We start from the raw sequence: 72089 nt of genomic DNA on the forward strand, positions 1-72089 counted from the left end.
GTAAAATGTTAAGAGTACGTTAAACTTTAAACGGACATTTGTCGCAACAACAGCTTTTACGAATTAAAATTATTTCGTATAAATACAGTACATACCGCGGTGTGTACACAACACAAGCACGCAGCCGATGAAAATGTATTCGTTATTCGAATGGTGTTTTATGAATCCGTGAGAAACCTCCCCTCGAGCTTTAATCAATATTAGCAGAGACCGAGTAGCATCATAAGCAACGTAGGGGGAATATGAGTTACACTGTTATTTACTGCCGTTCAAAATGGCCGGGCTAGGAATAATAATGGGAAATAATTTGGACGGTGTTCGATAAATTGACACCGCAGCGTTATTGCCCGGAATTTGGTAACGCATTATTTATCCGAATAAACAATAAAATATACGTTACAAAAATGTCCACGAAATTAAAATGCTGATAAACATTTTACATACCGTATACAATAGATAAACGTTGTTTATTTAAGTATACTGTAAGAACGTTCGAATTAAATGCAAATATATAGGTATATAAAATTAGAATAAGGAATAAATAAACAGAATTTTTTTACCTCATTCCGTATATAGAAAGGAATACCGCGCGTAGATTTGTACAATCATTTGTATGAGCTCAACAATAGTTTTAAATCTAACATCGTATCGAATCTCTGAAAGCCGACGGATACACGAACCGTCGAAATATTTGTTGAAAACAACGAATCGCGGGTCAAATCCTGTACTTGCGGCATGTGAACTCGACAAAATCGGTTGGTATAAAAATCGCGTGGGGTGTTTGCGGTGATAGACATTTTGCGGTGAAAGTTGATTTTCATAACAAAGCATAATATTAAAACGGTTGCCAGTGGACACATGACGAGGGGCAGAAAGAGATTTTTCTGGGTTAGGGTTCGCGAAAACCGTGATCAGGCTGGGCGATGACAGAGTCGGGGGACACCACGGCGCCGGTTTAATTACGTGTATAGACTCTATACACGTACCTCTATACCATAGAGGTATTGAAAACATCACACAGTATGAGAATGTTATTGCATTATAATATTATATGTCTGTTTGAAAAATGAAGGGCTGCAAATACATACCTCGGACTCGGGGCCAAAGTGGCGGCGGCGCACGTGTGGCGGGTCCCGGCGGAGGGAAAGCGCGTTCCTCGTGCGGTCGGCGACCGTATATTATAGAATTCGAAATTGAGATCCAAAAAAATATTCTTTTTTTCGTTTCGGTACGTGAGTAGTTCGGTCAAGACGCGTTCGCATCCACGTGTGAAACCCGCGCAGCAGACGAACGTGGTTCAATAGTAATACGCGTGTCGGTCCCGTGTCGCGGCATACAGTTATGACGTACCGGATCGCGAGGTCGTAGAGCGAAATTTTTCACAAACGTTTTTTTTTTTTTTTTTGTTTTTCTTTTCACAAATCACTGACGGCAATGGCGTTCCGACCCGGCGGCGGATTGAACCGTGGTCCGGGCGGTGGACTCAACCGTGGTCCGGCGTGCGGCGGACGGAAAACTCTCGCGCGCGTACACACACACACTTTATCGGCGGCGGCGATGCAACTCGGGCGGTGCATATACGACACTGCATATATGCGGCGCGGTAGATCGGCAGGTTTGCATGCGGTTCTGTCGTCGTCGTCGGCGGCGGTGGCGGCGGGGCCGGTTGTCGAACGGAGACGGTCGGTGAGCGCAAGACGATGGCGGCTGCTGAGTGGCGGTGGAGGGCAGACGAACGCCAGAGAAAGAAAGAGAGAGAAAGAAAACAAATAAACACGACGTGTATGTACGCGCGCTCGCGTGTGTGTGTGGATGCGAGTCAGTACATAAGAATAGAGTCAACGCATTTGAATATAATATTATTATTCGTTACGTGTCGTCGGCGTCGTCGTCGTCTTCGTCGTGGTGGAGGGGCGCAGCCGGGTGTTCCCCCTCCCCCAGTAGCCGTTTTCTTCACTCGGGCCACCACCTCCGCCGTCTCTGACCATCTCCCCTCCTCTACTACCCTTGCGATCCGTCCGGACCACCGCCGCGGGACCGTTTACATGTCGAAAATGTGTAGTACAACGGTCCGTCGATGCGAGGGTGGTGCTGATGGTAATGGGTAAACCCTGAAGGGTATGTTGCAACCGGTTGATCGAAAGTTTTTTAAAAAATTTTATTTCGAAAATTTTACCACCCCCACGGTCGTTCCGTGAGAAAATTGACCAGAGGGCGCGAGGAGAAAAAAGTTTGCCGCGACCGGTTTTTCGGAAAAAATGCTCGTACCACCCCATCCCGTAAAACCCGCCGTATAATAACACCGTCGAGGGTTGTACACATGCACGGGAGAGTAGTCGGTGTACACCTTACGCGTCAGACACGTCGGTAAACTCGTTCGCCGCACTTATTTTTAACGAAACTGCCGATTGTTGTACAATTGTAAAATATTTCGAATTTTTGAAGTCATATTCTACATGTATGGGTTGCGTCGTTTTGCTTTAAATCGCACCTAACATTTATCGATATATCATATATATCATATAACATCAAGATTACGTTATACGTATGCTATCAAACACTATAAGTATAGACCCGATTGGCAAAGAAATATTACAAGAAAATCGTATTATCAAATTGTCCAATTCAAATGTGTTCATTAATTTCATTAATTATTAATAAATGACATGTGCGTGATTAGACAACCGTAACGAGTTTCCTCAGAAAAACCAAGCGGGAACGATATCTAAATTAAATTTGAAAACAAGATTTTACCTGCACGTTTCGATACATAGATTTGAGCTTACGCTCAATTTATACGACGATTTAAATAACGTATATTTTTGTACGGTTGACGATTAAGTTTCATACCCCTACCCCAAGTCATCACCTTAGTATATTTTCACTCGTCCCGTGGTCGTGAGAAACCGTCAAAAGGGGTGCCAGGAAAAAAAGTTCAACGCCATGACCGGTTTAGACAGGCGAAAAAATGCACTACCTAGCTATTCAATACGTGGGTGGTGTTTCCCCTTGTTAATGGGACAGCATTTTTTCCGAATTCCATGGGAACGGCTATATTATTCGTATGGGAATTCGGATCAGTTTCAAATAAATTTTTTTCCAGATTCGAATAAGGGTATGAAGCTTTTGTCAAACTGGTTATCCAAGGGAAATAATAATAACCGACTGGAAAATTTTTTATCAGCTACAATTTTTATTTTTCTCCTACAGGTTTAAGGTCTCAGGGTTTCCACATAATACAAAGATACATTTTTTTAGCTCTGCAGCACGTTTTTAAAATACGAACGACGATTGTCCTCCAGAAGGATTTACGCTTAGGGCGAATAAGATATACAGCTCAACCATTGGTCATTATTGCTTTTATTTTTCTACAAGCGGTTTGTCTACTTTTGTAAAAAATAAAATGGCCTTTTATGAGTGTGCATTGGTCTTCCAAAAACTTCCGTTACGAACTTCCTTGTATACATAGTACAACCGTAATTTATATGCAGTCGTTTCATCTGCGATCTTCAGGGGTAATATATATAATAAAATGTACTACACAAAAAGTTTTTCTGTACCCCTATTATGACCTATTATGGCTTAAAAATAGTTTTCAATAACGGTATTATTGTGATAGCCGTTAACGAATATTCAGAAGAGCAAATTTCTTTAGCGAAAAAAATGTATATTGTTTACTGTTAGTAGGTACTTCCATTTTTATTACATATGTTCAATAATTACATTGAGAAATAAGATTTAATATATTCCAACAGTACGACGGTTATTTCATCATACATAGTGTGAAATATTAAATTATGAATAGACGAAGCGCTACAGATTCGAAGAAAATAACTATTCACTTTTTAGAACCACAAAAAATTATCATATAAATCACTAGCTATTAAGCAATATTTGACATTACATTTTACTTCATACTTAAAACTTAAATCCAATGACATTGGAATTAACCATAATACTGTCACACGTTTGATGATTGCCTTTGTTCTGAAATTCAATATGACAGAGTGAAACCCTTAGTGTAGAACATAGTACTGAATTCAGTTAGTTATTAAATAAAGCCATCATACGATGATAAAGGTATCAATGTAAATACAATAATGCTCAACAACATGGTGAATACCGTGGACTCGTTCAATTAATTATAATATGCTACGTGATATCTCTAGAATAATCGAATAGGTATATAATAGATTGAAAAGTATTTTAATAATCGGTAACTTAATTTGCAATATTTTTCAAATTTAATATTATCATAATTTATTTTATCACTTTCATATAGTAATATTTTTGAGTTCTTAGCTATTTGAATATCACAATTTTGTATTACAAAGATTTATTGAAATCAATAATCCATCTTGTTTAATAACATGGATGTTATTAATACCAATGTATTAATGTCAATCGTATTAATGATTAATATTTATGATGATAATAATAATAATAATGATAGCATTGAAATTAAATGTTTTGTACATGTATACATTTTTCAAGGAACATATTAAAAAATCAATTAGAAAAATCATAAAATAATCAAAAATTCTATTATGATAAGATTAAAACATTTTTTTTATTAATTTTAACCATTCAACATTAAAATACGATAGTTTTATGTAAAAGTATATTTTTAAAAATAAAATTATAATATAAATTCGTTCACATTGACGTCGACAATAGCACATTTTTCACAATTGGGTATACTACCATACCACCCATCAAGAAATAATAAACCCACCAATAATTGTCAGCATTATGAATTTCATTATAGTGTGTCAGATATAGGTCTAATCAATCTGATTTCTTTTTCCCTTACCTTATAAGAAAATAACAAGTTAATTTAATTCGTCTAAAATATAATTAATAGTATTATGTATCATTTATTATACTTTATACCTACATTTATTGTTTTGACAAAATTAATTAATACACACATATTTTATGTTTGAATTGCAAAATACTAACATGTTATATTTTTCTCAAATCTGCACAAAGTTATATAATAGATTTAGTCGGTGCCACACAAGTAAACTATTGTTATTTATTTATGGACTTAATCAAATACAAATACGATATTAGCAATTATACTCGTTTGATTGATTGGTTATGAATAGGGTTGTAAAATTTCATGAAATATATAATTTGAGTGAAAAATAAAAATTTTGTTTCATTTCAGTAAAAATATAATGCTGTATGTTTTATTTTTTATGGAATACTTTTTGTATTATTAACTGTACTAAATAGAAATAAAAACTAATTTATATAAATTAACAATTAACACCATATTAGTTTATAGTTATTAATAATGCAAATATGCAAATGCTACAAGTCTCGAGCCCTGGTTATTATAATTTATAAATATTGATTTAAGAGGTATGAGAGCAATAGTCATTGAAGCATCTGAAGAAATTGTACAAAGTATAGATGAATTTATAAATAAGTTGCCAGTAGTCCCATTACTCATCAGAGTACTTGAAGCATTTGCATATTTATTTTGCAGTCACAAAAATAGCAGAGTACGAAACAAATACGTTTCATGCTTTCACAAAGCTAGTTTTGAAATTTTATTTTGCATATAAATGCATATTTTGAGTCCTTTTTGTTTTTAGGGAATATTTTACACTTTTATACGCTATTTTATACTTTTTAAGACATATTTAACTTAAATTTATTTTTTCCAAAGTGACATTTTTATTTCAAACAATACAGTCAAAATGTTTGGATAAAAATGTATTTATTTTTAATTTTTGTCGTATAATATAGTTTTTGACTGTCCGTGGGCATACATTTTTCCTAAAAGTGATAACAATCTAGCGTCGTTTCTTTAGAGAAAATTAAGTAAAATGTATTTTGTTTATTTGGCTATGGTATATAATATATTTAAATTATGTAAATGTTTTGTCTTTTTTTTTATTCTATTTATTTTATTAATACTTTTAAATAAAAAATCTAAAAAAATGTGCATATTTTAAGTGCATATTATGGGGTTTTAAGTGTATAAGTACTTGCAGTGGCGTAGCCAGGATTTTTACACGGGGGGGGGGGCTAACTACTTTTTTGGATAAGTAAGGTAAGAGAGGATATGAGAATTCACCCTTAACCCTCCCCCACCATCTACCACCAAGTTTCTAAACGTAATTCAAGCATTTTAGTATAGTTTTAAAAATATTTATTAATATATAATTTATAATAATAATAATAATAATTTTGGTTTCAGTGTTCAGTCACTTGCTCCACTTTGACAGCTGCATCCTCTTAGGCGAATTTCTGGCAAATTCAGTCATTATTTCACTTTTATTGAATTCCTCTTTTTTATTTAAATGAGCCATAGCTAACCCATTCAGTCTGTTTTCCGACATGGTGCTTCTTAAAAAAAATTTTAAGCATTAAGTGCTGAAAACGTTTTTCCCGGAGTGAAAGAGGTAACTGGTAACGTGGCGAATAATTTTAAAAGTATTTTAATGTTAGGTCAAAGATTGGTGCGATGAGAGAGTGAATCAAGAGCAGAATTCGATTTTGGAATAGTATTTTGACTCCATTGTTGTCTCCATATGAACATATCAGCTCTGATTGTAGATGAGGTATCATCATGGAGATCTTGGACATATATTTTAGCAGTTTTTATAATATTTTTATCGTCATACATATTTAAATTGGCCGGAATAAGTCCTTCAAGTGGCATAACATCAATAAACCTTTGATTAAAACGAGCATCCATTGATTCTATTAAATAGTCAAGATACATTATACATATAAACACGGCCCATGGGGGGGAGGGTTATAGCCTTTTTTAGCGCTACAATTCCTCTGCCCTACTCATCAGCTATCATATTATTTCAGAAGTTTCTCATCAAAAAAATATATCGGTACCTAGTGAGTTTAAAAGTTAAGCACATATTTATAAAATTTATTGTGAATTTTATGAAACACACAATATTATACCAGCATTTGGAAATGTTTTTAAAGAAAGATAAAAATTACAATTCAATATAAGAGTACAATATTGAATTGTATTTATATACAAATAATAAATAAAATATATATATATATGTATAAAACATAATAAACATAATGTAATTAAATAAATCTAATTTAATAAAAAAATAAAAATGAATTTTTTTGCATAGGTAAACAAATAACTTAACAGTATAAAATATAAAATCATAATAATTGGCCATTAGGTAAATGTACATTTTTAAATACTATACTATTGAAGTATGGAAATTAAAATTTAGATGGCTGAAAACACTTTAGAAAACTTGACTAGTAACATGTAAATAAATCACAGGCGATTAGAACTATTACTTATTAGAGGAATATTATCATAAAAATAGCTGCTATCAATAATAATACGTCGGTTTTGTCGTTAGGTACTACCATTGATTAAATATACAATAAAATAATATTATATATTTAATCAATGGTACTACATATATATATTAATATTAAACATATCTGTGGTCGTTACCTATTTATAGGCAGCTGATAGACTATACCACGTTAAATGGGAATGCCCAAGATTGTACCGAAACGATATCATACAATATCAACTGATTAAATGACATTTTACAGTCACTATCTCAAACGTAAAAAAAATATCTTTCAATATTTCATAAAGCATGAAATTTTCAATTATGAAATATTTCACATGAAATATTTCAAATTTATAACTCTAGTTATGAATATGGCTGGGATTTTGACGCAAATGCATCTTTCTTTCTAATGTCCCAACACGTAGGTCCGTAAGCAGAAAATGTGTTTCAAGCAATACTGATTAATTTAATGTAGTTTTTATTTTGCATTTTTTTGGCATTTTATGACAAATATAACTTTGTATGAATTTGAAGGCATATTTTGCTGTTTTTATGGCATTTTTCAGAATTCTATTAATTCTTAAATATTAGTATATTTCATTGTTTATTCACTCAAAAATTGTAAGTTTAGTATGTAATTTAATAAATTGATAAATTGACAAATACGAACACAAAAGCATTTTCATGAGCCACCGACGGAGTTGTACAGGTGATTACTGAAAAATTCATCGGGATTTTTTATAATTTAGTGGCCTATTATATTTTGTATTATTAGTACCTTTAGGGCTGGTGGACCTTCCCTCGAAATTCCTTAAATATTTTACAAATCGTTCATGCTTGGATCACAATATGCGTTTTGTCAGTTACCAAATTATATGGACTCGATCAATCGCAATCGATTATCATACGAGTATTTATAAAATTTAATAAATTTTCTTTTTGTTACATTTCTTAAATGTATTAAACATCTTAGACCTTCACCCTCTCACGAAAACAATCTAGGTACGGTTCAGCAGGAAGTGAACTTTAGTAGTTAAGATATTCATAAAAAAACAATAAAATATATTTTCATATGAAATATCAATACTTAATTTGAATAGCTTTGATCGCACAACCAAATCAAATACGTAATAATACGTATGATCAACGAAACATGTTAATTAATTTCGATAATTTCCCACACAATTTCACTTCGACCACCCGGGTAAATTCATATTCATCCACCGGGACACTTGTGCAGAGCCGTAACTAGAGTGAGGTGAGCGAGGCACATGCCTTGGGCGCATAAAGTTAAGGGTGGGGACTCACAAATATTAAATGATTAACTTAAGAAAAATTATTAATTATGTACGGTATCTGCTTAATATCTATATTATATTTGTTGACACAAAAGCAAGGAAAATTATATAATGAATAATAATTGTTTTAAATTATTTTATTATATTATTATTATTAACTATTATTTTCAAACATTTAATAATTTGCAAATATCAAAATTTGATATACATTTAATGTAATTGTTTACCATAATATAAGAAGATGATAATTAATAATTATATACTTGTGACTAAAAATGTTATTTCTCGTTTTGTTAGAAACCTTATTACAATTTTTCCAAATCGTATAAAACATATTAAAAGCTGCGAGTGTGATAACCCTACAACCTAGGGGGCGTATTGCTTCAGTTCTGCCTCGGGATAAAAAATGGCTCGGTACGGTTCCGCACTTGTGTAATATCGTTCAGGTGCACTGCTTTGTTCGCGGTGTTGCTTACAAACCAACACAAAGGCGCGTTTGACGAAAAAAACCAAGTATGAAGCGAGTACGATAAAGCGTAAAATGTGCATGAACATCGAAATCGAATGTCGCACGTGCGCGTGTATAATAATTTGTACTTTGTCGCATAAATCGCATCGCGGTACGGGTGAAGGAGAAGGAGTAGATGACGATAGTAACGGCGTTTTCGACGCGAGGCTATCGCGAGTTTTTCATCTCTTATCACGTGTTCAACAACAGGCTTTGTACGAGAACGTAAGTATTGTTCTTGGCTCACGCGGCTGTTCGCATATTATTGTTCGTAAATCGCGCGCGTTGGTTACGTACTGTGACCGAGCGAGCGCAGTATTTGCACGCGCGTACAGTTATTAGCGTGCGTGCAACATCGCAGTTGTTGTAAAGCGGAATCGAACCGCCCTCGACTTCTCCTGCCGTCCATCACCCGGTGCACACGTACGCGCAACATCGTTGGATTGGCATCGTTTCCGACCGATCCGTTCCTTTTGTCGCCACCGCCGTCTCCTGACGTAATTGTTCCTTTTCTCGTTCTCTATATTGGTTGTAATATCATTACACACACACTACCAATATATCCTTTCCGTACATATAGAGTACACTATTAAAACCGTGCGCCACACTGATGTTTATAAGGGCAAATCGTTTTCCCCCTTTTTTTTTCATCCCTAAACATTTAACTACTAATCGTTTTTCATAAAGCGATTTCTAATATGGCAACATAAATACCGATAGATGGTATCTTACATATAGTTTCCAAAAAAATGTCAACTTTGTATAAGAAAGTATGGTGATCTTAGTCCTTAAAATATTCACATAAACAATATTAAATTCGATTAAATTAAATGTATCAATTATGAAATACTCTTATGTCCCTAGAAAATTAAAATTATTGCCAATAATATGAAAGTTGATAAAACTGTATTGACCGCTGATGTGAGCACAAAGTTTATAAGTTAATAACACGTGTAAAATACTTTATATTATGTTATTTCGCCTTGTTTAAAAATACAAATTTTCTAACAAATAACGTACACGCACGAACTAAAGCCGTCCGTTTATTTTAATTTTTTAGAAAAAATTAACGTAAATAAAATTATCGTTTAGAAGGTAGCCTATATGTTTTTTTTATCGTGTGAACGCGATTGTTGATTTTTGCCATTTTCGGATAAAAATGTAACGAAAGAGATTGCGAAACATTACGGCCCAAGAAAGCGTTGCGATGCGTTTTTTTAGGCGTAGCACTGCGTATCAGCTATTACATAATATTATCGTTATTAAAACGGTAAGCGAACGTAAAACAATGATAATAATAATAAATTTGCAGTGATGAATCCGGGGTATGGGAAGAGGAGGCAGAGGTGATGGGCGATGGGCGAGACAGTGCTGTTCGGCGATGGGTAGAATTTACGAATATTTAGAAATTAATCAAACGTTATCGGATGTTCAGCGGTTGTAACGTCCGCCACTCGTACGCAATTTATCTACCGATTTCGCATTTCTATGATATTATGATATAGTGCACACGTACCGCTTTGCGTTTTACGCGTTTTCGCGGTCCTCGCTGTGCCCGCGTCTACAGGGCGCCCGCACCCTGTGCAGCGGTAACGGCGTCAGGTATGCGCGCGTATTATGTACACGTTCGACAATAACAATAATATATCATTGTTGTTTATCATTTACGGTTTGATTTAGTGCGCGACGAATTCGAACATCGTTCGGTTTTGCGGACGGAGACGATCCGAGGACGGGCAATAGGAGGCGGTGACGTGCATTTGCCTAAATTCATTCGTCATTTTCGCAACACGTTCGCCGTTTCCGTTCGATCGAGCGCGACCAACGTTTTCAAGGAATCACATCCGAGGACATGGAGTTCGCGCGGAGATCAATGCACCGACCACGAGCGGGTGACGGGCGTAGAGGCACATTATTACCGTACGGACAGAGAGGAACACTGCAGACCGGGAGATAGATAGAATAGGAGAGAGAGAAAAAGAGAGAGAGAGAGAGAGAGAGAGAGAGAGAGAAAGTGTGAGAGAGAGAGCGAAATGGACAAATAATGTATGTGAGGATATTTCTATAGACGCGTGCACATACAGAGCGTACCGACACGATGTGTATGTATGGCCGTTGTACGCGCATTTATGTACAAAGGCACCGGAGCGATTCTGCGTGCGTGCAAAAGGGGGTTGCTGCTGTACCATATTATAGTGGGCGGCCATTTTATTCTTTTTTTTTTCATTTCGCATTACAGTCCACTAATCTCGGTCTACATGCATACATACGCATATATATTTATCCGCCACACAGTCATTTGTGCGGAGAGAGTTAGAGAGAGAGAAAGAGAGAGGGAGAGAGAGAGAGTGAGAGATAGAGCCCCATAGCAGTAGTTATTGTACATTGACGGGAGGCGCGTTTGACCGCGATAGTAAGTCGAAATCACTTCTCCGACAAAATTATACTTAATCGACGCGTGCACGCGTCATTGGTTCATTGAAATTATGAACAAATCAAAACCGATTAAATTCAGAGTTAAAACTTAGCGCAATGATATAATATTTCAGTAGAATGTTTTTCTTTTTCGTTATAATTCACGGAAAATATGATCTTGACTTTCACTCGCTTTATTGTTTAGCTCTTAATTAAATATCGTAAGATATTCGGTTATGCCTTCGGATATTTTAAATAAAACTGTACATGCATTTAAAAAACCAATAATACAATATAAAAGGTCAATATAGATCAATAGTATTATAATAATAATACATTTATATAGTTTTAGATATCTGTATTTATTGCAGTTTAAAAATTAAACATTTTTTCGGCTAATATAGTTTTATTAATTAGAAAATGGATGAAAAAATTTAATAAACAAATGTATGCCCAAAGGATTGCTTACATTTTTAAGCTACGTAAAGTATAAACTCCAAATTAAAAATATAATTATATCATTTATTACCAAATATGATCTGTAGACTACCTATTAAATTGATTTTTATATGGGAAATGTGGAAAAATTATGAGTTTATGATAAAAAATCGTGTAATATTTAATTATAACATTATTTCATAGTGATTTTTTATTAAATCAATGTAAATTTATTTTGTAATCTTATTAAGTTCTTCTTGTGGGTTTTAATGTTATATAAATATAACTACTTGCAACAAAATATCCTTTTATAATCATATAGTTTGTGTTTAATCGAGTAGTAAGTTTGTTTTAGAAAAATGTCAGTAATTTACGGCACGCTATTTTAAATAATAAGCAGTTTAAATGCTTAAAACATTATTATAGCATTTTGAGAACATCGATGTATTTGTTATTCATGTTTTGTTATTAGTATATGTACACATTTCAGTAAGTATTAAATGTTGACACTTTTTGAGTATCAAACAGAAAGGAATAAGACGTCATAAAAATATGTATTCTTGATAAATTCAAAGATAAAACAAATATATTAAAACAATGCGATAAAAACCGTTAATATAATGAATATTTTAATGAATTGTTTGTGTATACTAAGAAATAAAATAAATTAAATAACAAATAAAATGTGGTGACTAAATTAAGTCCTTGCACAAGATCAAATAAATAAAAAAAATAAAAACATAATTAATCGGTGTAATAAATAAAAAGTTAAAAGTAAAAAAAAATATAAAAAGGAGCTCAACATTATCAAAATTATAATATATATGTATATTTTTAATATTAATTTTAACTTGAACTAATTTCAGGTAAAGTTCAACTTGAATATATCAAATTTTGTTTAAATAAACCGGCATTTAAATATATTTTGAGGAATTTATGTAAATATATTATACATTAAACGTATATTATTGTAGTTAAATGTGAATATTAATATCAGTATATTATTATGTAAAATATATGTGTGCATTATACAAATATGTTTTGCAGCTTGAAATTAACCCTCTGCCACATGTATGCTCATGTTCATATATAATGATCTAAAGTGCATCGAATTCCCATACGCACAAACACAAGTTTGCTTGTTATCCACTGCCAAATGATTAATGTGATTTTTAGTTTGCTTGTAAATTATACAGTTTATTAATAGAGGAAACATATTATATTTATTTTTTATTTTGTTTATTGGTTATTATTATGATTAAATATTTTGTAAGCAATATTTTTGCTTAGCAAAAAAAAAAAAAAATTAATTATATACTGATAAATAGTCATCTAACTGTGCAATTTTAAAATATTTAAAAATTGCAATGTCCAGACCACAAAAAAGTTACTTGTAAATAATATTGATTTTATCGATTACGAATGTTTAACAATGGTATCTACTTAGTATAGGAAAACTATTACTGAACAAGTATTATATATTTAAGGATATATTAATTAAAATGTAAAAAAAAAAAAAATATGTATATTGAAATATACCAAATATTATACTGTTAACTATAAATAGAATTAAAATAGTTACCTACGTTATTTATGATACATATTTTATCATTTAGAAAGTCGGTCATCCGTAATGGAAAATATTTAACATTTGCGATAGTTTGGTTTTAAAAAGTATTTCAAATCGTAGACGTGGTAGATTAAAAAAATTTAGGAAACAAAAATAATAAAATCATATATCTAAGTATCAATTTAATTTGAATTAACTCACAACAACTTCATGGTATTCTTTTAAGTTTTTTTTAATTTGATATAATTTGAAAAATTTTAAATTATATCAAACTATTGATAATTTTCTATTTCAATTTTTTAGACCATTTTTATAAAATATGTTCATTCGAGAAGTCATCGAGATCGAAATACTACAATCTTACGAGCAATCAATTATAACGCTAGAACAACAACAAATTGTTGATTGATCCCACCTGAATATTTATTGGATGTAAGGGTAGTCTACAGTGTTTCCCTACGCCAACCGATAGTGTAGGAAAACGATAAAACAAGGTTAACCACATGTACACATACCCGGTATTTATCGTTCTATAATATGGAGTGATGAGATCATTGTTTTATCAACTGTGAACAATACAATTATTCATTATCAAGTATAATACGACACAATAACTATTGGTCAAATATTTTGCCCTAATCACTAATGGTGATATAGGTAAACGTATATTATAATTGTACAAAGTTATTTTCCATAAAACAAACGCCAACGCATGCGTAATTGTTTTGGTGCTCTTCACATGTCGGCGTCGTTGTTTATGTTACGTCATCAACGAGGTTGTTCCTAATACCACACATATCAACATATATACGTTTCAGGAAAGAGGACGCATTACGTTCAATAACTTTTTGGTTGGAGATTTATTTAACAGTATAAGCTCAACACGCTGTACTTGATCGCTAACAATGTTATTCAGTAAATGTTGAAATATCATTATAACACAAGATCCTTCACCTAATTAGAAATATTAGATATGGTAGAAGAAATTTTACATTAATTTTTTTTTTTCAAACATTTGTGCAACATTCTACTACATAAAATAAGAAAATCTACTATACAAATCAAACATTAAATTGTTTAAGGTATCTTTTAGATTCAATTTGCAATTTAACAGATTACTGCCACGCTAAAAAGAAAGGGACTTGTTATTATCGTCACGTAGTATCAAATAACCCTACAGAATAATTTTATTAACAGTCTTTTAGGGTCTACGAACCATACAGTTTAAATGCGATTCTACGTAGGGTTCTGAAAACCATCACAATATATAGTTTTACATGGAAAGATACTTTGTTGTGGTCTTCTTTAAAATTAATATTTTTATTGTAAATCAATAATCTAAACACAAGAATATATGGAAAATGATCATAGCGATCTTGTCAAAGTTATTGTTGGGTCAGTGTGAAATATAACCTACGAAAACTATGTGAAATTATACGGTTAATTGCACTTAAAAAAAACGAAATAATTTAATCTTATAAAAGTTGCGTTCATAAAAAATATAAATACTGTAATCACGAATGTTCAACTGTGATTGAGAAAGTTTAAGTGAATTTACTCGAAGTATCTACAACACATTTAGGTATGAGTCCATATAATATATTAAGACTTGGTTAGACTTCATTAAATTAATTTATTAAATTGAATATTTAGTCTACTAAAGTTTCACAGAAATTACCACTAGATTAATGGTTTGATATCGTAACAAATAGAAGTTATGGACAATACAGTGAATACCATTCAGATTTTTCTGAATCAAGAGTAAATAAACTTGAGGCACACGGGCAAGTTCACGACAGTTAATACATTATGAAAGTTAACCATACAAATAAAGTTGTTAGTTAGAGATAAAGGAGCATTATAATAATTATATTTATTAGAATATAAACATAAAGCTTTTATTACTAATACCTACTTTGTAAGCAATATTTTAAGCAAAATTAATTTTTTTATAGACAAGCATTCACAACGGAGTAAATTATAAACGCAAATGGACGAAAACTAACACGTTTAAAACTTTAATTTTCTTAATAGCAATAAAACAGTCATAATTAAATAAATACGGTTTGCAGATTGCGTATATTTTACATCAGTTAATCGATAGTTATTTTTCAAGACAAAACTATTTATGAAAACTATCAGAAAATTCAAAGAACAACAATTTCTAGAACAATATCCGTATCAGGGACAAGAACTGAATCGAAAAGAACCGGGACCGGAACCGGAACTTTTTAAATAGTAGGAACCGAAACCTTTAAACTGATAAATTAAGTTCCGGAATCGAACAGGAATTTTTAAATTATAAATGTTCTTTTGGGTTCCAAAATAAAATGGTTTTATTTAGCATCACTTATTAATTATTACTAATTTGTTCATAAATAATTATCGATTCATTATTAAAATATATTCATACCTAGAACCATACAAAATTTGCATTCTGCATAGGTACCTATTTAAAAGGATTATACTTTTGAATTATATTTATTACCTGAATATTTATCACAAAACAGTATCACAGATTATACTCATAGAGTATGCGGTAGCATTATTTGGAAATATCTTTTCCAGTGTACCTACACCAATATTTGGAATCAATATTATATTATTTTCCAAATAAAACGATGATAATAACGAAATAGACACACTGTTCAATAATGTATAATTATGGCCAATGATGCGTAAGCAAAACGCTCCGTTAATCGAAAATAATATCTTGGTGACTGTAATTCTCGATTTTATAACAGTACCCCAGTGTTTTGTACTCATATATTTCATAGTGATTGGCAGCAGTATATTTTAAAATCAATTTTCGTTTATTACTATAATATCATTATTATTATAATACACTTTGTTACGTCTCAGAATTTGAGGTGCACAACGATTCGACATTATTAACGACCGATACGTGTATCACGTCCCTTTAATAATGTCAATAAGAATATAATTTCCCTGGTATACATTACGCCCTTCCAACATCGAAACAAAAGTCGATACCGGTATCATGTTCGTGGTGCATATAGGGTTCTCAAAACTTTTCTTCTTCTTCTTCTTCTTCTTCTGACCTCCAAGCGATACAGAAGTGGATCCACTTTCCGTTTCATACGCTGTGCATCCAAAACGCAGGGCTGCCTAAACGACCGGAGATGGCCCACGGCGGGCGACAAAGGAACTGCGACACATAACAGCGTAAAGTATAAACCCTCCCCCCACAAATTGATGCATTTAATTTCCTTTTAATATATTCTTTTCGTATTATTATTATAATTATTATTAAAATGCATAATATATATACTTACGTCGGTAACCGTTCACGGAGCCGCACGGAGAGTTCCTGTGTCTGATGTAATCAACACATACTCATATATCTATTAAATTTATTAAAATCAAAATAATAAAATAAACATATATATATATATATTATTTATCATGTCAAAAACCATGTGTTTCATATTCGTTATATATTCTTTTTATTATTTATTGTTCACCAATATCTGTCGATATATCAATTTCTCATAAAATTTCAAAATACAATTTAATAAAGTAAAATTTTAACACAAGTTCTACACAAATATTTTATCTCCCGATTATTTTTCTTTCTCCTCACCTTTCACAACAGAAACCTGTAGATTCCATCAATGTTTCAGTCCGAAATCACTCGGCTCGGTTTACAGGTCACTGACTAGTGTCCCCCTGGTCAGTGTGTACAAAATGTAAGCCCCTCACAAGGCCCAAAAGATAACAACTTTAATGGGTGGACGATGGTATAATATATTCACTAGATATGAAATAAGGTTGCATCCAAAAACCGCACACATTTGATTTTAACCCCAAAAATGTTGATATACAAAATCCGTCTATGGAAACACGAACGTAACGTATTCGTTGTTCAATATTACCGTAATAATCTCGGCAAATAAAAGCTAAAAGTTAAAATGTGTACCGGAACAGTTCCCGTAAAAATAATAGTTACGTTGTGACGATAAAAAAAAAAAAAAAAAAAGAAGAATAATCGTAAAAAAAGTAATGGAACCGCAATCGTCAACTCGTACCGGTGATGTATACGCGGTGTATGCAGACGAGAAAAAGGAAAACGCGACCGACTAGGAAAGGATTTTTAAATAAAAATAAAATAAATAATAGTAATTGTAAAAGAAATAAAGAAACAAAGACGGAAAAAAGCAATCAAAGTGCGTGTGCGCACACCGAGATAGAAGGTTGACTGCATTCTCTAAGCGTAGTATAATGATATAGTACGTACAACGAGGTAAAAACTCCACGCACGCCGCCGCCGTCGACGACCCATATGCAAATCTATCGATGAACTGCCGGCCGTCCGTCGAACGCCTTTTATTCTTTTTTTATTTTTTTTTTTTTTATCAAAACCGATGCATGTGCAGAACGGGCATCATACACTCGGTCGAATTACCTTTTTACCTGCATAGTAAAAGTAATGTGTTTGGGCGAGTTTTTTTTTTTATTAATGTGTTTGAAGGGAAATCCATTTGGGAAACCACGCCCATTTACGGCAAAATAAAAAGCTATTTCCTCCCAAAGGTCTGTTTGCACAAAATTTACCTGGTATAATTATAATAACATAGTATATTTTTTTCCCAAATTATAGATATTTTATTTAAATTATAGTCAAAGTTTTTTAACAAATCGTCTTAATTTTTATTGTAATTAAATGCAACTTGAAAAACAAATGCCTTTATTGACTTTGTATACCTAACGATGTAAATTTTAATTCAAAACCGATCTTAATTTACAAATATAATAATATTCCAAAGCTTTCATTTATTTATTTTTTTATTTATTAATTTCTATACATAAATTATTTGTTTAAATGGTTATATATTAACAATTAAATCATTTTTAATTTTTGTTTTTATAATTATAAAAAAAAATTGTATTCGGTATTCGTTACTGGCAGGACGCAGGTACATACTGGCCCACCGGGAAACCGGGAAAATCCCGGTAGGCCCTCTCAAAAATTATAAGACCTGGGCCCCTTACCAAATAGGTATCGGTAGTTTCAGTTAAATTCAGTAATTTTATTATTTTTAACAATTACAGTACAGTACTGATGGCCAGTCGACTTCTTAATTTAGTACCCAATGGGAAATGAGTAAAACACGCAATTTTTGAAATTATTTAATTAATTTGCTTTTGGTAAATATGTTTGTTACCATTATTTGGATTATTAAAATCATTCGATTATTCCTATCACTAGTTGTAACATCACCATTAGAATCGGTAACTAATGTTGCTGAAGTTCGGCAAAAAAAATGACCTGTATCAGCTCGGGAATACAGTAAATTTAAATATATTGCAATTTCTTTAGGCATATTTCCAATTTTGTTTTTTCCAATAACCTATTTGATGCATTCATCGTTTTTATAACTAAAAAAAAATCTATCTGACGTTAAATTTGTGGTTCATAAACCCATTTATTTCTTAAAAATATCATATAACTCCCCTTAAACAGTAAATTATCGTGAACAATTTGTTTTTGAGTAGAGAAGTTTAATGTATAATATATATTTCACTAATAAATATTATATATATATCGTAATAAATGAACGGAAAATGAATAACCAATGTATACAAAACTATTTTATCTCGCCTACCTTTTTACTAAATATTGAAAATCATGAGCTTCGTCAATGAATTTTTATATAGGTTGAAGTCAAAACTTTGAAATTTTTACTTTTAATCCACTCGATTTTCTTTATAAAAAAACTTGTAACTTTCAATAAGTACCAACGTTAATATCATGTTTCATATCTTTCATGCTTTTAAGCATTGAATAAATATACCATAGAGTTGACGATTTAATTTCTGTAGATAATTTGTTAAAATTTGTAAGAAGCACATTTTCGTACAACGATTTGGTTTTATTTATTTTTCTCAATTTTAAAAGTTTTTCTTAAGCCATTATATATTTTTCTTTTGATTTTTCAGGCAATAAATTTAGTGAAACAGGATTTGTTGTTTTAACCATGTATAGTGAAGTTAATAGTTTACTACAACTACTGTACTGATTGTCATCTCTCGTATTTATGCTTGTTTGTGCGCTTCGCAGTCAAACCATCACTGGTTCGATTGTGTGACGTACTCGTGTCGTTTGCAATAAAATAGAACACTTAACAAAGATAATTAATGAAATGATAACCAATGCCGGGATAAACGGACCAAAAGCGCCACAGAAATATTAACAAAAAAAGTAACAATAAATATGATAAATCTAAAATTAACAATAAAATCACATACGCTCCAAATGCGTTGTAATAGTATAACAAGACAAAACGTATAAAAGTAAATATAATATTTTTAACAAATATAACGGAAGATACCTTGGGCGGTCTAGTGTTCGAGTGGTTATGCCCACGTGATCGTGTTCACACGTGCGACGAACGCCACAACCGGCAGAAGAATCGGTTAATCAGCGGCGTCGGTCTCGATTTACAATAACTGGCTTCTCCGCGCACGACGATAACCGAAAGAAAATTTCGCGGACACGGGTCAGCTACGGTTCGAACATTCGTCACATACACGAAGTTGTCGCCGGAGATGGCGACTCCACCGTTCTATGCCGTAACCATAAAAACACACGGCATGGGAAAAACGACGAGTAGGATGTTCGCAGAGAAAGTCCCGGCGGATAAAAGTCCCGGCAGTAATAACGTCCATGGACCGATGATAATCGTACCGCAATAACGCGCCGATCTAAAATTCTCGAACATCACACGCCGACACCGGTATCGGGTGCTCCAATTAACACGAAATAGAATAATTTGAACGGCGACGTGACACTTGTGCGAACGATCTCGTTTTCTAATTCGAATTATTATATAAATCGCGTAAAACAAATTTGTCCTTAACGTCCAACGCACTTGTGTGAAAACAGTGAAAACGAAATATGTTTAAATGTTTATGTGTCGTGCAAGGAGGTTGTGTTATGTGTATAAGATTTAACCGAAAGTTTATGTTTTGTAGGGACCGTGGTATACATTTAAGTTTCTGGTTGTGCGGGGAATATGCGGCCAGCGTTCTTGGAAATTTTCACTTTACTACACGATGTTATAGGGTTTTCCACTTTCCCTCCCTCCACCGCACTTTTTAGAATTTTCACTTAACCGCTCGCCACTATGGGATTCCCATCTTACCGCCCGCTGGATGGAGAAATGTAACATTCCAACGCTTCGACCGTGGTCGTAAACCAAACTTTCGGTACAGGTGTGATAAAAATGTTATACCTAGAGAGTCATGTTTTAATTTCGATCACCGTTTACCTTTGTGTTTATCATTTTGATTTCTTTATTGTATATAGCACTTACGAGTGTAACGAGAACTTTGAATGGCTGATGAAATTATCTTTTGGGATGAAAGTAATTCAATAGCGAACGATCCTATAAATAAGGGAGCACGTTTTGGAATTTTTCAAGAATTTCGTGGAAGATTGAACGCTCTACAAAATTTGTACAACATTTAATGTTTTCAACGCCTATAATAATACAGAAAAAACAGTAAGATAATGATTTATAATGAAATAATAGTCTTGAAAGATTCTTCCGATCTCGTCAAACATTTCCGTTCTCTCTTAAAATAACAATTATGTACCGTCACCATAATAACACATCTTTACGAAAAAAAATAAATTGTATCATCGTTATTAATATACCTAAGTTTTTTTGAGTTTTGTAATTTTTATTAAAAGTAAGACTTTTAAGTTTATTATTCGTGCTTTTTCATATGTAAAAATGTACATTCCAATGGTCGTCAACATTTAATATAAAATATTTTAATTGATTTTTATTTGAAACGTAATATAATATACTGTATAAAATGGTTAAAAGAGAATAAACATGGTTTATTTGATAATAAAAAATAAATAACCAGTGTTATGCATTATTTAGATAATTTTATCTAGATGATTTATCTAGATAAAAACATTAATTTTTTTATCTTATCTAGATAATAATAATTTGAAGTATCTTTTTATTCATCTTTTTAAATAAAATGTTTATCCAAGATAAATTATCTAAATGATTTTGAAAAAGATAATTTTTTTTTTGGGAAGTGAAACGAGGAATAATCAACACTTAATATTACCGTATATATGTTTTAAATTTTAAATTTACATATTCTATAAACGAAGAAAAAGTATGGTATATTATTTACACAGAAAACATATAAAAAATGAACGTATTTCAAATAATACCATTCAATTTTATACCGATCATCTTTTTTTTTTTCTGTATAATCAACGACTGAGCGACACCTGCTGTCCAATGCTTACGCCCGGAATTTAATATACGTATACCTATTAGTTAATATTATACTCATGTAATAACCTAAAAATACAAAATAAAAATAAAAGGTGAGAGATATAAATAGGGGTGAGATATGTAAATGTGGGTTTTTATGATGTACTAAGGGTTGTTATCTTTCTCCTTGTTTAAGGGAGGGCTTTCAGGGTTGTAATGTTTTGAGAGCCGACCGGCGCAATTGTACAGTCTATCAAAGCTAAATAAAGTAGCACTCGTTTTACCGTAGACCTTTAGATATTGATGCGAGGTTGAAAAAAAGACAAATGCAGAATTTAATTGCACTGGAACCGGATACTCTTCAACACTCGTACGAATAACACAAATCGAACGGATGAAAATCACAAGTCAGATAAATCGCACGTATAAACTCTTTCGTTAATCTTATGATCGGTGCGCATGCACTGAAGACCTAAGATCAAGAGCTTCGGAGAGGGTTGTATGTCCCTGTTATATAGGAACGTATAGTGGTATGGACCTTGGCCGGTCTTTGAAGATTAGTCTTTATTGCTCGATTTGTGTTGTTCATGTGGGTATCGAAGAAACCTTTATTTATTTATTTAAAATGGTTTAAAATCACATACATACAAATAGTATACATTATTATGAAATATTTATGCAGTCTTTTACAATAGAATTATGCACATCATTACATCCACCTTACAATTTTTTTTGTTGTGTCCTCACAACTAAGCTCGCTGGCTAGTATATAAACATTATAAATATTTGCAAATGTTTTAGAGTGCCTATAAATAAAAAGTAAAGAGTGAAATTTAAAATACAATAATGATATCCCTGACAGTATTTTTTTTTTACAATGATCAAGGGACAGTGCTAATAGTTTTATGTTGAAATAAGAGTTACAATGAAGTTATGAAGGATAAAACACAAAGTCTATCCTACTGTTATTTATGTATTTTCTATCTGGTGGATTATAATGAGTGCTTACATATTGGTGTCTTATTACTAATCATTGAAAATTATTATCACATTGTGATGATAATGTTATGATTTACAATTTCTTATTTTGTGTTGTTGTTTATCTTCTTGTTTATTCATCTTCATGAGTGCTTGGTACATATTTTGTTGTATTATTTCATTAATAACATTAAAAAAAAAAAAACTATAATATAATATGTGATACCTAAAGAATATATATATATAAATGCATGCATATTTATTCAATTTGATTATTTGATAGTCGAGTGTTTTAATGTACATTTCTTACAAATTAGTTTACATAATATAATTTTGTGTACAAATTTCATAAAAATTAAGGTTTTTTAAATATCATAAGATTAGTAGTTAATGAAACAATGTGCATACATTTATATGCATTTACACATATACACCTATACATAGATATACATATATATTAATTAATAACATTTTTTTAATTTTTTTTTATTATATTGAACATTACATTTTTTTTTTTAAATAATCTTATATTATAACAATAATCAAATTAAATTATACTTAAATTAAGGTGAGTTACGCTCGCATCCGAAGGTTAAAATAACTACTAAAAATCGGTACTAAAATTTGTTATGTATATTTTTCATATATAGTTTTTTTATTAATTATTATTACAGTTACTAAAATTTCACAAAAAATGTCAAAATTTGTAATATAATTTGTACAAATTTGTAAACGCATTTTGAAAATTTTTACACCCCCCTAAAGAGTAGAAAAAGACTTTTTCATTTCGGATGCTAGCGCAACGTTACTCCAGCATCCGCATTTATAATTTTTATCTTAGACACTCAAAACCGATACCAAAATTTGTTAAATAATTTGTACAAATTTGTAAACGCATTTTGAAAATTTGTACATCCCCCTAAAGGGTGGGAAAACATTTTTTTATTTTGGTATGTTAAATTATAGTATTGCTTACATCAGATCATTAATAAAAGATTTGACGAAAATACATACAAACAATATGGATAATATTCTTCTCTGAGTTACTACGTTGTTTTTTTTTATCAATTTACACACTTCACAATCTTGATCATATTATACATCAATATCAATCTATATCATATATATTATAACTAAGTGTATAAAAAGAAGGAGCATTGAACGTATTAATTCATATTAATGCTAAAAACCAAATGCAATTAGTATGTATCTAATGTCAAAATTTCAGTTGATATATTGCTCTAAGATATTGAAGAAGATCCAATAATAAATTATTAATAACAATTAGGTAATTAATCATACATTAATAAATAAAAATCATTTATTTTATGAAAATGAGTTATATCAAACTAGTACCCGGAATGAAAAAGTGTTTCCCCACCCTTTAAGGGTCGTGTACAAATTTTCAAAATGGGTTTACAAATTTGTACAAATTATATAACAAATTTTGATACTGGTTTTGAGTAATTATTTAACCTGCGGATGCCAACGTAACTCACCTCTTAAATTATGAAAATTTTTTTTTAGTGATAAATTAAGTTTATACTTAAATCATAGAAATTTTTTGTGAAATTTTAGTAACTGTAACAATAATTAATTTAACTTATGAAAAACTTTTATTTTTTTTATTTTAGGTTTTTTGTCTGATTTATATTTATCGTTTCACGATGGTCAAGCGTGAGGTTTTGTATTAAGTTTATATTAATTTTCTTATTTTCAGTGCTGTTTATTGCTTTATGTACTTTTAAGTTAGTTCTTAGGGTAGTGATTGTGGGAAATTCTAGTACATGTATTATGTCATTTGGAATTTTGTTTGATATTTTTGTTGTTAGGGTCCCTGGGATCCAATGGATATTTTTGTTTGAATTTTATAGTCTATTTCCATGCCCATATGTTATGCCCTTATTATTGTTGTCATTATAAATATAAGTATTGTAACCGTAATAATTAGCTATGGATGCCAGTTCTTCATCTGACCACCAATACTCCGGTACGTAATTTATTTCTAATAATTCTAATAGTTCAAGTATTGATGTGACCCTTTTAATTTTATTGTCAATTAAGGCGTTACAAATAGCGTATAATCCACAACTCCCATCACTGGATACGTTTTCTTCGGAATTGTATTTAGAAAATATATTGTATGCATGATTTTTATTTACGATTTGTGTGTTTTGAGTTTGGTCATTTTTATTCTCATGAAATAGTTTTAGAAATGTTAAGAATGTTGAAAGTTTGGTTTTTAAACGTTTTACTGAACTATTTATATATTATTTTATTTGTATTGAACTATTTTTAAAAACATACTATTCATATTATATAATAAATATGACGTTTTAAAATATTTTTTAATATTTAACTTACAATTTATTCAAGATCATTTAAATAAAAATAATTATTTTAATATTGTTGTGTATATATTCTACTTTTCCTCTTTATTTATGTACATGGAAATCTGAAAATTATTCTACCACAACTTATGGAGCCAAAACATTCCATGCTCATTATAACACTCAATTTTATTCATCACACCCAAATGCTTATCAAGTAATTAATGTGTTACAATAAATGCAATTAGAAACTAATAAAAAATGCAAAGCAATAAATAAAAATATTTGCAATATTTGGCATAAGTCATATTAGATAAACAAGAATATTTAAAAATCTGTCACAATGAAAAGGAAAGTGGATTGATAATATACAGCATCCCAGAATATAAAAATAGTCAAACACGATAATCTTTTAAAATAATTCGCCCAAACTCATTATACTATAATGCAATTTTTAAAAATTCACCCAAACGCAAACTTAACATCAACCGACTGCCGGCAATCATCGTTTCCATCGGTCCCTTGTGTGTGTTAGGCATAGTTGTCGATAAAATTTAACAGTATTAAAAACGCATACGTTACACGTGTAACTCTCAGTGATACGTTGCGGACCTATGGTACTGAACCTACATCATGTAGTATCCTCAGTTTCGTAATAACAAATATTAATCTCGCAAATATTGCGCCCTCGTGTATTTTTAATTTAAATACATTATAATTAACAGATATTATTTTCAACAATTGCTTCAATTATTACTAAGGATTTCGACATTTTAGTAAATAAAGTATGCAACATTGACCGTTGTGATTTTTAACATAAAATACAAATTTTTCATTTTTGTGTCCTCCCAGGAGTTGCGTAAGCAAAGTCCCCCCCCCCCCATTGAGACAGCTCTGAGTACCCTTCTTGTATCCTTTCGCATAAATAAAATATAAATCGTAAGGACGGGCGTGAACGATGGTATAGAGAAATTCTTAACGGACCGCACTGCACAAAAAATGATCACCCAACAGTCATTGCGTGCAAAAAATTTTATGTGAACACCGTCATTTGAACATTGGTTGTCTCCGATCACATTTTTGAGTATATAATAAATATACAACGAAAATCATGTATTTAACATCTAAATAGATCGGGGAAACTAGACTCGGAAAACATGTTGAACCATTTTGTTTTAACTCTCTTTTTTTTTCATTATAATTTTCTTAGTTATCAACTTTTAGTCAGATATGTATTCCGAACGGCCGACAAAAACAATAATGACTAATGGATTTTATGTTTATAAAAAAAAGAACGAATAGTACCGCATCAATAAATATTAACATATAATATTATTAAAATACACCAATGTATTTTATTTTATTCCATTGGTATGTATATATATCAGCCCTACACATGTGTACAAGTACTTAGTCGATACATTTTAACAATATAAAATACATGAAAATACATTTACTTTTAGCGAATCATGTGATGAAAACATAATTCGTTCATAACTTTAAAATTTTTTTTTTTTTAAAAAAATAAGAACCAATAATTCGAAACAACTCACATACTAACACATGCCATTAGAATCAAATAGAGTTTTGTTTTGTTTCGGTGGTAATTCTATAATAAATATAAATCTATACATTTAACACATCAACAAACAACAGAAATATTTATAGTATTTAAATTTTACAATTATTAATATTATTATTATATACTCTTCTTTTAATTTTCAACAGTATTTAAGACTTGCTCAATTTCAACGTTCATGGGATATAAAATATAAATAATTTAATTCGTCCATTATGAAGTAACGGGGGATGTGACTTGTTTAGTAAAATAATTCAGCCAATACATTTAGGACGATTAAACTTCACGCACAAGGTGACTAATTAAAAGATACATTTTCTCTTAAATCATAATACAATAGTAAAGTGTATTACGTGTGTATTAAGTTATGTGTTACCATATCACTAGTGCTTACATGGAAAAATATATTTATTAGTTAACTTTTATAATTCTTAGTGCATTTGATATTGTATTCACTAAAACAAATTTATAACTCAAAAATAATTTTATTGAATAAAATCGATTATTTTGTATTCAGTACTTGATAATCATAGTACTGTTTTGGTTTTCACATTTTATCTTGTGTAATGATTTAATTGAACAATAAAAATTTAAGTAATTTATACAGAAAGTTGTAATACTTCTATTACTTTAGACATGATACAAATAAAATATATATTTATACGTATGTGTGTGTGTCTTAAAATTTTGTAAATATATCTAGTACTCAAATAATAGATAAGTTGTCGAAAACACTTTAACTAACATAAAATGCGCGCAAGATAATACATAGTATGCACTGGCACAATTAGACAATTGAAGGCCCTAAGTGAAATATAAAATGGGCCCCCTAACCAAAAATGTAAATGATCGTAAGAAATCCCCGCTTCCTCCCCTCCCATAAAGTAATCAAAACCATTGTATCGTTCAAAATTTCATAACATTCAAAATAATTCTATAAACTAACTTTTTTTAAATATTATAAACTTTTAAGGTAAAATTAGTATTAATATTTCAACAGCTCTTTATTATAAATCATATACAAAGTGCTTAACCTAAGTTTAATTACTGTTAATAGTAACTATCCCCATGAAGCAACTCCCCCAATCATCAGCTATGGTTCGTTGAGTTGCAATAACGAATTTCTATAAACAGGAATAAAATTGGATATTTAGAACACTATACTTAACTCTCATTTATTATTTAGTGATAATTTTATAATATTATTGAATCAATAACTTGTGGTTAATATACTCCATAGGATATTAAAAATAACAATAGAAGTATAATTATAGCAGAAATATATCATTTAAGCTTTACGTAGATGTTTATAGTAAAATTAAGAAAATAAAACAATTTTATTGTTTGTCTTCACTTGTATTATTAGAAGGCCCTCGATAAATCAAGGGCCCCAAAGTTTCACTATGCTAACTTGCCCACTAGTTATGTGATTGAGTATAAGTTAGGTTAGAATATATTAGTATTTATTTTAGAATATTTATGCAAAATTATCCTTAATCATTAATGAACAAATCTGAGTAGTCATTAGCTTCGTACGCATTCAAATGCATTAATTTACTATACCGTCATTTGAAATCGGTATTGAATTCAAACATATAATATAGTCATGTTTTAGCAACGATATTTACATTAAATTCTAATCAATATCATAACTTCTCGTCATTTTCCAACCTGTGTATCAATGAAATTCATAAATGATGGATTTTCTTAATGCACTGAACGATGTATGTTATAATCACGACCAAATATATATAATATTGAAATGAAAATATTGTTTTTTGATATTTTATCAATTTATAAAAAAAGAAAAACCTAAGTACATAGTAATACATTTTAATATTTATAAAATAAATTATAAATTTTTTTTATTTATTTTTAATGTACGATAATTTTTAAAAATTATTTGACTGAAGTCTAAAAGGTATAAAAATGTTGAAGAATTTTTTTTTAAAAAATTTTAAATAAACTGAAAGTATTTTTATTACTTTGTTTAGCATACAGTTTTAATTTATAAGACCAGTCAATTTAGTATAGCTCAAAGTAATAAATGTATCGTATTAAATTAAAATAGTATAACTGTTATACTTGTTATACTTATGTTACATTTATTTTTTTAAATAGTATTCAATTTAATTGATAATTTAAACAAACAGGGCCAGATTAAGGAGAGGGCTGAGTGGGCTGCAGCCCAGGGGCCCCCCACAATTTTATATTTAAATAAAGATACAGAAAAAATATTTTATTTATATTTACACATATTTAATTAAATAATATTGAACTTTATTTGGACATTTCAAAAATTTAATTTTACTAACTAATAATAGATGTATTCGTGTTTGTTGACAATAAACGGTGTCTAAAAATATAGATAAGATAGGTTTTTATGCCGTCGTGTGCACCTTCGATTATAAGAATATTAGTAAATGTGTTTCTAAGTATACACATGTGGGTCTAGAATTATACACCAAAATGTTGTAGTAAACACGATGGTTAACGACAGTAATTTACCGTCAGAAATATGAAATTAGTTTTTGGAAATATAAATTACATATTACAGACTATCCGTCTATAGGTAAATTATCGTTACTTGTTCGTTGCACATATTGCAAGTCAGACGTTTGTTAATATTAGTTGTGTATACCTACAATAGTTATAGACTCTAGTAGTCTAGTTGTTTCTTATATTATAAGTTATTAACCAATGAATAGTGTTATAATTTAAAAATGGAAGGAGATCGTTATAAATTAAAGCGATTTTATATGAGTGGTGCAGATAAATGTAAATTGGCAAAAGAAAAAGATAAAAAAAATACAGAAATAATTTCAAAAACTAGGCGAATGACAGTTTTTCATAACACAGCTCAACACAACATCTTCTTCTGAGGTTAGTTCAAAGTTTAAAAACTACTATATAAAGAATAAATATTACTTTTAATAATATATATTTTATTTATTTTATATTTAACCCTTTTAATTCCCATGTACATTGTAATGTAAATACATTTTTATATTTGATAGTAAATTAATGATAAGAGATACCGCTTGTTTGAAATGTCTATGAACTAATAATCATTCGGATCAGGACAAAATATAATATTTCGGATAAGTGTTATCAACAATACAGAATACAACTAGAAAGGGAAAAAATTTGTTAATCACACCGCAATTATTTTTCCATATGTTTTTTCCCGCCTAAATGTTTATGATAACGTAAAATCATACGTATTTTTTTTATCAATTGCCGACATGGTTATTGAGACATTCCCATCGGTTTCATTATCTTATATGCAAAATTACAGAACGTGTATGAGGTGGCATCATGCCATTGGCATGTATGTACTGTACAATTTCAACTTCCCTGTGAATGTTTAACGTACCCAATTCTGCAAATATGTAAGAATTGTTGTTAATTTTTTATTTTTTGGAGAGGTTCTGGGGGAGGGTCCAGTACCCCTGGACCCCCCCCCCCCCGTAAAACGCCACTGTATGTACATTGGGACTCACCGGCTCAGCGCGACGGCACGCTATGCTTTTATTTGTTTGTCGTTCCATGTTCGGTGCGTTACGGTGCGTACAGTTTTATACTGACTGAATGTTTTATGCGTCATTGTATTGTAATTATTTACTGACCATTATATTTTTAAAATGTGTAAGCTCACTCGCGCAGAGCTTATTGATTTATGGGATGGAAATATCTCTGAACTAAGTGACATAGGAAGTTATACAGTTAGTGTTGGAGAGATAAAAGAGCTATAAGCTAATTTTGATGAGAGTGAAAATTTTGAATGACTACTATGAAATTGAAAATCTAAATGACATTCCAGAATTTGTTGTCCCCGGATAGTTTAACATTGAAAAAAAATATGAGATGGCTATACAGAACCTTTTAGGCCCTCTAAAGTAAATTTAAATTAAAACTACTAAATATGATTATAAATGTTATTTAATAAGTAAATAAATATATTATCTTATTTATGTGTAAGGGGCCCCCACAATGCATTTCGCCCAGGGGCCACCACATACCTAAATCCGGCCCTGTAAAAAATGTATTTTCTTTATTATTAATGTGTTCAAGTATATGTAATTGAAAATGTATAACTAATCAAACATATCAAACATAAAATATAACAAAAAAATATCTGAAAAAATTATAGATATTAGAATTGTTATGATTTCTTTAAATATATATATATTCATATATAATATATAAATTAAATAATCTTAAATTATAATGAAATAATTTACAATTACTTCTTATTGACTGTGGGTATTTATCTCACACCCTATTAGATTCGTAAGCCTCACTAAATGCAAATTCAAGATGTTTTCGTTAACTTTTAACTTATTCAATCATTTAAAATTTTATTTAGACGTTCTTATTATTTACAATCTATTCCTTAAAAACATTTTTTATAACCAATATCGAATTAAATAATAATAATAATCATTATGATTATTTTATTCGAAGAAGTTTTAAAATGAAACTATAGAACAATTAACTCTGAAAATCTTCGATGATTCTAGTTTTAAACGTGTGTCTAACTAACAAACGCAATATTAAATTGTAATCTATAATAAATCGTCATCATTGAAATAAACAATCCATAACCAATTATTTTTATTATAACGATCCCTCGGGCGAATTTTGATATTTATCAAATTAATTTGTTCGTTATCTATATTATTTACATTAATAATTATATTTATATGATTTATTCAATAATGATCAAAGTTGAACCGTAATCGTGCACCATGTCGTGATACCCGATTTACCCGTGTATCAATCTAAATAAGAGAGTATAAAAATCACGTGAATCACGCATTGGGAACGACATCGTCGGAACGTGTAGCAGTAGTCCAAAGGTCAACCGAAAGAATCCGGAATCTCGTATTTCATGTGTGCAAATTCGCCCGTAAGTCTAAAAGAACAGGATAAAAGAGGAGAAAGGCGTCCGTAGGTGAATAGGAATTGAGTTGTCGACAATGTGGGCGAGTACGTATAGAAATATCCGACGCGTTTACGGCGAACGAAGACGTGGAAAGTTATAGCCCATTAACAGTGGTGCGCGCGACGAAATGTTTAGTTTTATAATTAGTCGTCGATTTATCCGTGTAGGTTGTTGCTTGTCGACGGAAAATTTTGTACCGCTGTAGGGAAACAACAACAAAAACAGTCTTATCGTCGTCGGTAGGTATTTGTCAAGGAAAGCAATGCGCGACGATCGTCCATCGGAAGGTGTTAACCGTATTATATCTATCGTCGTTTATAGATAAACCATTCATACGACCCACGTCTTCGTAAAACCGCGACATTTTCGAGAACAGAACGGTTAGGTGTCCCGTCCACTAGAGAATTTAAACCGTCTACGTAGATAACAAACCAAACGGAATACCGTAAAATCACAACCCAAACACATCCGCGTGCCATATTGTATACGATACGTTCCGTTATACGAATGTATCGCAGTTACCATGGCCGGGCGGACCGCAACTATGCGACGAATCGGTCTCGATGAGCCGAAAACATTCGAATTCACGTTGACTAGGTTGTCTGGAAATAAACGCGTCCGCTACACCGCTGTAGAAAAATATTGTGGTGGTTCGGCTCGATCGATGCGATCGGCATTTCTCCGGAACGATGGTGTACCCAAATCGACCTGTGGCAATATCGCAGGATAATAAATTTATGTGCACGTGGCTGGCGATCTATTTGCAAAAGTCCACTTAGGGACACCGTATTGGGGTTATTAAGTGAAAACCGCTGTAGCGTAATAGAATATAACCGCATAACTTTATCACAGTTGACATCGTCACGTCGACGAAATAGAAACGGTCAGGTATATTCCCGAGTAGTTCAGCTATCAATATTTGCGTGTATAACGTTTAGAGAGAAAATCATTTCCTCGTCGCTTGACAGCGAAAACGTCATCGGCGTTCAATTCGAACGAGTACGTGTTGTAATAATACTGTCCGTAAGCGTTTCAGATGATAACGAATCAACGGGCAACGGTATTAAAAATAATAACAATATAATAAAGTGAGAAAAGGAAACAAAAATTAATGAACTGTTAACACTAGATAATGAATATAGAAATAAATGTAGAGTTAGAAGACTATTGTTTTTTTTGATGTCGAGCCCGGTTCGAAATTCGATTACTCGAAAAATGCCGAGTTATCGAGAAAAATATCAAGTGGTTACCAAACTGTATAAAATGTGACTATCATGATAATAAAATATAAAAACGATAACAATATATTAATATCGTTAGAACCTACAAACTTTCTGATATTTTCTATTGGGAATATTTTGGATCGCGGTTATTTATAGTTGTACAATTTATTTTTCAACAAAGTAGTGAAATGAACTTTAGTACTTGATCAAAGTCGGGTACTCGATTTAAGTCGATTAAAATCAAGTATTCGTTTTTACGAACTCCATTCGAACATTTTCGCAAATTCGAGTACTCGTCCAACTCTAAATATATAGTTTATGTATAAAAATACATTTTTCACGCGATTTTATTAACTTTGTATATACTGATTATGAATTTTTAATTCGAAACCGGTCTTACATTAAAAACTTAATAATACTCCAGACTTAGCAATAATTTATTCATTTATTTGTACTTATAAACTACTTATTTATATATTAATTATAATTGTTGTAGAGTAGGAATAATCCCTGCAGCGGTCCTGACGTATACGATACAAATACAGCACGAGTGCGTGCGAATTGCCCATATGGAGTTCCTTTAAAACTTTTGATGACCTTTTTCAATATACGAAGTGGTGACGTCAGGATTTTTTTTTTTTGTAGTTAGAACCAATAGAAGGCCAACAGTTATAAAGTAAAGCCATAAAAAAATGAGATTTAAGCGGTAAAAATAGTAATAACATTAATAATCAATATAAGTTAATGTACTATATTTTACAATATTAAACGGTTACAATACTATGACTATATAAAATAAATCTGTTTATGAAAAATGATTATATTATTAATTCTGAGATCTGGCTAGTTAAGGTAACTAATAGGGCCAGATATTTTCAGGTATTTTCAAGCCAATGTATGGGGCCCGGCAAAAAAACATAACACTTACAGAATACAAGCGTTTCAAACTATACCACTTGAACAAATTAAAACGCTTTCAAATGCGTCATATATTTCTAATTTAATGTTACATAATGATTTTCATACAAAGAAAATATAAGTGGAAGAACGAATTTTATATTGACGCTTTGATGAAAAAAAAACCCAGAACCATCCAAAGCTTCTTATTCAATATCTCTCCATCTACGATCCTAGGAAATCCGATCCACACATTAAAAAGTAAATTATATCTTGACTTGTTAAATAACTAAATACCGATTCCTAATGCTATTCTAGGAAAAACACATTTAATAATTAGTCTAGATGGATGGATACTTAATCAACCATTTTTGGTTTTCCATAACTTCATGCCATTCTGTTCTCCCATCATATAAACTTATTATGCAAATAATTGTACATATATTGTTAATGTAAAATAAAGTAAAAAAAAAAATGGTTTTCAAATAAACATTTTTAAAGACAATAAGTTCCTTCCCAATTACCATGTACATATTTGTGTAATATGCATGTTGATTGAATAATAAAAGAAAATCGCATCTATTTGCAAGGGGTATTTAATATGTAATATGTAATAGGGGATAGGGATACCAATTATATTAAGTGAAAAGAGAAATATGTAATGGGTAAGAGTTTCCATTTACATCGTTGGCTCTTGGAAAATCATTTGAGTTGTACAGCTGAGTTACAGTACCTATGTACCTTAACTATTATAAATAATTCAGAATAATAATATATCCAACACTCAATAATTAAATATTTAATTTGATAAATTTCTTAGAGTAAATAACAATAAATGTTTTCCTAAACGGTTTGAGTACATATGTTAACATCTTATTCACGAGATTCGTTTGATATTCAATATATAACATAAAATCTATTTGCTTTAGATGTGAAATAAATGTGAATAAGTATATAATGATATAAATATATTCGTGCTGATATATTGGTAACGTGTAATTACAAGTCTGAACAACTGTTTTTAAAATAAAGTTAAGGCCATGTGTAAACGAAAACAAAAATAAGTATATTTATAAATGTAAGCAATGTGCGATAACATTCTATATATATAAAGATTCAGAAAACCTCTAAAAAAGAAAAACTATTCGGATCGGTCTATCTACGCGATTCGGATGAAGTAATGTTTTATAAGCTCGACCATGAGCGCGCGATACTCTGCCTGATGGTGGCCATCGCCATCGGCCAAGTCGCGAAACTTTTCGAAACCGGCCGAGACGGACAGTAGACGCCGCATGACGCGCATCACTCCGGTTACGGTGGGCAACAAATCGAACGGTGGCGGCAGATCGTCCAGCAGCATGTAGTCCAGGTACACCTTGGTGCGGCCAAACAGCCACTCATAATCGGAGTTGTCGGCCACCCGCTGGAACGTGTCCGACATGCTGGCGATGAGCATGTTCAGCATGACGATCACCATCATCACTTCGAACGTGGCGAATAGCCCGTAGCCCACTAGCTGCGTGAAATCGTGACTCTGCACGTCCACGTCCGCGTCGCCGCCGGCTATGGCGCTGCCGACCACCACGTTCGGTGCCTCCAGCGGCGTCATGCAGAATATGCCCCAGAACAACGTCTTGAACATGTCGGCCACGGTGACGAACGAGTCCTCCTGACGCGTCACCTGCCCCGTCTCCGGGTCCTTGCGCTCCATGTCCTTATACGGGCTGTACAACGTGCCCAGGCCGCACGTGAACGCTACCATTACGACAGCCAGGAACGTGGCAAACTTGCCGAAGTCGTTCAGCATCTTGCCCAACGACACCTGCATCGGGCCTATGTAATAGTTCAGCCGGCACAGGAACAGCAGCCGCAGGTACGCCATAACCGTGGCCACGGCGAACAGGCCTTCGGCCACCAGCTGCGGATCGGCTCAGTGCCAATACTTGCGGTCCAAGTCGTCGTCCACCCAGCGCGCCTGGAGACCGGCCGCGGCCCACGCCAGGTACAGTGCAATCTAAAGCACGCCAGGATCGGTTCAGTGGCCGACGTGCAACACAGGTACGTGGGGCTGCTGAGTGCTCGGTACGTGTTGAGCTTCTCAGTGCCTACGGCCACCACGTTGTCTATGGCTAAGCACTCCTCGCACATGCACTGCGGTGGGTGTGGCCGCTGTAACTTGTGGCCGCGGTTCAGCAAAAAGTCGACGGTCTCGTATCGGCCGCATAGCGCGGCCAACAGCAACGGCTTCATCGACGGTGGGAACTCTTCGGACTCATCGACAACACGGTCGCTTGCCACGTCGCTGCCGTCGGTTCTGTTCTCCTCGTAATCCAAAAGTTTCACCAACAGTCTTAAGGTGTCATTTGTTATGGCGAACAACACCGAGTCACCTATCTGGACGCCTGCGGGACAACGCACCGTTTCGTTAAACTGTTGCTGGTAAAAATAGAAATCTCGGCGCAACATTCGACCGATCCCTTCGTGCGAGTGTTACGGGCTTAAAACGATTTCTTATACCATGTGCCTTAGACATTTATAATTACCGCGGAATAACGAAAACTTGTTATTATAACGGCGACCGTGGTTCCGGTTAGCTTGGAATCATTTTAGGTTCCTAGTTTAAATTATACCACGATATGATTTCTATTTCTCCGCATCTTTGTACACGATTTCGACAGTAAGAACTGCTTTGAATACCACAATTATCGGTGGTTTCTCATATGGATTTCTAATAAGTTCTATTACAGGTGCCTATTAGTAAAACAGATTCGGACGTAGACAATAATATTACAAAACTTGCCTCTCTGACGTAAAAATAAATTGACCAGTGATTCGCAGTCGTTTTTTATGGCCAAGTGCAACGGTGTGATTCCTTGGTAATTTCGCATGTTTTTAAATTCACCCGATTGTTGGCCAAAAACTGTTCGACCCCCAACAGATCGCACGTCTCCACCAATTCAAAAAACTGCTCATCCCGAGCCGTCAAATCGCATCCTAGAGGATACCACGACTCCTCGGGCATTAAAATTCGAACATCGTTCGACTGAAATCGTAAAGTGTGAAAACAATGTCAGAATATATAACACAAGAACAGTGTATATACTCAGTAGCAGCATAAAATATTGATTAAATACTTACATTGTTGCCCATCGCTAGTAATCAATAACTTGAGATCGATTTAATTAACTTAGTTATCCGTTTATATTCTCGTATTTTAATATCTAACGCAGAACGAATTATGGTATGCTCAAAAACAAAATAATATCTGAATTCAGTATGATTCTTTCCATCGACATCAACTTAGTTATGGTCGTCATGGATCGTTGTGATATCGGTTTGCAACCGTAATATAAATATTAGCCAGAAAATATATCATAATTATTATGTATAAGTATCACAGGTAAAACACTTCTATGGCGCTGTATGTAACTTATCGTTTTTAATGTAGCATTTATGATGTGGGATTGTCGAAGATGGATAGTATCCTTAAAAAAACGATGAACATTTATTGGTTCAATGGCAACGAAAGTTATAGTTTTTCAAAGTAATTGAACTATTTCTTCGTTCATAAACATAAAAGTTTCATCTCGTGCGATGCTTCAAAGATCAGAAGACCAAATGTAACTAACTGCAAATTTACAAATATTGCTATTAATTTTATCAATCAATAAGAGACAATAACCTTGAAAAATATACGTATAAAATATGCGTTCCTGATGTACATAAAAAAAGTATGGCGGTGTTGGACCATCAATTATTCTAAGATCAGACCGCGTTATCCCATGCGTTATTAGCGAATGTGTAGTAATGAGCGACTTACAGTTGTAGCATCACTAACAACATCTACATCTTAGGAGACGATTCAAAATAAATCCTTACTATACAAATGCTAAATAAAGTTCTAAAAACATTTCGTAACTTGTGTATAAAATTAGTAACTATATGTCAACCCTTTAAAAAAGAAAAAATATATCAAATATATAACTAAATATATTATATTTATATATATTATATATATATATATATATATATATATATTAGTTTCGTTATACAATAATAATATATTATTTTAATTTCTGTTAATTTATACCTATTAATTATAGCTATTTATTATTTCTCGAATTAAGTGTTACCTTAAAAAACAATACAAGTAAATAAAAATATGAAGAAAAACCTTGTATAGTGCAAAAAATATCCTCATCAGTTTCAAATATTTAAATAATTGTTTGTTACAAAGAAATAATATAACACTCACAGAATGGACGTTACAGAATTAAAAATTTGGATACAGATTCCATAACGAATTTAAATCTTTCAAAATTCTTAAGGGGATATTACGCCTGAACATGTTCAGGCCAAAAACGAGTTATCACTATGTCAATTGATATGTTGCAATATAATTCTTCTACGATTGCATGTTACGTGTGTGATTGAGACTTGGCTACATAATTTTCGCTATCAAACAACATCGATAAACTCATCACCACGATTATTAATAGTATTTTAAATATTAATTATAAGTTCTTACCATGATAATTACGAATTATTTTACTACGTTTTATACTATTTAACTTTATGGACTTATTTTTATAATTTATTAAATCAATAAAAACGATATGTATAATATATATATATATATATATATATATATTTAATATAAACTAGTATTTAGAACAATTCAATGCTAGAGAGTTGGTCATGAACCAGATTAAAGAGCAACTATACTTTCAATGTTTCGGTAAGTTTAAAACATGCATTTCTTCTTCTTCTTCCTTTGGCACTTATTACTCTCTAAGAATTTTGGCCGCCATCACAATATCTCTCCATTTTTCACGGTCCTGAACTACTTACCTTCATTCCTGTACTCCCAGTCTTTCAAGGACTTCTTCCACAACATCCAGCCTCTTTTTTCTGGATCTTCCTCGTGGTATCTTTCCTATTGGTTTCCAATTTAGGATTGTTCTATTTATATCATCCTCGTTCCTCCGCATCGCGTGTCCTAACCATTGGATTCTTTGCCCTCTTACAAAGTTGGTAACTGGCGCCATTCCCAATTCGTTTTGTAGTTCTTTATTTTATTTTTTTCTCTATGTTGCATTGGTGCTATCATAAGATGGTCCACATATTGTCCTCCAAATTCTATATTCAAAGGTGCTAAGTCTTCTTTCGGTTGTGCTGGTGGTAATCCAAGCTTCACAGCCATAGGTGAGCGTCGGTCTTATTATTGCTATATATAGTCTAGTTTTTGTCTTCTTTGAAAATAATTTTGATTTTAAAAACTTATTTAAGGCAAAAGCCGCTTATGCAAAACATGCATTTACATGATATAATTGATTATTAATTTTTAATATAATCAATATTAATGTATTAAATATATACGGTAATTAGTGTAATTAATATATATTGTACATAAATTCATATAAATATTAATTATTCGATAAAAGTAAAAATATATATAATAGTTTATTAACGCCCATATAGAGCAATTGAGTTTCAGCATGTTTTACAAAAATTATAAATATAAGTTATAATGATAATGATGATAATAATAAATAATAAATAATAATATCTAATAGTAGTATTTAATTTTAATTACTTATTTCTATGTTTGTGTATTTTAAAAACTAACAATTATATATAATTTTAACTATCTACAATTACTTATTTATATTAGAGTTGTACATAATACAGTTTGGTGATTTTCTATTTGAAACTTAGACATAAAAGCCGAAGTTTAGATTCTTCATCAAAATTAAAATCGAAATTAAATTCATTACAATTTCGAAGCATACGACATATAGGTCCATTAAAACAATATAGTTGTGAGTGGAATGGCTCATTGAAAGTTAATTTAGATCTTGAGTAAAAAGTAGGGACCAACCAATCTATTTCCCCCAAAATTTCAGGACATTTAATTTGATTATTTAATATTTTGTAAATAAAAGAGATATCAAAAAAATTTTCTTCTGGAAGACAGGGTGTTTAAACCTAAATTTGACGCAAGTTCATCAATTGTACAATGAATAGCAAATTTATTTGACAAATATCTTAAAAAGTAGGATTGTATTTTATTTAAACTATTTATATAACCAGATTGCGATGGGTTCCATAATATGGACCCATACTCAATATTTGATCGAACTAGCGAACAATACAAAGTTCTGAGACATTGAATATTATTGAAGTTCCAACATTGTCTCCTAATAAACCCTAACATGCGCATCGCTTTATTATGAATATATGATATATGTTCAGAAAATGTAAGATCAGATGATAGTATGATACCTAAGTCTTTGATAGAAGAGACTATTTTGATTTTATGGTTGTCTAATGAATAATTATGTAAAATCGGTTTATTTTTCCTGGTAAATGAAATTTGCGCACATTTATTTACATTAATTTTTAAGTGGTTTTCTTTACACCAATTAGAGAAACGATGAAACTCTTTTTGTAGTCTAACACAATCATCTATTGAATTTATTGTTAGGTATAATTTTAAATCATCAGCGAATAGAGAAAATTTACAATATCGGAATATACTTTTAACGTCATTCATAAATAACAAAAATAATAGGGAGGACAGATGTCCCCCTTGTGGAACGCCTGAATTAACCTTATAAGAAGACGATATTGTATCTATTATTTTAACTTGCTGGAATCTATTAGTAAGGAAAGATCTTATCCATGATAATATAGGATCATTAACTGAATCAAAAGCCTTACTAAGATCCGTATAGATTGCATCCACTTGCCCTCTATTCTTCATTGTTCCGAGCACATTATTAAGGTACACTACCAAATTTGTAACAGTTGATTTTTGTGGTCGAAAACCGTGTTGCTCATTTATTAAAATGTTAATAAATGAACATGATAACTTTGGCTCTATTAGCTTTTCAAAAAGTTTTGGCAATGAACTTAATTTTGAGATTGGGCGATAGTTACTTATTGAATTACGGTTTCCGGATTTAAATACAGGTATTACGAAACTGGTTTTCCATAGAGTTGGAAAAACACCTACAGAAAGTGATTTATTAAACAAAGCAAACACTGGGCGTGCTAAAGAATAACAACATTTAGATAGGACAATAGGGGGTAGTCCATCTGGCCCATATGTGCTATCTAGACCCATATTTGTAAGACCCTCAAAGACCTCAGCTAACGAAATATGTATAGATGAAATATTAACTGTTGATTGAGATATAAATTCGGAAGACTGAGAAGCAGGAAATTGTGATTTTTTGTAAACCGAAGAAAAATAATCAGCGAATGCATTAGATATGGTTTTGTTGTTATCAAAATTTTTTTCATTATAAGACATAGAGGATGGTAACACATTAGTTTGTCTTTTTTCCCTAATGAAACTCTAAAAGTTTTTAGGATTGGTAGACAAATTATTTTGAATATTATATAGATATCGATCATAGCATTGTTTAGAGAAATATTTACATTTCGCTCGAAGTTCTGAGAAAAATGCATATGTCGCTGGACAAGGGTTTTTTTTATAAATCATATGTGCTACACGTTTTTTTTTATCAGTCTACGTAAATTACCGTCAAACCAATGAGGAAAATTTGGTTTATATACATTAATTATAGGTACATACTTGTCTAATATTAAATTTACCACATTATAAAATTTATCGACGGCTATATCAATATTTATATCGGAAAATAATTTTTCCCAATGGATATTATTCAAAGCTAATGAAATACCTTCGAAATTGACTTTACTAAAATTTTTTTTTTTTTGAACCATTGGCAGTTTAGGCAAATTTTTAATTCCAGTAAATTCACAAGTTATAATTAATGGAGAATGAGGTTTATCTACAGGGACAAGAGGGCTGGAGCATAAATCAACCGCTACTAAATCTAACGTAGAAAAAATTAAATCTAATGTATTCCCAAAGGAGTTACGTAAATTATTAAACTGAGATACATTACAAGTTGAAAATCCGTTAAAAATAACGTTGACTGACGAAGATCGAAGTCCGTTTACAATTAGACCGGTGTGGTCATGTGAAAAGAACGTATTAGGAAAGTTATAGTCCCCCCCAATAATTATATCTAGGTTATCACCAAATGTTGTAAATAACCAATTAACCGTATCTACGTGCATTTCGTATACAGATAAAGGACTGGTCTCTGGGATGTAACAAGCACCGATAATGAGTTTCTTATTATTAATACTGACAGATACGAATACCTGTTCGACTGATTCATATGGAATGCTGATTAATTCACAGGCATATTTATTATGTATAGATATTAAGACTCCTCCACCACGACCTCTCTTACTCGTAAGAACATTTCTATCGTATCTAAAAGTATTATAATTGTAGAGACCAAGTTCAGAGTCTAACACATCGGCTTTTAACCAAGTTTCTGTTAAAATTAGAAAATCATAACTATTGTATGGGACATTACACGTTAAACATCGAAGTTTATTATTTAGACTTCTTACATTTTGATAAAAACCTATTAAATTATTAATGGATTTTTTGTGACAAGTATTTACATAATTATGATTAAAATTATTTACATTATTATAATGATGGATATTTACTATATTACGATGTTGTATAGCTGCGAACGCAGCTACTTTCCTGAGTTTTTTTTCGCCAGAGTGGGGGTACCATTGATGTATTTGATGAACCATCCGTCTTCGCCTAATTTACGCTTTTCCTCTAATTGGTGTTTGATATCGTTGAAATGTGTGCGTTGTAGTGTCGTTAAATCAGTACCGATAAATATATGTTTAAGTGAATCAATTGAACGTAATTTCCTCTTCGCTTTTAGAACAGACATAACTTCCGATGTACTTTTTAATTTAACCATTAAAGAACGTGGTTTCGAAGACATTTTTCCTAATCGAGCTGTATGTACAATTGATATATTTAAATCAAGTTCCTTAAGAATAATATCAGCACGATTAACAGGATTGGTCTCACTATTAGTAAGCTCTTCTTCAACATTGAAAATAATAATATTATTCGACTTTTCCGTACGTTCATGTACTTTTAGGAGTATGGTTTGTAGATCTAGATCATTACCTTTTCTATTATTTGTAGATGTATCCAAAACGTTAACACGTGTACGCAAGGTGTCGATTTGTGTTTTAAGTTCCTCATTTTCTTTTCTTAATTTAGCGATATCTGAAGTAAGTTCCTCTAGTTTGATCATGATAACATCAGTTTTATTTTCATTAATAATTAATTTAGAAGATATTGTGCTCAGTTAATTATCCTGAGATTTTAATATTTTCATAATATCAGTTAATGTGGGTTCATTTTTGCTAGGCAAATTAGGAATAGGAGATTTATTAACTTTAGACATAATGATAAAATTCACGAATTAGATCAAAATTGAAATAAATAAACCGAAGATATTAAGTAGGTATAAAATAAGTTTTTTACTAGTCACTTGTATTTAAATAAAAATAAGTAACGCCGTAACATGTTCACTGTTCAACTGTCAGCTGATAACTGCTTAATATTAATGTATTAAATATATACTTCAAAGAATAAAATGTCAAGTTGTGTGACCTTTTTTATTGACTATTAAATTCATATAAATACATTATTTTAGACCAACTAATGACGTATATATTTTGATTATTTAAACCGCAGAATGAAAAAGAAAAATCTGATTCGGAGTAAATGATGCAACAACTCATGTCCAAGAATGAAATATGCGAAGCAGAGTTGGCGGAAACGACTAAAATGACGCAAGAATTGGAATTGTGCGCGCGAAGCACAGGCCTTATATAACGCTAAAGAGTTAGATGATATAAAAAAAGAAATGGAAATTATCAAATTAAGAACGACACGACCAACATGATACATTGTTTGTCTTATACACTATTTTGAACTGTTTTATTTTTTGACCAAAATCAGTTTTTAATAATTAGTTATGTTAGTTGTTAGTATAAATGCATAAGTTCTAAACGTACGTCTACAATACACCATTTATGTCTAGTTCTTAAAAACTTTTCAAGTCAGTGGTGATACAGGTCATATATGCATTAAATCGATGTTTGTATAATGTATTCGATATAATAAAAATTATAATAATAGTATAATAATATTGTTTAAAAAAAACAATGGGAACTAATTATCGGTTTGGAGGGGCAAATCAATACTCATATATATATATATGATATATATATTTGCCATGATATAAATGTGTGATAAAATACTATAAGCTTTATTAATATTCCGTGTATAATTATTTTTAAGACAAATTAAGATCTGTGATTACCCATGGTCGATCCAAAATAATGAATAAATAGTTCCAGGAATGCTATCATTATGAATTTAATTATTACATTTTTATATTTATTCTTTTTTTAACTATTAAATTTTTTTTTTTTTTTTGAATCCTGCAATGGTAATAATTTTTCCTTTGACATTTTTTATAAATAAAATTTAAATGTTATTTGCTAAATCTTAAACATTTTTAATAATTATCAATAATAATTGAAGATCCCTTTTATCACTTTGCTTAAAAAAAAGGGGTAATCATATTATCATTTAAATTAATAATTATTACTATAAATATTTAAATAAATATATTCTATGTTCTTATTTAATAAAAATATTCAATTTACATTCGAAAAACAAATAAATAATAAATTGAATTTCTTTGATCTAACAATATCCATTATAAATAAAAAATTAGAATATAGCATTTATAGGAAACCTAAACAAACTGATGATATAATACCACATGATTCTAATCACTCTTATTCTCAAAAAAAAATATTTTTTAATTCAATATTCTATAGATTTGTGCATATTCCATTAAATAATTATAATTATCAATACGAGCTCAATATTATCTATTATGAAGCCCATAGATTTAATTTAAATATAAATATCATTATATAAAAAAAAAAACACCTCAACAAATAATGTTATTAACTATTGTCGTATGAGATATCAAAATAATATGTAACAAATTCGCTAAAATTCTAAACAATAATACTATAAATGTAAAAATTGCTTTTAAAACTAAAAATAATTTAATCAAATTTATAAATGATTGAATTAAAAACTTCACAGAAAATCCCCCATTTTATTGAAAATGCTAGTTTACATAAACATAAATATAACTGTCTTACGTTTTATATCGGTAAAACAAATATAAATTTAAAAATAAAATTAAAAAAACACTTCTTGAAATAAAATTAAAAAAGACTGCGTCTAATTCTAATTTTGTTAAAATTTTGTAATTAGAAAATAACCATAATATACATTTTGATATCAATGCAGACTCAGAAATATTGAATTCTAAAAATAAAACTCATATTAATTAAAAATTAAAAAAATAAATCCAGATATTTCAGGATTTTCGAACATCTACAGCACAGCGTAGCGGACTTAATCCAACATTTAATCCCAACCGAGCATTGAAGATTTAGCCACCAGGGTGGTAACTAACACGACTTTTCTGCGCGAAACCCATACAAATAATTCGTGCAGATGGCAGCACACTCACTCGGCCGCGGTTGTTTGCTGATGTCTAGTTGATGTTTAAAGTAAGAAAAATATCAAATTAAATCTGTAATGCACTCGATACCCGTTTTATAATTATAATAATTATAACTATTATGTTAACACATCGAATGTTATTTTTTATATGTTGAATATAAATACATTTTTCTTAAATGTTGATCATAAATAATTTCTTTTATATTCATCATCATATCCATGATAATGTATTAGGTTATCGACAAAAATATTTAGTTATAAACGTGTATATTATGATCGCGGAACAAGTAAAGAGATTTACCGTGGAAAATAGTAAATTGATAGAACGTTGTTAAGTCCCGTGGTTACCGCACGCAGTCCGTAAAATAAATAATAATTATTGATATAAAATAAAAATTAAAGAGATATTGTACAGGTTCATTTTTAACGATGAAATTATTTTATATTTTTTATCACTATTAACCTCATACTACTCACTAACCTAACCTAACCGTTGCGATTTCGTAACGTTAATATTGGTCAATAGTCGTACTGGTTAGCGGTTTGTAATAATACAATTTCTTCGTTCGCAGGATTTCAGGACGAATCGAAAGAAAGACTGCAGATAAATCATCCATGAGTTGAATCTCTGACGATCATAAGCATTTAAAAACAATAACGATAATCATCTCAATTTATGCACCACTCATAGTCATGATGATGTCAATTAGTAATCGCGATCTTTCTCGACGTTTGAGCCCGTTTGCCCGTGGTGAAGTCGGAGAAAAATGTTTCACAATAACACAATTGCGATACGTAGTACAATATAGCTGCTGCACAACAATGATGCAATTATCATCTTTACGCGCGTACCGACTTGCATACAAAATTACAATAGCCAACGTGATGTACCGACGCGCAGTCGGTTACCGGAAGCAACACGAAAATAATCGTACCGATATCCGGGAGGGAAAGGTAATACAAAAAAAAAAAATCGAAAAAAAATGGCCGTATCGACGACACAACTCTATTGATCGACGGACAAAAGCGTATTAGCCTACGTTTTATTGTTATAACCGTCGACCATTTTGCGGAGGAAAAAAAAAGCCTTGTTAAATACGATATTATAGTCATCGACTACACGTGAGACATGCACGTGTGGGTGTACGAATACAAACCACGCTGCTCTATTGGATTCCCGTGCGTTTTTAAGCTTCCGAAAACACAACATTCATAGGCGAATTTTAGGGGGGGAAGGGGCGATTGCCCCCCCCCCCCTTGAATCCGTATTTAAGGAATGGATTTTATGTGTGATATACATTTTAAATTTTTTTAATGTAGATCATTTTATAACGAAATCAAATTACGCCTGGCTGTGATTACTGAAGTGGGTTTTTTGTCGGGCCCATACTTAGTGAAAAATCAAATAAATACAAAAGCGTGACTTTCAAAACACAGGCAGGTGTTCAAAAATAACTACACAAAATCGATTCTAAGTGGATCCGGCACTAGATTAAAAAAAAAAAACCCACAAATGTTAAAGATTCACCTGATTTAAATATTACCAAAAATTTTACTTGTAAATTTTGAGCCTGGATTAAAGAAAAAAATTTAGGTCGCCCCCCCCCCCCTAGAAGTAAGTCTAAATATGCCCCTGACAACACTACGTACTGCGCCTACCTGATCAAATATTTCATTGCAAATATATGTAGGTACATATTATGGATTGAAAATATATGGTCCAATAAATTTTTATTAAAAACATAAGCGCATTATTAACGCTACGGGAGGCTTAAGAAATTGAAGGCACTCAAAGCCAGTAGTGGCTCGTGTTATGGTGTACAGTGAACCGTCCGAAAATTATTTGTACAACAAATTATTAGATTCCTATAGTAGATTATGATAAATTATTATGCCCATAGTCTATAATTAACAAAAATATTTATTAAAAAAAAAAAGAAAAGTTTTCACAGCTTTTCTTGATGAGAAGTGTGTCTATTAGCGATTAAATAATTAACCGAGTATACGTTCGTCGTGCCCCGGGCGGCCGTTCAAAATTTAGCTACAGGCATGTAAACAGCTACAGACACGTCGGTTAGAGTAGTAATAGTTTGGAGAAAAATCGACGTGTGCAACGGACTAATTTTTACGAATTTATCGTGGAAACAAGAGATTTTGTGTTCATGTTTCATTTATCTATAATAAGCTATTTTTTTTCTAATTTATTTTTATTTTACTGTGACAAAGAGCTTAGCGAGCTTAAGAAAATCGAACGTTGATAAGTACATTATGCATGTACCCGTAAAAAAATATTTTTTTTATCCACCTACATAGGTATGTTGCAAGTTATTTGTGCACCATCTTATGTGCACCTTATGAGTCAATCAAGGTTGCTCAACCATTGCTTAAGGCCCATAAATTTTATATGTGTTATATTACGTATCCTTAACGCTCATGCTGCCTATAAAGCAGCATGATGATTAAATTAGTAGGTCTACCTATCAAGTTTTCTTCCCCAAGTTCAATTTTTAACAACTTCTCTAAATCGAGTCACAAAAGCAAATTTTTTTTTCAACTGATTGATATGTCTTGAAACTAAAATGTGTGTTTGTGTAATTATAGTAAAAATAACTATACATTTCCATAAATTCAAAAACCGAGACATATTATTAAGATGTGTGAAGCTTAAAGTGAAGTTAATGATAGTAAATACTGTCATATTGATTCTGTAATACAAAATTATGATAATTTTATATGTCTTATATATGTCTTTATATGTCTTTGATCAGTCTAAAAACAAAGTTCTTTCATGTGTATCTAATAGTAAATGATTAATATTGAAAATAAAAAAGATTCAAACTATCTCATTTTCAATTTGAAACCTTCTTTAACACGTAGAGTACAATAAACATGTTTTTAACAAAAATTATCGATTTTGTACTCAATAGTCATATAAAATATAAGTGTCGTTATTAAGTTAAATGTTGTGTTGAGTATCAATACAATTTTAATACATCATAAACAGGTTTTTATTTTTTAAATTCAACTGAAATGAAAATCACAACATAACGTAATTATATTCAGATCAATCCGTAGTTCGATGTAAAATTATAAATTTATAAATGTATTATTTTGTTAGTATTGTATTGAGGACCAGATTGGAGAGAGAGAGCAGCTGACGGGATGGTCATAGTGGCCGACAAAATCTTATAAGAAAAAGAAGTATTGTGTTGCGCTAGATTTCGACAAATGGTGTTCAATAAACTTTTATAAACTTTCTTTTTCCCCCTTGCTTTTAAGGTACGCATTTATTACGAATTCGATAACGTTATATTGTTGTTTATAACTTTTATGATAACGGTTATAACCAGTGACGTCCTGGTTACCAAAGGACATGAGCAAGATTTTTTTCGAGGCCCACGGTCATTAATTTTATTGTTTATTTGTCACGTAAATGTCCACAAGAGTTGAATACAGTACGATTAATTTTTACATTCCAAGATTGACATTTTATTTACTAATGAATTATTATGAATGTTGATGTTGTTAAGACACAATAACGCGTAGCAATAGTGCGATAGTGTCGTATTATATTATCGTAAATCGTAACGCATAATGATGGGGGGAAAACAGTTGACTTGGTTGTTGGTCCGTCTCCGTCGGTTACCAATGGTTTCTGATCGTTCAGTATTACCGCGGTATAAAACGATTTTGTCAAACGGTACACCGCGGTCACCGTGACATTGGCGTTTTGGGAAATTCCGGGCGTCGATTGACCGGACTGACGCGTTGACTGTGTTAATTGTGTAAACGTGCGTAAATAACGATTTCTCGTGCGCAGACATTCGCTCTCGAACAAACTGTGAAACCAAGCTGCGCCACCGCTAGATAAACACACTCGAAAAGTCCGTCGCTCGTACACGACGGGGATGCGCATCGATATTCGGAAAAAATGCGCCGAGAGAACGATTAAATCGAACACAAGAGGTACTGTCCATTAATTGTTAACGATTATTATTCGTGTTCGTGGACAACGAACGTTTCGAATTCGTCAATTACGAAACCGTAACGTTTGCGCGCAGCGTTACTGTCCCTCGCGCGTGATCTCCTCGAAACGAGCGATTTGCGATTTCGACTGGTTACGCGCGCGCGTGCTAAGGGGTTCATCGGCGAGAGGTACGCAACGTTCGATCGCGTTTACCGCTAGTGCATTTGTACAAGACTGCGGTTTTGTCCGTAAAACCTGCGGCGGAAAAACGGCGTCCGACGAGATGCGATTGTCAACGCGTAATCGATAATGTGCGACGGTTTTAATCCGCGACACTGCGAACAGTCTGTGAAACGGTGACGACGGTATTTATTTTCGCGTCCGTCGAACGACGGGCGGGCGACCAGTGTTTGCTTTGCGTGTTCGAAAAACCGCGTTCGAATCCGTCGCCCCGGCACCGCTGCGCCCCGCCGACCCCGCGCGCCACGGTTGCGATCGCGTCGTCGGCGGTGGCGGTTTTTGGGAATTTTCCGCGCAAACCCGTGCCCGTTACAGTTGTCGAAATATTATCCAAATCCAATTAGACGACCGTGCGCGTTTGCACGCCACTCGTGTGCGTCTGCGGACGTACAACATTATATTGTGTTTGTTTAATCATCGGAGCACGTTCGTTTTTCGTTCTTTCGGGAATTTCGGCACATGTGTACCGGTGAAATGTACATAAACATTTTTTTTGTTCCCTCCCACGTTTAACGCGCAAATAGTCGAGTGGTCCACTAGGCACGTCCCGTTGCGGTTAAAAGCTCGTTAATTCCGTTTCGTTTTTATCATTGTCGTTCGTTTATGTTTGTTTTATTGTTTTTTTGTTTTTTAACCGTTGCGCGACATTCGTTTTCGCACGCGCACCTACACAGCGTCCGTCGTTGCGCCGCCCCGATAAAATATATTAATTAACCGGACGTCCTATGTGCTACGCGTGACGGAAGGAGAATGACGTTTTTCGATTTATTTCCATAATGATATTATTCAGGATATTAATATTATTGTTTCCACCGGCAACACCGTAGCGGCCTGTCGTGTACACAAATATATATATTTTATACAAAATTTATATTATTGTACCGCGTATACATATTTATTCTGAACTTTTTGTAATACTTCTCGAATTCACGGTGTCGAAAATCGATTCACGACCAAATGCTTATAGACGGGTATAAAATCACTCGAACATTTCTGCATTTTTCGACGAATAAGTGTTCATGATTAGAAACAGAACTAGGAATTTTTACGTCCCGAGAAACTATTAAAATTACACCGTATCGTAGACCGAGAATTCTTTCCCTTCGATATTTTTTTCTACTAACTACCATGCAATCGTACTCATTGAGTTTTAAACAAATTATCAATAACAAAGTTACAAATATCACACTAGTGGTCAATGATTGTCTACTAAAAAAATTACATCCGCTAAAATTTTACGCCCGGGTATGAATCGCCGTCTTCCTCCCCCTAGTTCCGCCCCTGACTCTAGTTAGATAGACCTGGACTCTAGACCAACTCTAATTGGCAAGGCCGTATTTGAGGGGGGGGGGGGGGTCCAGGGTGTCTGGACTCCCCCTGAAATTTCTTCAATATTTTATGAATGTTTAAAATACTTATTTATTTTTAATACTTACATAAATTTTCTGTCAAAAATGACTTAAGCTTCAATTAATCATTGACTGCTTTTAATTTTATATAATAATATCATATGAAAATATGATATTAATTTTAATAAAAGAAGATTAAATCTTTTTAACATGTTTTTGTTTTATAAATATTGATATTTATGTTTCTCTGTCTTACTTTTAACTGAATATCAAAAGTTAAAATCTAAATTCAATAAAATTACAGTATACATGTTTTGGACCCATTCCGAAAAAAATTTCTAGATACGGCATTGTTAGATGGTACATGTTATATTTCCATTATTAGGATCCATGTGATACAAATATATGTGATAAATGTATAGTTTTTAATTGTATAATGTATTTCGTATAATCATCTACGTCATGTACATGTGTCTTTTATAAATATTTATTATCGTGTACTGTTATGATTGATTAATGTTTTAAAAATAGGACAACATGTTAAAGTGTTTGTACCTTTCTTGATATCATTATGACTCTGAAGTCTCAACTAATCTGGGTCCTTAAGATGGCTAATGATGAGATAAAATAAAATTATTATTATTTTAATATTATATTGCTTAGTTCTACAAATTCCAAATTTTAACGGAAAATATCAATTTTACAATTAATTATGAGTCTATAGATGGGTTTATCTTATTATTTACTTTTATATTTTATGAAACATCTGTCGTTTTACAGAATTATTGAGTGTGTATTATTAATGTATTTTAACTTCCGTTAAATATTAATGTTGTTTTGAATTACTGTTCAAAAAGAGAAAAGTATACTAGATTTTACATTTAAAATAAAATTTACTGTATCCAAGAATAAGAACTTAAGTAAAATAAATATGAAGTTATTTTAACGTCTTATATTTTAAAGTTAAACTGTGTAACTTATATGAGTATTTATAAAACGTCATCTTTGAAACGAATTAATTTAAATATAATAATTTTTATGTATATTAATAAGAGTTATACAGATGGTAAATATTTATACTAATACGAATAATAATATTTGTAATACATGTAAAACTAAACGTTTGTAAATAACATTACTAAATATACCTGGAAAAATGGACTGCAGTGTTAACGTTTAATAAAATTAATACAGGGTTAAATGTAAGTCAATTTAACAAGTAAATTTAAGAAAATAAAAATCGATATCAAGTTTAAAGATAAACATTTTATTTTGAATGCATCATTTTAAAATAATAAATTAAAAACATAAAATTGTTCCATAATATTTGACCGATTTTTTTTTTTAAAAAATATCTACGATGCATATAACAGTTTGCATTAATGCAATTGTCGATTGTTAATTTTATTCAATTGAGAACCAAAGGAAATTTGTAAATTCAACACATTAACCCTTTCCTGTTAACGGATTTATATATATATATATATATATATATATATATATATATATATATATATATTTGAATTTGCTTGTGGGACAGTGTCATATAACAATACAATCATTGGAACGGTCGCTGGAATATGTTAGGGGGATTTGATAAAACGAGTTTAGTGGTCCCCAACAACACGTTGGTATTTCCCCCGAAGAGAATATTTGAGGTGGCTACTGGTCAGTGTGTATTTGTACGTCCAGTCGTTACATAGTACGAAAGGACGCCAAATTAAATTTTAATAGGAAAAATATATCATTATCCAGTTATTCGTAGATATAATTTTGATCTTGGGTTTTATACCAAGTATATGATTTATGTATGACGTAAGTGTGAATCGTGAGGTAATATTTGTTAAGATTATTTTCTGTTATAATAATAATCACACTTTCACGGTAGATAACTACTATACACATATAGTTCAGAACAATATAAAGTTTTAAATATATTCAAACCATTGTAATAAAGTTCAAATTTGTTATTTGACAATATAGCGCTGCACTTTCATATTGCATACAATTATCTATACATGTCAAGTAAATATAACAAGTTAAAAGGAAAACTTGATTAAGATTTTTAAATAAAAAGGTATCAAATAAATTTTTGTAGTTCCACTTTTCCTTTTATAACTAATTTACTATTTCTGCATATCTGAATAATTCTTAACTCTACGTGTACAATTCGATTTTAATCTACATTATGATTATGTATTTTATTCATCGTGATCGGTGATTTGAAATTGATTAAAAATATAACCTACAATTAAATAATTCAAGCATGGTAAAACCCAATTACCGTCCATCAGTAATTTACTGACTCGATTTTTAAATTTCTTTTTAATTCATACGTAATAAATATAACGTAGTTCGTAATTTAATTTAAACAATTACTTTTTTTTTAAATATCAATAATGATAACAATAGGTATTGCTACTGTGTTTGTTTTAAATTATAAGTCAGTCACTTTCGGTGCTTAATGCCTTCAGGCTCAACATTCGTGAATTGTTCACTATCAGTGGTAGGAGAACATGGAATTTATAGTGTGTACTCCGCGATTGTACTAAAGACCAAAGCACAAATTAAATTGTTATCGTAAAGTTTTAACTCCTAATGTAGACGAAGACTTGTGTTTGCGACTATGGGTTAACTCGCTACGATAGTAGATCGAAAATATATATGTATAGCATAATCTCAGTATTAATTAATGTACACAATTCATACTATAGTAACGGAATTATATATACTATGGTAACGGATGATCATCGATTATATTATGTAATGTAACTCATGTTTCTTATCTGAATATTGTAAATTGTTAATAAAGAAAAAAAATGCTGTTGTATCTTATACGGTTGTTAAAAATATAATAACAATTTAATTGATATTAAAAAAAATAAAAGTAATTCAAAAGCTTCTGGGTCATTCTTAAAAATCCGTCATTGAGTGTACTCGTATAGGTATTAATATATATAAATATACATATAGCTCCTTTACTATTGTTGAAGCTAACGTCATTTGATCAAGCTCATCGTAATTTTAATCTATTTTGAATACATACATGGGCATTACTAAAGTCCAAATTTTTGGGTAACAAAGTTTATTTTTAGAAAGTTAAAAAATAAATTTTCAAAGATTTAACATAATTGGCTTACTTAACTGGCTAACTCTTCTTCATAAATCTTGGTATAACGTATAGTGTATACATTGTCTTATTGTACGTATTGGACTTATCAAAAAATATAACTATTTTGGATACAATCACAATAATAAATGGTCTATGTTTGTTCACACTTGAATAATAAACTTCGAATATATTTTTAAGGTGCATAACTTTTTTGGGGGTAGCAAAAAAATACCTTCGCTACCCCATAAAAATTACTGGGGTATCAAAGATACCCTTCGATACCCCTTAGTGATACCTATGGATACATAGGTAATATAAACAAACTATTAGAAGTCATAATGTCAATAATAATAATAATAAGGTCATAAATTCGCATTATTTTTTATTAGTCGTATGTGTAAAAAATAAATGTATAAATTCGCGTTATTTTATATACGTAGACCATAAATGCCAGTCCGTAAATGGTTTTAAAAGATTTATAACTTTTATTTAGAAATCTCATAAAATCTACAATGGATACATTTTATTTTTACAGTGACATTATGATATATCGTTATTTCGCACGACGAAACACACGGAGGGAATCATGTGACTGGACTTTTTGATGAACCTTGGGTGATATTTAACGATTTAACGACCGGCCGCAAGTAAGATGTTAACCGGACGTTGGTTATGGGCATCACAGCTGTCCTCGACTGAGTCGCATTCCGTTTGTGGGAAAGAGGATTAAAAAACCTTCCCCGTTGGTCACACGCACGACGTAGAAGAGAAAGAGAAGATTAACGGGAGAGGGCGTAGGTAGTGGTCGCGGTACGTGTGTGCGGGTGCTTTCTTTGCTGATCGAAATCCTTTCACCGGTTGGTCTAGTGGCGTTTGTCGTTTGGCGGGACGGTGGCAAGGGAACGTGCCAAGAAACAACAACGTTATCAAAAACCGAAAAGCCGGTAAGCGCCACCCTCAATCGACAGGTTGAAACATTTTCACTTATTTCAGCCGTGATCGAGATATTTTTAAATATTTTCTGCGTGTTTTTAATGTGTGTAATAAAACGCGCATTTAGATTATCCGATTGTTATAGTCATCATTATTATTCTCTTTCCGATCGCCGACGAAATGCTGGTACACACCCTGATACTAAACAAATACATACCGTTTTGCTTAGTTACAAATCACAAAAGTGTTAAACGAGATGTTTCGATGGGGTTTTTATTTTGTTTTTCAAGCAATCCCACTTGAATATTTTGCCGCGAACCCGACGTACCCCCGAGAATGCGGTCCTGCCGAACAATCGCGAGGGCAGTAAACGCGGTGGACGCCGTCGAACTGTTGTTCGCGAGCGTCAAGAAAACGCGTTTTGGCGCGCTAAAAAGATGGCGCGCGCGTGCACGCGGTGGGACGTACAGATGGACGGTCGTGGACGGACGTGCGACGTCGCGAACGGGCGCGAGAAAAAAGAAGAAAGAAAGATGGTCAAAAAGAGAGCGGCGAAAGGGAGAGCCCGCCCCCGATCAATATATTTGTACGCGCGCAGACCGTCGTCGTCGTCGTCGTCGTAGCCGTCTTCGAGCGGCGGCGGCGCTATATCGTCGCGTCCTTTTTCGTCGTCCCGCCCGCCGCCGCCGCAACGGTCGCCTTATCAGCCGGCGCAGTTTTTGCCGAGCGCACTGCCGCCGTACGCCCGCGCGACCGCCCGCGCCTAGATCCGCGTACCCCTTGCCGCCGTCCAACACTCGACGGTGGCCAACGGTGCGTTGCGCACGCGGCCGGGATGACTTTCTCGGCCGTCGTCCGCCACCGCCGCCGCCATAAATTTCGCCGCCTTATCGCCGTTTTCGTCGCAATCATTTCCCAAGGAGCTCGTAAACCCGCGACGCGCTACGCGCTTTTTCTCGTGCCCGCAAATTTTATCGCGCGGACCGCAGATAAGACCGCGCGTGCATCTCAAGGCGTTCCCGTGTCCCGCGGGACCGAACCGCCCGTCGCATGGTCGACGCGTTGTAAAATTTATCCGACGCGCATTATTTATGCACGTACACGTATATTACGATATAATTATTATCGTTATTTTTTTAAATTTTTTTTTATTAATAATATTATTATTACGGTTACGGTTACGACGGTCGTTCCCGGTTGCACTTGTTTTATGTTCGTCCAGTGCATGTAAAACGATATAAACTTTAGAAGTCGTCGTCACGCCAGATCTCCAAACTAAGAGAAACGAAAAAAATCCCTGCGATCCGGGATTCCCGTATCGTTTCGAGCGTTCCGGATACACATCTATACCATCAGGGGCGAAACGAGGGGGTGGAAGATAGGGATTCATCCTCGGGCGTAAAATTTTAGAGGGTGTAATTTTTATAATTATTAACAAACAATTTGATATATTTAACTTTGTTAAGTACTGTTATAAGGTTAAAACTCAATACGTGTGATTGTATGTTATATTAATTAGGTATTAGAAAATAATTTCGATAAGAGTATTTGATTATTAGTCTATGATAGGGCGTAATTTTAACATTTTCGACGGACGTAAAAATTCCTTGTTCTATCTCTGGATACCATAACCAATTGTTGCGGTATTAATCAACATCAATAAATTCTGACTACACGAAGTGCACGACGCATTAAAAAAGAAAAAAGCTGTATACCCGTGTACCAATAGTAAATAAATTAATCTCACATGGTAGAAAAATAAGGAAACGATAATTGTATAATTTTCCAAATTAATGTCGGCTAGCATGTAAGCAACAAAACATGCTAAATTAGTTAAACATGTTTAATCACGTCGAACTATACGACTAAGGAGAGAAACTGTGTAAATGAACGAGTTTTCCGCGGTGGTCGCGTGACTTCGGAAACATATGCTTCGTTTCAAGTTTTACCTCAATCCAAGTTGTGCATAGACACCTATGCATACGATTTAATCATCGTACGCAACATTGTCTAGTGCGTATTCTTAATACATAATACATACATGGCGTACGATTAATATTTATTACGAACCATGGTTATTACAACATCGGGGATGTCAGCTACAAGATCGACGATTTGTTGATGATTACGCAATGAACAAAATCATTTGAAACATATTGTACGTTTATAACTACTGATCAGTCATTTTTAGTTTTAGAAAATTAATTCATACGCACAGTCGAGCGTTATAGTGAACTTTTCAAAGAAATGTTTAAGTAGACTCTTTTTAAGCGCCGTGAGAGATAGGGGGACTGAGCTCCTTTACATTCCCTTCCACTTCGTCCATCGCCATAATCGTAGACACTGGAAACATTGTGATTCGATCAAAACGTTGCGATCATCGCATTCTGCTATAATGTTCTGATATCGTCTAAATCAGCAGTTCCCAAAGTGCGTGCCGCGGTGCCTATACAGGGGCGTCGCATCGTCATGAAATATTATTAGGTCTAAAATTTTCTTTATGATTTGTCATGTTATGACTTGGGGAAGGGCGCCCAGACAAAACCTTAAATCAAAAAGGGCTCCATGAGTCGAAGAAGTTTGGGAAGCACTGGTCTAAATTGTCGACCCCGAATCTTATAATTTATTTTGTTTTTCTGCAGATTTACCCCACTGTAAAAGAATCAGTATTTTATATGTCACGCATTAAACATACTCGTATATACGAGTATATTATCGGACTTGCATAGTCGGTTTTTTTTGTTTTATTTTGTTTCACATTAATCCATTCGATATGAATTACCGTATATTTCATATGCTACATCGGTTTACAATTGAATTCACATCGCAGTAGGTCATACATATATATAAATATATATGATTTCACCAGAAAATATTTTAAATTCCAAAAAAGTATATTATAATCGTTAATATTATGAAATTTGGCTGTATATTTTATTGTTCGTTTGTTCAATGGTGTGCTTATCGTGTAAAATATGGTCTGAGTAAAAAAGTGTGAATGGTTTTTATATTATATGCTTTTTATGGAATCGTTTGTGATTTCATCCTCGCGCTACACAACTGATGGTGGCGGAATTAGAACGACCGCAAAATCGTAAATCGCACTTGGCTTATTTTTTGCGTCCCATATAATACACAATCTACGAGCAAGTGAACGAACGCGCGCGCGCCCTTTAAGCTTATAAATTGTGTTTCGGGTTGAAACGAGCTCCCGTTCCGCGGATCGCGTTAGGAAACAGTGGGTTAGGGGAGGACAGCAGAGGGGTAGGTCACCTCTCGCCTTTACGAATCGACGGCAGCGCGGTTGCAGCGGTGGTCCACACAGTCGGTGGTGGGGTGGCCGGGAGTCAAGAAAAATCGTTGCGCGCATATATAATTAAGAAGGCTACGTCGTAAAACCTAAACTCCTCCACTTTCGCCCCCTTGCCGTCCCTCGCGCACATCCCTGCACCAACATCGCCACCGCCGGCCCGACCGACGGTTTACACTCGCACGCACACTCATACAGAGACTTCGAAACGACGGCGAAGCCTTTTGTTTCTGCAGTTTACTTGGACTGCTTTTTATGGCGCGCGCCACCGAGAAGGAGGGAGATGAGTTATACGAGATTAAAATACAGCGTGCCTCTCGTTTTTATCGTCCGCGCGCCACCACCACCACCCGTCCCCGACCGACTGTTGCCCGGGTTCAATATGGCGGAATATATAATATGTATATTGTTTATATATATAGTGTATGTGTGCGCGAGGAGAGGAGTGCGAACTCGTTTGCCCGAGCTTTTAACCACTAGCTTCGCACTATATATGTATATTATAATATAATAATAAATATATATATATATATATATATATATATATATATAATGCATGATATATGTATAATAGAGTATACTAAGCGAACGAAAAAACTATGAGTTTTTTTTTCCGTTTTTTTTTTTTATTTCATTCACCGCGCGCGGCACACAACACGCTTAAGAAACGGATGGTTAGGCTCGTCTTGTCCGATGATTCCGTGGATGTATCGTGTACACTGTACCTGTGATTTCACACGTTCACAAGTCTGCGCAACCGCTGTTCGTAATGTTTGTTCGTTTCGACCGAATTTCACATACTTCTCGTACGCGCAAATGTCTTGTACACCTTTTTGCGGGTTTGTTTAAATTATTAATCTCAAATAGAACACGTTGGCGTACGAGTTCTCGTACATTTCCAAGACCACAGAAAATGTTTCTGAGCATTTTTTCCGGCCTTACATACGTGTGGTATGATACAGGTCGGGAGTGTGTGCAAAGGATTTTTGGATGAGGTCCCAGACCTCAATTAACATACCACTCGAGGGTATGACAACAGTGTTTTGGGGGAAAGTATTTGCTTTAATTCCGTATGTGTATTTGTTAGGATAACAATTTAAATATAATTATATTTTATCCGTACACAGTGTATGTTTGCATGTCAAAATTCACAATTAAAAAAAATAAAATAAAATTAACGACATCTATAAAGTAATCATAATCTTTTAGCTATCACAAAACGTATCGTCAGGTTAGGTCAGTACCGTCGGTATCATCAACGCTTAAACAATGCATTTATTTATTATTCAATGGAATTTGTATATTAAAATTATTTACATGCCGTATTATGTATTTATGCCATTACCTATGTAAACATGTTTTACGTCTTTCTGATGTATACATACAATATTTAATTTAATGTAGAACGTGTGTTACGTCGGTTAAATAAAATGAGTCATCTATAGAGTCTTACAAATTTTTTGTTTTAAAATTTAATTTGTGTGTTTGTCTTGTAATTTTATTTTGATTAAGAAAATAAGAATAATTCCAAAACAAATTATTATAAAAATGTCTATGGTTACTAAGTGGAGGATTATCGGTATTATAATATGATTTTGATAAACTACTGAACACGAAAAAATAATATTACCACTTAAAAAAAAAAAAAAACAACTATTACTTTTTAATCCCGATGACCTATATCGATATAGTTTATATAGATCGACATTGTTCGATTTGGTTGATTACGTTTTTTGTTCACTAGCCAATCAACCATTTTTTTTTTATGAGTCCTCTGTGTGTTCGTGCCCACGTCGCTCACGTGCGCACGTAGATAAACACGCCAGGTGAACACAACGAGCATATGGTCAATTCGTCTTGGTGGCGTTTTTTTTTTTTGCCAGCGCCGTTGCTTCAATTACAAAATATTATTATTATTTTATATAATTTTTTTTCGAACTCTTCGTGCTGGGCGTATATGTTTGTAAAGCACCCGGAGGCGTCTAGGAAAATCATTGTTCCGGACCTGTTGAAACATAGAGTTCAACAGCTGTCCGACGAAATAAGGTAAACATTGTTTAAAAAAAAATTCAGTTGAAAAAGAATAAAATAAAAAAAAATTCTATTGTTTTTTAGTATTTTTTATTTTATTTTTTTCGGTGTAAATACACAAATGTCGTTGACGTTTGCATTATAGCCGTATGGAAGTCGAGTTGTGCTGGAAGTGACGAAGCGATAAAAACTGGTGTTACGAACCCAATATAGTGTTATATTAATACGCATATATATTGTGTTTAATTACATATTTCATAAAACACCCACAGGGATAAACTGTTTGAACGATAGGTACAAATCGAAGTACAACGATTTGAAATATCCGTAAAATATACGACTACGTTAATATATAATTATCGTACGCTGGTCTTAATTTTAAATTTATGACGTTGTTAAATGACGTTATGAAATACAATATTTTATCGCTATAGACGTTTGCGTGTTATATGTTTATCATTTACGGTACAACACTGGAATCATTGTATTTTTCGTTAACATGTGCCAAACGCTTTGTTGTGGTAATTTACTTCTTATTACGTTTGTGTACGTTTGTATACGATCATTGATCGTTCACTTCCGTTTCTCGGTACTACTTTGGATCACTGATTTTTTTTTCAGGCATTGCACAAATTATATATTTGGGTTATAATTTTAAAAAGCTTATATATCTTTTAAATCTAACCACCATCTTTCTTCGCTTTGTGATTCGATCGAAGGGACAAAGTATTTTCATAGGATTTCGTTATGAAATTGTTCACCTAATTATTTGATTTTCATTATAATTTTTTCAGCTACATTGAGATTTTAACGCAAAACATTAGTTAGGTGCGTGCTAAAGCAATAATTTAAGTGTACAATTACGTACATTACACGTTTACGGGCGAAAATTATTATAATTATTAACCGTGAACCCGTTTATTTATTTTTTTTTTTTAAATCCATTATTTTATCCATCTATAATTTAATGGAAATGATAATTAATTCTTATTTTTTTTTTTTAGAACGGGTCCTTTTCATTATTTTATAAATACGTATTATAAAACGTCGTAATTTCAAGGAAAATACAAATATCTAAATAAGCAATAACTGTAACAAACAGTCTAATATACGGACATATGATTGAAATCACCAGAGTTATTTATAAGCACACCTATATACCCCCTCGTAAAATAGTCACTATATACAATATACATTGATGTTTATATTTTTGTAATATTTTAAGCATTTAATATTTAACATAGATTTAAATTTTTTCATCAAATGTTCTAATACATTTAATGACAATTTTTAAATGAAGAGTTACTAATAAAATTCAGACATTAACTTTTTGTTGCACTTAGTTTAATAAAGCACATATTTATATAAAATTAAATTAAGTACGAAAAAAAAAATCTTAAACTAAATCAATGTAAATGGGTATTTGATTTTTTTTCATTTTCGATCGGATAAAATTATCATAAAAATGTCGTTCAGAAATGGAAAAAATCGAAACTATAAATTTTATGTATTAATAATGATAATTAATTAATTTAATAATTTATATTATTACATTGCAATAATCATTAATATTCAAAGGTTATATTTCCAATGTACCATTGCCCTGTAGCACTGAATGAAAGCATAACTATTTAAATTAAGTGTTTTAAAAATCGTTCCGTTCATCCATAACTTATAACTAAAAGGACGATTTTTATGTGTTCAGAACGACTGTGAAAATTTGTTTAATTTGGTAAACCAATCGTGAAGAAGTTTCAAAAAAAAAAAATGCTCATAATAGAAAAATGGTTTTTAATTGTTCTATAATCTTGCAGTTCTACCAAGAATACTTCGTGATCGGTTATCTTGTGGATAATTTTGGTTTTACTTGTTTATTTTGCTGGGAAAAAATCGTCTCAATGATCGAACACGTCTAGGAATTCATTAACATCTCCCGGCAGAATAATGCAGAACTTTCGCAACAATACCTATCGAAATAACGAATTGTTATTGAATCTATGTATTAAAAACAATAACGATCAATGTTTTTTCTATTTCATCTTCACCTGTTTGGGGCACGATAAAACATCTCTGCCTACACATTGATCGACGTTCCACCCGGTGACGGGATGCTATTGCAATCGAATTCTCTTGTAGTAAAACTACACGTGTAAACGAATATTCACAATGAATAATATTCACAGTTTTTGTTCGGACCATAATCCGCGATTTCGGTCGGCCGAGTCACATTGCGCGTGCACCGCAATGGTCTTAAACAGCGGCGGCGGTGAAGATGATGTCGACAATGATGTTACCGATTGTGCTCGGGGCGGAGGCTGCAACAGTGGCGTCCATCAATCACGGCACGGCGGGCTGGGTGGATTCGCGCGGGAGCGTCAGTTTTTCGGGTAAACGAAACGTTTCAAAAACACACAATATTAATAGCATCCGTTTGTTTTGGGTAAGAAAAGCGCAACGGTGGCATTGTACAAACGCGTCAGCCGTAACCTTCCGAGCTCCCAAAACAAATGGCCGCATTTTCTGGCGAGAACCGAGTCGTTCCGCGGGATCGGGGGGGAGGAGAGGCGAAGGAGAGGAAAGTGAGATAAATAATGGACCGATGGTAAGGATTTAGGATCGTCGGTGTAAGGGAGGCGGGTGGAGAGGTATCGTGGATGGGAGAGGGTTTCGTGTCTGGAGAAGAAGAAGAAGGATTTTTGGAACGAGAGCTCGACGATACGGTGACGGCGAAGGGATGACGGGGACGGAGAGAACAAGACAGCGCGTAGTGTGCGTATAGTAGTAGTGTATAGTGACGACCGAGCGGACAAGCGGGCGGGGGGGTATTACGACGAGGATGACGAGAACCCCCGGGGTGTGTGTAGGGGGAGTGGTGGAGCAGTACGCGCCGTAGCGGGGGTTCAGTGTGCTCAGAGTGTGTTTTCTCCTTTGGATGCAAAAAGGATGCGGCAGGGTTCGACGGCGCGGAACGTCTCGGGCGCTCGCACGCACAAAAAGAACGGCCGACAAAATCCCCGAGCCTCATATTTCACTGTCTGTCAAGCCGTCAGGGGTTTTTACAATATAACAGATAAGCAAGAAGAAGAATTGCGCTCATCAAAACGGATCCGCCGCCACCGCCGTTCCTACACACCCCCACGTCATTACCGATGGTGTACCTTCACCGCCGCAGCCATTACCGACGACCAACTTGAGCAGCAGCAGCAGTAGCGGTACAACTACAACAGAGTATTACGGACTTTCTTCGAAGGTGATGACAGACGCGTACACCGTTATAGACACCGACGACGGGCCACATCCGTTACCTTTTATGTATCCGAACCTGCCTGCCGGGCATCGCCAAATGCCATCTGCGTTTATCCAGATATCGTGTTATTTAACCGCGCGTTTAGCCTATGCTTGATAATATTTACAGTGAAAAAAAAACAGCCAGGGATCACTGTACAGGTGTTTTTCCCGTTTTATTTTCGGTAAAACGATATTTACAAAAATCGGTTTATTCCTCAAACCTCTGCCATAGTATTAATTCAGATCGGGTTTGTGTACAAATCATCGGTGAATTATAATCATTGTACCAGTGTAATGGATAACAGTCTTAATATCGAAATATTATTCTCGTTACGGGTGTCTACACTGAATGTTCGAATTCACTCGATTTGGAGTGCATTTTTGGTTATTTATACCTACATTGAACTCATATCTGTAATTTTGGTTTACTTAGAATTTTAGTCAGATATTTATTTTTTTATAACTTAAATATAAAGTTCGTTCTTAAGCTCTTCGGTAAACTAATAAAACTAATAAAACACATGATGTACTTTTAACCGTAATTAACAAAATTAACAAATCGTTTTCAAAATACATCGGTGTATTAATTATTTAATCGACAGGCATTATTAAAACAGGCGTTCTGTTTAAAACATTATTTTAAACGATAACGAAAATCCGTACAGTCATCATAATTGTCAGTGAAATGGGGATTATTCATAATGATTAATAAGGATACAACGAATGTTACCATGGATACGTGAATATTTAAATATAAAAATTATTAATCGACTGCTTTAGTTTGTGTCTTAATTTTTTTAAACAGAATATAAACAATATATTATATATATTATAGAGAGGTTTTTAAATTTCTAAAATAATATTTTAATTTTAATAAGTAATTTTTTTAATAAATAATTTTAATAATAAGAAATGTTATGATTACATAACTACTGGCAAATACAATTATTTGTTTATCGTGCTAAGAGTAGAAAAAGAAATAATAATTAATTTACAAGCATAACTATACTAATTAGTACTACTTATTAATAATTTATTTTACTGCGAAAACTATTGGTATTTAGTTTAAACATCACATATACGAGTTTAAGACATGACGGCGGAGGAAAGTGGTAGCATAATTATCATTTGTCGTTTACAAGGCTCCTAAATTTGTTTTCACTGCATGGCTAAATACTATAAATATTTACTATGGCTAAATTGTATTCGAAATCCTTAGTTCTGTTTTGTACACATTTTCTGCTGCACCACACATGGTAGTGTACAAGGCTTATGTATGGTTTTAGTGCGTAAATTCTTGGGCGTAGTAGGTTTACTTTTCATATCCGTCGGGCTCGTCGATAATAGTCGTGATGTATATTGTTGCGTTTAACAGATCGCGAGATTTTGATACTTACATTAACACGTGATGGGTCGTAATAACCGGTCGGACAATGACGTTCTGATAACGGTGGACGCTTGGAAGTATTAAAACATTTATTGTAACGTATACGTTATAGATATAATGGTGTGCGAGCACATCGTGGTCGTCGTCGCCGTTCACTGCAGGTATTGCACGTTAAAAGCAGATTGCGTGAAAAAAAAAAAACAATAATAATAATAAAAAACTAGGGACCTTTTGAAAATCGTGAGAATATTAGGGTCATAACGGTGCTTCCGGCCTTTAACGGACCTCGCGTTCGGACGCGGACGACTAGCAACTGTCCCTTGTGCGCGCATTCGCTGCACGACCAGTTTTACGTATTTATACATCGTCCGTGCTCGTATAATACGTGTAAAAATATTTTACTATTATTCTTTTTATTTTTTTTATTTTTATTTACGACCCCGCTAGTGGACAATGGGGTTGCAAACCGGTTGCCCGCGGCCCGTCGTTGCGCAACCCTTTGCCGCTTGACCGGTGCGCGCCGATCGTCTTCCCAGCAAACCGGTTGCCCCCGGTCGAATAGGGATGAGCACCAATTGTCCCCCACACTGCCGCAGCAGGCTCGCACACTCGTCCTGACCAGGTTACACACGCAAACACAAGGTGGGAACCGCCGGCGCCGAGAAACGGATCCTGGCCCGGGCCGCAGTCTTCGTCGAGCCGCCTGGACAATTCGCACGCCGCCACCGAGGAGTCATCTGCACTGTCGTGGGTAAGTCATCGGAATGCTTTATAAACATGTATAGGAACGATTTTTTTCCGCCCTGGTACCATTCGAAACGCTCGGATAGCTTGGTGATATCGCGTCCTGAAATCTGTTTCCTAGATCGTCGTCGGTACTGCGGTCACATTGTTTCACCGTTCGTTTGAGCGGCCCAAACGGTGATCGGCAATCGGTGAGCCAACGATATTTCAATATGATCGCTGCATTGATCCTCGCAGGATCGGTCGTACTGATAAGTTGTCAATTATCGTCAGTATTTTTCCGAACGTCGACCTCGAACCCAATCAAATCGGCCCGATATAAACCCAACGATGTTTATCTGTCAAGTCGTCTAACACATGCACGTTTTGGTTTGTATTCTTTTGCGATTATCGGGTGATTATAGGCGTAGACGTAATTTACCGTAGAATAAAGTCCAACGTTTTCTCAGGTAGTATTTTCGCTTTCGAATAGGTTTCTTTGTCCCAGTCTAATGTAATCCAAAGTCGTTCGAAAATATACTCTAACGTGAGGGGCTCGTCAACATGTCGCTTCAGTTGTCCGAGAATATATTTTGTGTTTGAATTTAATCTAGTCGCACAAGTACCTACCGCGCGTAGAACAACGGCACACTTGTACGCAGGCAACAACACGGAAAACAATCGCAGGTGAGTGTTTATTAACACGAGTGTGTTCAGGTTGTATTGTTTTTCATTAATGACCTGTGATTCTAGAGGGTCCCCTATTGTTTCCGGAATCCAGGTCTAAACAACCCCTTTTTCTCTTATGTTAATGAGCAAATACTGTGCACGCATATGAAGGTGTAGGTTTTAGTTTTTAATTTTTATCTAATAACAATATATAATAATATACACATATATTATATTATAGGTGCTATAAAATTGGATTACATTACATCGTGACATATTATAGAATACTGTATTGTACATTATAGTAGATTATATTGTGTTGTATTATATAATAATGTTAAAGAATTGTAGGTTTGATTTTTTTTTTGTTTTTAGAAAAAATCGTTTGGTTTCTTCAATAGTGCAACGATAAATACCATAAATATAATGCGCCGTTTCTATCAATTCGCAGTAATCGATTATGGCCGATAATGGTGGATGACGCGTATTTTTTTCGCCCTTCATCCGGTTCGTACGTACGAGGGTGGAACGTTCGATACGGTGGGTGCCATTTGTCAAAATGGCGCGGTACGGTTTTTTTTTGTAACGCTTCAGTTTTTAAAATCGACCCAATTATCAAGTAAAGTACAATCACATCATTTTACGGTGGACACAATCGGAAAAACATTTTTTTGTAATGTTTAACCGTTTTGTAGACGATTGGTACAAGTCGAATGTTACCGGAAGCAGTTTACTAGACCTATATCGCGGTGCGTCAATCACATATTTTCTTATTATTTGAACGACAAAATTCCTGTGCAACTGATTACGTTTATACCTATTCGACCCGATGTCGCAATTCATTTACTGTACGATATCAAAGCGGTTTGATGTTCTAACCCAGTAAACACGTTCGGCCAATAATCAACGCGACAGCGAATCATTTTGTCTTCGACTGTGTGCGGCACCCGGTACTGCATTGATGGAAATACGAGCGGACGCCAACGGCAACGGCCGTAGGCGTTCTATTATATTATTATACATATAATATAATTGTTTCGCACGATTTAATTAGTTTGTTTCTCAAGACCGTAATTAATTCAAAAGGCATACTGTAGGTGGTGGTGGTGGTGGTAGTGGTATTAATTCGCTTGGTTCGAAATTTGTCGAAGAAAAGGATGACGGCTCCGTGCTCGATGCAGAAAAACGCATTAAATCAGCCGTGCTCAGCAGCGCGTTCCGGGGCCATAGACGCATGCGGATATAAATTATTACTGGTGTATATAAGTGTGTTTGGATGTATATTATATTTATCGAATTTAATTTCGAACAATTTATCCAAAACCCTTTTCCGATAGAGCTTAACGACAATATCATTTGATTGCCGACGACAACAAATTATTATTACACAGCGTATACTCTCAAAACCATAGCAAAATCTTGATGCGTATACTTATACAATACAATACGGTCGAGTACGGATTTCATTCTGTTCAATAGACGTTTCAAAAGTATTGTCAGCGATTTCATTAAATTTCCGGTTCAATTATTGTGAGTTCCCAGGTTTTTCGAACGCTTAGTAGCTTGACAGCAGAATTAATTTTTTGTTAAGATAAAAATTTTTTAAAAAATAAAGAAACAATTAATGCGTGATTATTTTTCGTGTATAAAAAAGTAAAAAAAAACACAGTTACTTTTTAAATCGGCTATTAAGTATTTAATTAAATAACCACATTGCTGAAAATAAAATTGTATATTTTATTTACGCATTTAAGTTTTATATTTATTATTTTTACGTAATTTCTAGTATTTTATATGAATAAACTATAAAATTAATCACAAAAAAAAAATCATGAACACTTATAATTACTTGCGTTTAAAAACAGAATCTTGAGTTGAGAATAAACACAATGATGTTTGATTGTTTATATCTATAATTATTATCACAATATTTTCGTTGTCTAACATATTTTCCTAAAATGTTTAAAATTTAATTAAAAAGTGCAATTTAACTGGTTTTCTTCATATATAAGTATAGATATTATTATCATACAGATTGTCTATTATTAAGATGTACAATTTTGACACGAAAATTAAATTAGGACTTTCTCTTTATTACAAATTCTATGGTTTTATAAAGATCAAAATACATATTTTAGTTATACTTTAATTCGTCAAAAACGATATGGCTTCTACATCAATAATTTAGTACATCAGTTATCTTAAACGTCGACATCAAAATCTAAATATCATATTTCATGTGTTTTCATATGAATAAAATTAACAGAAAAGGTAAATTTAGTATACTTATAACTAGCGATGGAAATTTCTTATGTTTTTGTCTCATGTTTATAAGCATCTTGATTTTATTAAATTTGTTCAAAAATATTCTTCGGTATAGAAAATTTAAAATCAAACACATTTTGTGATAGGGATCGTTATATTTATAGAGATTATCATGATTTATACATTGAATATACTTTCGTTTAACCTATCCTAGTTGGACGATTGTAGGCTCTCGATAAATCTATTCGTCCGGACAAATTTCCTTTTGTAAATTAAATTAAATATAGGCCATTATAGGTTTTATTTCTCATGCGTGAAAATATACTGCATGCGAGTGATGATGGCAGAGGCAGCGGGAGTGATGGCAGTGATGGTATTAATAAGAGTCGGTATAATAGTGGGTAAGAAAAAAAAAACCCTTGTAGAAAACTTTCGAGGAATATGAAATTAAATGAAGAACTCGGTGGGTAATGGTGGTGAGAGAGATGGTGATGTGACAGGAAGGAAGAAAAACGAGAGGGTTAGAGGCCGGAGCACGAGGGAAGGAAAATGTAGAAAACGCGTGCAGAAAAACAGAAAAGGGACAAGGAATATACATTAAGGGTGCAATTTGCAAGGGTTTGTGTACCGGGGCGGGATGACGGTAGTGTTGGCGACAACGGCGGAGGTGGGAGGGTTGAGTACGACGCGAAGAAAAAGAGGGCTCTTCATTCTCGTTTTAATCGAAAAACATCTTTTATACGTTCTTTCATTATAATAAAAGAACCCGGGAAACTACTCACCCTTGTACCACTGGAGAGAAAAAGACGGGGAAAGAGAAAAAGAAAAAGAGAGTGAGTGAGTGTGCATGAGTGAGAGATAGAGAGGGGGACAGAGCTTTACGATATTATTTCGGCTCTCTAATTATTTTCTCCTCCACATTATTAGATCTACGTAATGGGGGTGAGGAGGCGAAGGGGTTGAAAGGGGATTCTTTGGCAGATGTACCTACCTTCCACCCATTCGCGTCTTTTGCCCCTCCAGCCAAAACACGTATATATAAAAAACGCTGGGCTGAATAAAGAACGTCTACACTGCGCCACCCGCCTGCTCGCCCGGAGTTTTCCATTTTCTGAACAGCTTAAACATATTATTCGCGTTGGTTTTTGCGCGAATACATCTGTGCGCCGACAACGACGACGAGTGCAAAAGAATATTATCGTATCTGAAATTGGATTTACATATTTGCCTCGGCAGCGTTCATTTATGTAAATCCTACCCCCGGACGAATATAAATATACATATAAATATAAATATATAAAATTCATTTATATTGTTGATGTCTTCAAAAAAATGATGTACTAAATATTTGACAATAAACCATATTTTTACATTGGAGTTGATATAAAATATTTTTATATATTTATTTTTTCACCTGAATAAATTAATCTCTATGAACTGCGATTTATATGAATTTTATTTGTCCATACTAAAATATTGTCATTTTTTCTTGTAGAGTTTTCATTGTTACCTGATTTTTTACAATCGTACATAAGATACGAGTAGTATAAATTGAAAGTAAAAAAACATTAGACGATATTTAAACTGGAATTTAAATTTAACTTACACAATGTGATTTAGTAACCTATGGTGGATTCCTGTAAATTCTTTTTGAAAAAAAAAAATTAAAATCTAATACAATAATTTACAATATAATATAAAATATTTCACATTCTTAATATTTTAAGTAATATTGTAAACAAATTAAAAAAAAAAAAAAAGTTACAACAAATGGATCATTTTATATTTTAATAGTTCGGGTGTATGGTAATTTATTTAATGTATATAGGCATTGTTTATGATTAAAAAATTAGATACACGTGTTGATGTCCTCTATGTATTTATAACATATATAAAAACCATTTCTTCGGGTATTTTGCAGAACTGAATTAGTCACAAACTTTAATGTTTTCGAGTAATATAATAGTTAAAACGCGTAAAATTACTAATATAGTACCTATACAATGTAAACGATGATTTAGTACATTATAGTATACAGTACTTGTATCCGCCCGACCCTTAACTGTTTTCTGGCAAAACTTTAATATTTAACGTCTAGGTAAACAATAGATGAAAACATTGGATACACGTGTTCAAAAAGTTATGTTTGCCGTATAAAGTAAAAAATTCTTGTACAACAAGGGATTTAATTATTATTGATATGGAAAGGTTTTCAAAACATTGGTATTACCTATAAAATAAGATTTTAATTGAAAAAAAAAGTGCAAAATTAAGTATAGCTTAAACTTATCGTTTAGAATTAATAAAATAAAAATAAATAAATAAAAAATGGTGGGATGGATAAATTATAAATAAAAATTCAAATAACCATTTGTAATATCAGTATGTTATTAACATTTTTGAGAATATAATTTAAATCGAAATCATTCTATAACGCGGTGTTTTAATGTTTACACGACAACATATATTTTGAATCCAGTAGCAGTATGATGTTGCTCCGTGAAATATTACACGTGAGACGTCGACTGATCAATTCTTTTATGACGTGTTGTTGGTATCTTATGATTGATTTATATAATATTTTGTAAACTAGTTACGTAGTGGCTAGTTATGTGTTTCTTAGAATAGAAAACTTAAATTGGTGAAATTAATTAAATAGAAAGTGCGTGTAATATGTTATGATTTAAAGTAATATGGTATTATTGATAAGCATCGATGAGAAATATGGAAAAAAAAAGATAATCTGATATCAATTTTTTTATACTGTTTGGTGGCATGCAAAATACAGGTTCTCAAATTAAAAATATACGAGTTACATACAGTTTAACGGTTGGTTAAGAATATTCCAACAAATACTACATGCACGTCATTATAACTGCAAATACAGACATAGAATCAAAAAATAATTTATTTAATGGGCCCCCATAAATGACTTTTTATTTGAAAGTTTTTTTTTATTTTACAATACATTTTTGTATTTGTTAGTGCCCTCTCATCACACCTTCAAATTAGTCGAAAGTTATCCGAATACGAATATTATTTTCACTGAAAAATTACATTTCATGTTTGGAACGCATCGGAAGAAAATTAAGGCGATTTTGATAGAAATATTTTATACATTAAATATGATCAGTAACAATTTTAATTGGTTTCGATAAAAAATATAATATTTTTTTACGGGTGTATACACAATTACCAACCAAAAAACTATTTTCAGCCAGAATTAAATTAAGGATAATATGAAAAACTATTTACCGATGTTTATATTATATATATATTGTAAAACGATTGATTTTTTTTTGTTTTGTGTTTTCAGAAATCAAGACAATAGGAAGTGAAATATTTCAACGCCGAAGAAGTTGAGGATACTATAAAAAAATAACACACAATTGGAAACTATACATTGAATCATGAATAATTGAACAATCAATAGTCTGTACTTCCCTAAATAAACTAATATATAAATGTGATCATACTAAAAATTAGAATTGAAATTTGTGGTCATTGGATTACTCTTATTTATGGAATCCAAGAGATCAATAAAGTTGTTCTATGAATCATAATTA

General features: G+C 32.6%; 1 protein-coding gene across 1 annotated transcript; it reads right to left on the reverse strand.

The window, feature by feature from the left end:
* Positions 1 to 34920: 34920 nt before the first annotated feature.
* LOC112685468 (short transient receptor potential channel 3-like) lies at positions 34921 to 38964 on the reverse strand. Its single transcript, XM_025557365.1, is given in 4 exon segments — positions 34921 to 35742; positions 35775 to 36163; positions 38613 to 38692; positions 38789 to 38964. Coding segments are annotated over 4 exon segments (1467 nt in total).
* Between the last annotated feature and the right edge of the window lie 33125 nt (positions 38965 to 72089).

This window comes from Sipha flava, unplaced genomic scaffold, assembly GCF_003268045.1.
Source record: "Sipha flava isolate LNK unplaced genomic scaffold, YSA_version1 277_pilon_pilon, whole genome shotgun sequence".
NCBI classification, from domain to species: domain Eukaryota; kingdom Metazoa; phylum Arthropoda; class Insecta; order Hemiptera; family Aphididae; genus Sipha; species Sipha flava.